Raw genomic sequence first — 67,777 nt, 5'->3', positions numbered from 1 at the left:
TTTCACCGTTAAAGCAAGGAGACTAAGGTTTTAACCCCTCATCAATAACAGTCAGCAGCGGGACAGTATATATTACGGTACAAGTCTGGATTTTGGATAATATTTGCAGCTAGAAATAGACAAAGGCACCCGCCGCCTCACGCCTACGAGGGATCCTAAATATAGTGATAACATTCTCCTTCGGCACCCGTACAATATTGAAAACATCTGTAAACTAATTAAAGTTTTTTGTCCACGAACTGTCTGCGCAATTATAAACGAAGTGAGTTTTAATTTGATTTGTTTGCGCAGTAATTGCCGGCCCCCGCTCGTTCATTGTATGTCTTCCACGGTTCACCTCCAATTATAAATGCAGGATAATTTGCGTCTCATTTAGAATTGTACGTAGTTAATATTGTTCGTAGCGTTGCATATATTTGTAGTTCTCAAGTTTTATGATTTATATTAGCCCAAAAAGTTGCAAAAGTTATCTTCGTCAAACGATTTCCATCGTGTAAAAACACAAGAACAACAACACACGGCAAGCTGTCTTCCGCATATTTTGTAGCTTGCAGGACTTGCGGAGAGTCGCATGTGTATAGATTTTTATTTATCATCATCGGATAGACTTAGGGACGAGGAAATTTTCTTTAAAAGTTAAGAGGACAAACGCGGGGTAAAAGAACAATTAGATGGCGAGTGATCACCGCCGTCGGAAAACAACAGGTCCTTTTCACAAAAGTGTGTATCGAGAATAATGGATAGATATCTGTCGAATCAACGGAAAAAAATAATTTTCGATGATTTTTAGACCCGAGGATCGAACTCAATACTTTGTTTAAATCTAATAATGAAATATTCTAATGGCCTATTTCCCAAGTTTCGAGTAAATTTTACAACAGTTATCGTATTAAACAACTAATGTAGATTGTACAAAGTACTTATTTATTTTATTTCCATTTAATCGGGATTATAGATTAGTGTGCTTTTGTAATTATTCGGCTTATACATTTATGCGAGGATTAATATTTACTCAGAAGTTGTTGAATAGGTCCTAAAACTATAAACTCCACTTGAGACACAATTCCCGATATCTTGTTAGTCGGGTAATTTGATTTGTTCCGCTCAGACACATTGTAATGTAATTATTGTGTGGGGCACAACAATTTAACTTAAAATGTTGTCATTGTCACTGGATAAACAAACTTTCTTAAAATAATTAATTACAAAATGCTGAGAGTATGTGCTCGTGATTTTGTGTTTTTGTCGCGGTTGCGTCCGTAGGAATCTTTTGAGATTTTTTTTGTAAAGTTTATTGTTTATTTATATTTTTTTTAAACCCTGATTAGGTTTTAAATAAAAACATTCCAAAGACCTGATATTATTGGACTTCTCAGTGAGATTAAGATTTAAAACGTAATAATTTCGCTGTAATTAGGTACGCAGTTTAGTGGCAAATTCCACTTTAATTTTTCACAAAAATCTGAATGTTGACGTTTTATTTTACACGTTGAGGTCTTCTATTGACTTGTTCCGGTTGATTTATAAGTCACAATACAACGTACATACATTAGCCGGTAGGTATATATACAACAATTGTAGAGTAGTTATTGTTATTCATAGTCAGGGAGCCGCTATAAGCCGCCGCACAATTCACACTGATTCGCTCAATGACGTTTTACAAATTGTAACAAAAAACATCTTAGGATTCGCTTAATCGCGTTTCCATTTCGTTCCTTTTTTAGGGCTTGGAGGTACTACAAAGTGCGGTTACATTTCGGTACTTGCGTCTGAAACAGCAACACATCAACTTATGAAATCATATTTAAAAAGTATAAAATACTAGCTTTTGCTCGCGGCTTCGCCCGCGTGAAGGTGTTTTCCAGGATAAAATTCCACTGTTTGATAAAAGTCTTGCTACATATTTTCCCGGTACTTATAGGTTCAAACTAATTTTATCCCCAATCTATAATTTCAGTTCAATCAGTCGAAAATCTAAGAACATTTATACAAACTTTCATCCCCTATTTTATCCCCTTAAGGGTAGAATTTATCAAAATCCTTTCTTAGGGGATGCCTACGTCATAGTAGCTTTATGCATGTAAAGTCTTAGCCCGATCCGTCCAATGGTTTGGGCTGTTCCTTAATATATCACTGTCAGTCACCTTTGAGTTATATATTATATTAACAACTGAAGTTAGCTAAAATTGAGTTTCTCGAAGCCGACCACTATTTATGTACTATGTATTTTGAGACTATGCAATTTTGTCGCGTTCGCGATTCACTTTCACTTTTGTTGAGTTTCAGAACGCGATATTAGATCCTCCAACGCGCACGCGAATTTGAACTTTATGCAGCGGTAATAAATTACAAATTGACTCTCCATTTTATTTAGAAAACGTTTGTATGGGAAATAGAAAAATGCTGTTTTGAGGATTTTCCCGGCAATTATTCGAATTTTTCTCACCTTTTAAATCTTCCCTAGACCTCCACGAATAATTCAAGACCAAGATAAGATAAATCCGTTCAGCCGTTCTCGAGTTTTAGCGAGACTAACGAACAGCAATTGATTTTTATATATATAGATAACTTTCTTCTAACTAAGAAAACGTAATTTAAAATCTAATTAAATGTTTGCGAAGTTAACAGTGTATGTTATGTGAAGTTTTAATATTAGAATGACGCTTTTGTTTGTTAAAAATATGTTTTTTTTTATAAACAATCCTAGTTGTTTGTATAGTGGCTGTGTTTAAATATTGAATATGCAATTTTAGTGCAGGATTTCATTTTTATTAATCATACTGAAGGTATCTCGACATTATTTGGTAAAAGTAGTGGCAGTGCGGAGTCGGCGAGCCTTAGAACTGAGACGATATTTGGAGTCAACTTTGACTTTCAATATAAGTCAATACAATTAATTTTAATTACCACAAATATATATTTGTACAGAACCATTGCCAGCTATTTTGAGCTCTGGCCCGGTTTTAGCTCGCGTCCGCCATTGATGAATATATTGTTTTGTTAACTAAACAAAGGCGTCATTTGTCAACAAACATCCGGTGATTTGCATTCGTGTTTGCGCATCACGCCAAAACTATATACAGAATTTATATAGATATACCTATAATATAAACAGAAAATCAGCCTTCATTAGCCCACTATTGGGCAAGAGTCAACGCTAATAATTAATACATTGAGTATATGCATGCAATATATCTTGTACTTAATTCAAATATACAATAAGCGTGACGTTTTCACACAATACCAGTGAATATCTTATTTTATCCAAACGTTATACCTAGAGGAGTCCCGCACAAAGGGTTCCTCCAGTGCCCTCGATATTTATAGTTGCCTTTTTACGCAAAGGTGTTGCAAATAGGGAGCCGCGTAATCCGGGATTAGAGGATGGCTCTGAACCGCGGCGACTCGGGAACAGGCGCAGAGATTTCGGCGCGATTGAATAATACATGCGGTTTGGACGCACGCGCCGGGAGGAACTAGAAAGGTCGACGCACTAATGGGTTCAAGAACAGATTGCCTGGAGTATGTTCGTGTTAATTTATGATATTAAATAGTCGAGATTTAATTTTGAAATACCCTACATACGCATCTTTTATCTCTAAAGGGATAGGCAGGCGCGTAACGAGTCTATCCCGGTTGTGCGTTATATTTTCCGTCTCTTGATATGATAGTGGGCGAGCCCATCGCTGTTCCAACCTCTGTTGTGATACTGAGAAGAAAAACTCCACATCACTGCTCGATCCTGACTTCGAGTCCGAGACCTCAGAGCGGAAGTCATACCGTTCAAATTGTTAAATTTAAATCTTGAACTAATATAATGTGGTGATATAAATACATGGAATGATCCCCTTTCTAACCAACTTCCAAGAAAAGATGAGCTTTTCAATTCGTGTGCTTATATTTTTAATGTAGGTATATTCTACCGATAGATTATTCTGAATTTTGTGGGTTTTCAATTATTCCTTATTTTATGAATACTCTAATTCGATTCAATAAGTTTGCAACACCGTGTATACCTTCTACCTCACGTATTGTGTTTAAAAGGTACCTAATAAACGGATTAAATAAACTTTTTAATAACCGTAAAGAATTAGAGCGGGCAGATGTAGGCGGCGGCGGTGCGCGGGTGTGCGAGGGGCGGGGGGTCATGTAATAACACTCGATATATCTCTTCCAGAACGATACTAGTGGAATAAACTGCGGCGCTGGTGGTTAATTAAAATCCGCGCGAAATATGCGTGGAGGTAATAATGCGGATAATTAAAAGATAACTCCGCGGGATGTTGTACGCGCCGCTGATACTGAGCCTTTATTAGTAGTGTTTAGCTAGACTAGCATCATGACCTGGATGAAAGTTACTAATTTATTAATTAAACGGTTCGTAGGTCATTTTCAGTAAGTACTTACATTTTCCGTCGAACACGACATTAAGGCCTTCATCGCATTGGTGATGAAAGCCATAATGTTAAGGAACAGCGAATTCGCCGCGAATTCTAAATAACATAGCTCACAGCAATGTTCCTTTGTTGGATCCCACTCTACTACTGACTGTACAAAATGCGTTGTGACCCCACAGTGTCTTCGATGTAAATCCACCGCGGATTCGCTCGCCACCGCTCCACTCGCAATCCGCTAGCGTCATAAGTTACTATGTATATGATAAGTTATTTAAGTTTAAAATATACGTTTTGGACTCATGAATAACTAGGAAACTCTTGCTATCTGCTTCATGCGAAATATTAGTCTGTAAAGATGTTCAGTGCATCGTTTTAACAGGCTACACAGAGGCGTCACTCAACGTTGAAGGCGCTCTGCGCGCGTCGTCGTGAGACGTGACGGATGATCGCGTCTATAACGACGTGTTGTGACGTCTTCCATTATCACTAATGGAAAGGGTTACTGGGCCCGAAAAATGTAACAAAATTCGTTGACCTACAAACAAAATTATATGAATTAGCACTCATAATAAAAAAAATAACAATTAGAAGCATATTATGGCAAAAATATTACTGTAAATACTATTTGAAACTATTAACGTATTTTTTATTGTTTTGTTTGGTAGATCGGTATAGTTTCCCTTTAGAATTTGATATTGAAGAGTGTGGTGCGACATACACATTGGTATTCGTACTTATAAGTAATTATGCTATAGTTTTCTATTCCGTCACAAGCGGTCACACTTGGCTTGTTGACATAATCAGATTGCCCAATTAATGACTGGAGACTCTGAGGGTAGGTGAGAAAAAAGTTTATCAACTCCTCGTTTTCTTGTATACGTGTCAGTGGAATGTTGTCTTTTTGCTCATTTCTAAGGTAATCCTAATTAATTCCTTACGCTTCGTAAAATCCACTACTTGAGTACCTATTGAAGTAAATCTATCTAGTGTGGAAAAAATTGTGCATTGTTTTTATAGGTTCACTAAATCGATCTACTTCACAGTATTATAACAAACATGTTATGAACAATCTACTAAGGAATCTCTTCTATGTATGACTCCTTTTAGGCGGACCGTATCGTCCTGTATTTTAGTGTCTGTGTAGGTATAACAATTTTGTCTATTTCTACCGCCCACCAGCAATTTGGAAATGAATATTGGACTTATGGTCATTGTAGTGAGAGTTATTTCTGTTAATTATGATACTTAACATCTAGATTTACAGTCATGGCGCCTACCGTCAAGCGCGCAGTTCCACAGAAATAGAGACAGTCTCGCATCTCGTCAAGACCCACAGCTCGTGAGCAAAAATATCAGTGTTGACAAATGTACTTGCACGCGTACACGTCGGCATATTCGTATATAGTTCATGATTATTATTTGTATTGAAGAATGAAAATAAGATTTATACTGACACAATACAGGAGCAATCAACCTGGCCGAGGGAGTCCTTAATAAGGCATGCGGGGGTGCGGGGCGGACGGCGGAGGGCATGTTCTCTAACAAATCCTCTTACATTCGACATATCGCTTGTTTTCGTGAGCGGCATCCCAATCAGTCAATATTTCTGAGAACTGTCGCCCCTCGTCTAATGACGAGATTGGTCCGAGCAGGGGCAGGTAGGGAAGAGAAAAAAATATAAGTTAAGATATAAGTACCTGAGAGGAATAGAAGGCAACCTGATTGTAAGTGATCCATGTCGCGGGAAATAAGGGATAGAGATTAGGGATTTATTAAGCCTCGGGCATTCATCGACCGCTCGAAACGAAACGTTGAACGGAAAATTTACTTCAAATTAATTTCCAGTCGGATCGCTAGTTGAAACCACCCCTGTGAATATCAGTGACTTTTAACGGTCGTAGCCTGTAAGCTGACAGTTAATAGTCACTCAAAGTAATGGATCAGCGGCCGGAAAAGCCTTTTAATATGAATAAACATAGGTATTCATCGCGCTTATGCGTTAGTATACGCTATATATGCTCCATACTACGACTGCTTGCGTAGTTGTATCGCATGTGCGGTACGACGCCGCGCTGAGGTGTGGTGAGGGTTCGAATCCTGGATGGACAAAGTTATATTGGGTCTTTCTACTTAGTATCTAATCGGAGTCTGTAATAAGTGCTCAATATGTCAATAAGACGTTATTGACATTATTAGAAGGCGACGGCCTTCTATCTCATTATGGGCGAAAATACACATGTCGAAAAGTGGGTGTCTGTTGCATCTTTACCTACCCCTTCGAATACAAAGGCGTGATGTGTGTTTTTTTTATCCTTTTATTAAATAATTCACCTGTCACTGGTCGGACACTGTAAGCAAGTATGGGTGAGGCTTATTTATTAGTTATTACAGTAAATGTTTCTCTTAAATGTTCCAGGGTTTTGATTTTAATAGAATTGAAAGTTAGTTAAATTATTTAGGTATGGATGCTTTCGCTATATTTAGATAAGAGTTTATTTAGCCTAACGTGTCCGTATTTGGAACGGAACGTTATAATGAAGTAGTAGAAATTAATTGAAATAACATAAACCTTCGTCATACATTCAGATTTCAAGGAACAGAAACAATTTTTGCTGGCGGTAGGATATATTTTATCCGCCCGGATAGCGACCACCGTACACAAGGTGTTAAAAGCTACCGTAGTGGCTCTGTTAAGTGCATCGCGTTCCATGATCAGCCTGTGTGTATCCGGTTCCAACAGGCCGGCATAATTGTACCGGTTGTTGAGGGGTAATCATCTCTCGTCAGTTGACAGTCAATCGGACTCCCACTCTACTTACCATCAGATGCAGTAGAGTCACTGCCGTGCTAGTATAAAAAAAAGAATATTAGTTGATATTTCAAAGACCGCTTACTTATCTATGGAGACCTATCAGGAAATGCACGATGTTATGTATGTATATTACAATATTAATTGTGAAATCTAGTGTAAATTGCTGTGTCAGGAATTAGCATGTTTTAGAATAAAGAAGCTTATCTTAATTCTTGATATTTGATTTATTGTGAAATGTCTACGTTAATACAGGATCCAATTAAAGTGATTACATTGCAGGCGACACTTACTTAGAAAGTGAACCCTCTTATTGTTTGTATATAGCTGGACTGCGATCTCGCGTGAGGTGTAATTTTTATTATTTACCTCATGATATATCGATGCTCATGATATTTAAAAAAATCTGGATTTATCTACAATTTTTTTTTTTGTGTTTAATAATTATTACTAACGAATGGAGCTGCTTTTAGATGGTACGCGGATAGAATAATAAATAGGCAATAGATAAATAATACTGAGGTTGTTAATAAGTTATGAGAGATTCAGTTCTTTGAGTAGTAGGCACATGGAGTAATCTTATTATCTTTTTTTTATTTTGGGTACAGCAAAGTGTCCGATAGAATATTGAGGGACGAGAGATGATTATCCCTCGGCAGTCGACACAATTATGCTGGTCTGTTGATCTGGTAAATGATACTTACACATGAAAACCTGCAGTCATGTTCCCACGACCTCTGCGCATTTAAAAACCTCGCAGCTGGACCACGTAACAACAATAATAGTAATCCGCAGTCGAGGTACCCTACACGAGCCATAACCGCTTATCTGTGACGGACAGACTAACTAATCCACATGAACACTCATCTCTTATAGGCCATTGAAATATTTTATTTAGAGGCATTACAACGTCCCAGAGTCGTCGAGTTTCACCGGTCGATGGAGTAATGGGTTCCACTAACGAAGCTGGCTTCATGAGTTTGAGTGGTACGTTTGAGGAAGAGATGGTCACTGCATTTTATTTATTTGTTTATTGTTTCGGATTACCAGTGGATGATGCACAGTAACAATGCGAGCAAAAAAAAAATAACAAAAATACGCATATAACATTAGCTAAATTCTGTGCTCATCAAGTAGGCAACCACAGCTTACATGTATTAGCTTACACCACTAAATAGATTACAACAAATTTTTATAGGAAAGCGTTTCATATTTTACATCTAGTGTTGCCCAAATGCAAGAACAAGACGAGACTTAGCCAGTCTTGGTCTTGGTCTTGCGCCAATACACCTGATCTTGGTCTTGGTCTTGGTCTTGCGCTCCCAGTCTTGGTCTTGGTCTTGGTCTTGCAGCAAGAGTCTTGCAAGTCTTGCAATTACCTATTAGTCTATTACTATTTATTAAAGTTTACTTTAAATCTTAGAAAAACGTATTAGAATTGGAACATTGTGAGCTTGAATTAACATAGCCATAGTAAAGATCAAGCAGATTAATAAATAACTGAAGATTTGATAAGAAATTCGAAAAATCAACTGACCTATATGTCGTTTTCCATGGAAGTAACTGTTTCTTAATAAACATTTATGATTTATAAGCTTACATTTGCTAAAACATGTAAAAAAACAAATTAATTACAATAACTTGACTGTATTTTAAAGAACAATACTTATCTGTCTAGAAAGAGATTGAACCTTCAACTTATAAGAAATTTAATAAAAGAGTTTTACGATTTATCATTGTATCCCAAAGTAAAAATGAAAAATTATTATTAATATTTCCCAATTGGGACCCGAGTGGGGCCAAAGTGGGAAATCCCAAAGTAAAAATGAAAAATTATTGTTAACATTTCCTAATTGGGGCTTGAGTGGGATTTAAGTGGGAAATCCCAACGTTGAAATAGTAAAATATTAGTAATATCATCTAATTGATTCGATGTACATCAAATAAAGCGACGAATGTAATATTCCCGCTTGGACCAGTGGTAACGTGAACGACTGATGATCAAGAGGACCCGAGTTCGAGCCCAACTGACGACAAGGATGCATTCAACCAATAGTTCACTTTCTAATCGAAATATAAAGTTATAGTACCATCAGAGTCCGTAATTCAAAATTATTTTTGATTTTTGAAATTTTAGATTTTTATAAATTTAGATTGGGATCTGATGGGGATTTTCCCAATTGGGCCCCATTTGGGATTTCCCAATGGGGGCCCATTTGGGATTTCCCAATGGGGGCCCAAGAGGGCTTTGCGTGACATCCCAAAGTGGGCCCCAAGAGGGAAGCCCAAGAGGGGCCCCATTGGTCGCACTTTTAAATTTCTAGTCGGGCTATCCTTGCCATTTTATCCCAATCATAATACTACTTGCGTGATCAGTATAATGTATTCATTTTCATTCTAAGCACTCTGAAACTTATTTATTCTTTGGAACACCTGTAGGTACTCTTAAAATTCGAAATTATTTTGCATGAGTATACCTACGCCCTATGGCGGCAATCAAATAGTGTCAAATGTTATGATTTCGGCGTGGCGGCAACGATTGCTTTTAGATTTCAAAAGAAGCCGCCGGCGCGTGTATCATAACCATGTACTTCCGAAAAGCGGCAAATTTCTTTGAGAAGTAAGTACAAAACCTTTGATGCCGCATTATCAAAGTGCCGATGGTTAAAACATAGCTATGCATGCACTCAGTTTGATTTTAATAGATATTTTTTTATTCGCTATGTGTATGGTATTCGTCGTAATGCGCATAGGTCCAGTTTTTCATATTCTTTGATACAGTTTTTGCGTCTCATAGAATTCCTAAGCGTACCTACCTATACACCGAACTGTTACACCTAACTACTCAGTGAAATAGCGCTAAGTCCTAGCTGCAAGACGCAAGAGTCTTGCAGGCTATGTCTTGTTCTTGCTCAAGTCTTGCACGGTCAGTCTTGGTCTTGGTCTTGCTAAAAATACGCGGTCTTGTTCTTGGTCTTGGTCTTGCAAAAACGCAAGAACAAGACCAAGACTGAATTTGGGCAACACTATTTACATCATTAGTAGCTCGATGCGTGATGCTCAGCATTGTTGCGCATGACGTTAGCAGCAATTACCTAGTGCTAGGATACCTTTATACACTCAAGCAGCGACAACTTATTTCAGTTTTAAAACCATAATAGCCTTCATTGTGTAGCGCACCGGGCTCGGCCTGTATTTATCTGATTTCAAACAGGCCGGCATAATTGTGTTGATTGGAGAGGAAATATCTCCCATGAGTCAACATTACATATGGACCCACACCGCCTATCAGCAAGTCCAGTGGGTCCGCATAAAGAAAGAAATTTTCAGTAGAGTCCACAGTTGTTTTTAAAGGATATTGTTACTAGACATTCTAACCCACATAGGGCTAAGCAGGAGGCAATAGTTGAGAGAGATATCAACATCGCGCGCACTACACATGACTCGATGAATTACTCCTTGATTTGTATTTTTTTTTATAATAATTAAGGTTGAATAAGCGGCTTAACTTAGTGAGGACTAGAATAGTCTCGAGTAACAAGGGAAGTGGTCGACAGTGATAAAATATTTATAATTTATTTATATTATTACTGCACATAATAAATTACATATGAGGTCGTATAATAATACATATTATGGTTAGCGACAGGGCCTGTCAGTCGCCTGATAATATCATTTTTTCTGAGCGGTTCAACGCCGGATCGTAAGGCACGGTGAACCTGTTATGTGAAATTATTTTTAGGTTTTGAGTGGCTTTTGAAGGTCGCAAAATTTTTATTTTTTGCGTTTTTGTGTTAATAGAAATAGACTATCTCGGTGGTGAAGTTGTGTTTCGCTTACAATACGACTATCGCGTTAAGGAGTTACACCTCTGCCTACCCCGGAAAAGGGGATAAAGTGTGATGCTATACCTTTTTGTAATACACATACACACTCACAGTTTTATTATCCCAGAAGGTGTAGGCAGATGCGCACCTGGTCCACCCACTTCCCGTTGTGTGTATTTTATCCCATGATATGATAGTGAGTGTGCATGTCGGACACATTTACAAACTCCGGGCTGATACAGGATAGAAAAATCCAATATTACATACACTGCCCAATCCAAGAATCGAATTCAAAACCACAGTACTGCAGTCGATATCAAATGTAATAAATTTTAAAACTTAAAATTATAATTAGTATTTCCACAACGTACCTAATGTATTAAAACACTTTCATTGATGAATTTGCACAATAGGAACTACTACTGTAACTAATTTGAAAATTCTGGAATCGCATACAATAATATTGTGTAAGTAAAGAATAAATTATTTTTTGTAGTTAATTTGTAAATTACAATATATAAAATAACTGTGCCTTTGTTTGTTCGCGTGTGCTAAAACAGGTGTTAAATTAATTCATAGTAAATTTTATATGGTAATTATATCTCTTAAATGTATTCTAATCTGTGTATATTAGAAATAAATTTATTTCTTTTATTGAAAAATAAATCACAAATGCGGCATAATGTATTATGTAACAACGCAAATAGTTAGTGAGGTCGGAAAACACATTTGTCCGGCTCGGCGGCGGCTGTTACATCGCCTCGTTACAAACGTAGATTGATTTGTTATTGGGCTCATTTCGTCCTTATTATTCTGTATTGAATGGTTTAGTCCACTCAAGTCTATTCTGAGTGGAGTGGACGTTTTCCTCAAGATGTTCCGAACAGTTACAAATTTGGGTTAAAGAACAAAATTTTGTAAGGCTTGAGAATCGAAACCAGGATATTGCCGTGTATAGCTCATATCTGCTGCTATAAGCGAAGAGACGCTATGTTACGAAATAATAAAAGAAATAATTAAAGGAACTGGTCAAATCAATGTATTTATTTATATGTGAACGTAGTTACCTATCTGCACCTGTCGATAAGTGGAGTAGGTTCAGATATCCTACCACTAGCATGTACTTACATAGATACATATTTATCAACTTGAAAATAACACTTTAGAATAAGTTACTTGAGCCACAGATGTAAAATAAAAAAGTGTAAGTTTCGAAAAAAATAAATATGAATAAAAAGTAATTGTAATTTTACGCGCCGTAAAGCCACTACTACTACTCTAGGAGAATTCGTTGCATTGTTAACATCATACTTTCAGTCAGAAATGCACCCACACTAAAAAATTATCAAAAAATCAGAATACTAGAACCAGGTTTTTTTGGTGAAAATATTAGTTATTAATGGATGATTTTTGGCACAATGTCAGCAAAGATGAAGACGAATATTATGTGGTTTCATTTAGTAACAGAATGTTAAAATAACCCTGTATAAAGAAGAAAACAAAGATGCAACTATTTAATAAGTCACGTAGAGTATCGCCTGAGCTGGGACTAAGAGTGCTTCGCAGCTGTCATACGCTTTAAATATTTGGGCATTATTATAGTATTTTATTATTAAGTACGTGCTTCATTAGACATTTAAGTAACTTCGTTCCCGTGAGATCGGAATATTTTTTGCCGGTGTTTGTCGGCGTCTTATTTCTTTGGTCTTGGGTATTATATTTCATCTGCCGTTTTGCTCTCGATTACGGTTTAATGAAATCTTTAGATTTTGTAGGCATAGTAAAGATTAGTATCTAGTCCGAACTTCCAATGTGTAGCCGGTATCCACCCATGCAAATATACATAGTAGCTCGCTCGCCTATTTAAAAAGAAACTATATAAACATGTTTGAACTGCACGATGGCTTAGTTAGGAATGGAACAAAACAGCCGAGACGAAGGTCAATAGTTTCAAAATCCAGATATCTTTAAAACCGCGATAAAATCCCAAAATGATTATAGTTTAATTTTAATGTCTAACATTCGCGTAGGTAAACATAAGAAATCATTACAAATACCCTTGACTTTTCAAATTTACGTGTTTATACTGTATTGTTTTACCAATTATTATTCTTAGTCTTGCTCGTGAATGAACCTAGATACGAAAAAGTAAGAAGGTAAGAATTCTTTCTGAGAATATCTGAATGGGTATCTGAAGTTTGCCAACTCGCGCTAGGCGAATACAATACAGGATCATTTTGGCATTGCGTTACTAAATGAAACCACATACTCGTCTTCACCATTGCAGACATCGTGCCAAAAATCATCTATTAATAACTAATTTTATCACGAAAAATCCTGGTTTTAGTTTTCAGATTTTTTGATTATTTTGTAGTTTAATGCGAATATGGCGTGTACGTGGGTGTATTTCTGACTGAAAGTATTATGTTGCTGCTGCAACGAATTCTCTTAGAGTAGTAATAATGGCTTTAGGGCGCGTAAAATTAAAATTACTTTTTATTAATATTTATTTTGTTTGAAACTTAAACTTTTTTATTTTACACCTTAGGCTCAAGTAACTTATTGTAAAGTTTTATTTCCAAGTAAATAAGTATGTGGTTTCATTTAGTAACGCGATGTCAAAATGAGCCAGTATACTAAGACCTAAATCCTCTCAGTAGTACAAGAGGCCCGTGCTCAGTAGTGGAACAGTACGTATACCTATAATACAGGACTGATAATATTATCTATAAAGATGTTTGATATAATAAATATTACATTTATTGGTTGAGAGGTCGCTTTGTTCCTTGTGTAGAACAATTAGAAAGTAACTGCTAGAAGGATATTTGTATCCGCTCACATAAATCCAACACAAGGCGTAGAACCCGCCATATGGTCCACGTAAATGTATCACATTCCAAGATCAACCTGTGCATATTCAGTGTCAAACATGCCGGCATAATTGTATCGACTGGCGAGGGCCATTTCTCGCGAGTCAACACTCTATCTGGTCCCTACTTCACTTATCATCAGGTGCAGTGGGGTCTCTTTGTCATGCCGTTGAAAAAATGTATGAGGATCTTATTCTTATGAAATTCGGCATGGTTTTACCGAACGTAATTTATATTTTGACAAGGACTGTCGACTCTCATGTGTGGCTTGAAGGGAGACTAAATGATAACAACAAATGATGCAATTTCACTATTATTTATTTAATATAATTTACTTTGATTGTATATGTAATGATTACATTTAAACAACGAATTAGTTAAGTCTTAATCAAACTTATTTTATCTTAATGACTAGTTCTCGTGGAGTCGCCGCTAGTATCGTGGCTGCTTTACATAATTATATAACTTGTTTTTATGAAATCTGTGGCAAAATAACAATGTTTTTCATAAGAGACCGCTTTCAAAAACAGTTTTATAATCTAAAAATATTGTAAAGTATACAAAACGTCTCTGTTATACGATTATATTGTTAAATAAACTCACAAAATAAACTAAATTACATCACTCAAACGTTCAAAGATCCAAGACGCGAGTTTGATCGCGTAATGTTCATTTTCTCCTAATTCAAATTAAGGTTGCGGAAAACAGCTAATAGACAAAGAAATTCAGAGTGTGATTATTTCCACGAATCCGAAAACAATTCTTAGACAGGGATCAAAGAGAAAAATCGAATTTCCGAAATGATTTCAATCGGAGTGAAACAGTTGTGAAGACTATAGTCTACTGCGGCAAAGAACCGATATTAAAGTGTATCATAAGCGGTCATTTGACTAAAATAATCTTTTAGACATGATTTGGCACACACAGCGCCCCCTATACAGACGCGCGACTCCACCTTAATACTGTAATTACATAGTCAATGCAACTGCATTGTAACTACAAGTTTAACAATAATTTACAAAATTAATCTCTACTAAACATCTGAAGAACAAAGACAACACGCCGCAATCGACACACGTTCACCGCGCGTCGCACGCTCGTCACACGCGCGTCCCACGCACGTCGCACGCACGTTCCACGTCACGCCCACAACACCTACCTTACAAATAAATCATTAGGGACACAACGGGCAATTCTTAGAATATACCACAAGGTATTAAAATCACTAATTGTTATTAGAAACATCTTATAATAATAGAAATTATTCGCAGTCGGAAACCTTAAGTTAATTAATTTCGTGTGAGAAAACTTACGTGGACTACAAACATTTGGTGATTACGGAATCACTGGTTTATGGCACGTTGTTAATTAGTTTAATTTCACATAACTTCATTTTAAATAATATGTTTCATGTAACATTCCTTAAATCTTTTTCAACTAAAATCAGTGATGTCTGCCTATTCAATTGGAATGAAATTGTATTTACAATAATTTGAGTACAGTATAAAATAAAAGATACCAGACACATGTTTTCATCTCGTGAAAATTTACTGATATTTTCACAAAGTCGCTTAATTTTTACATGAAAGAGATCAAAGACAGCATGAAGAATCTCGTACTTATCACTACGTTACAAGTAGGTTATTTTTAGCAAAGAGGGTATCTTAATACTGTAGTCGATTGACATCCACGCAACTGTTCTCATATAAAATCAATGCTGTGTTAAACTATTTAGATGTCGAAGTAGTTGTCGGTGTCGGCGGGTGCGGCGGCGGGTGCGGCGGCGGGCGCGGCGGGGAGCTCGCCCTCCGACCGCTTGCCCAGCCCGAAGCGGAACCGGTTCATGTCCCGCTCGCGCTTCCCGAGCCCGAAGTTGAATTTGCTGCTGAGGCGCTTGCCGAGTCCGAAGTTGTAGCTCTTGGCTCGCTTCCCCAGGCCGAAGTTGTACATGGGCAGTCTCTTCCCGAGTCCGAAGTCGTACATGCGAGCTCTCTTCTCCTCCGAGGTTTCGTCTTCCGCCAAACGTTTGCCGAGACCGAAGCTGTAGGGGCGCGCGCGTTTTACTTCGTATCCTGCGACAAGTAAGGTATATGTTAACATTTCTTAGTGACATAATAAACTTCATTTGCCCGATTATCAATGCTTACAAACATCACAAATGTCAGAGAAAAATCTATGTCTTGAGAATAAGGTGTCAGCTGGAGGGGAATGGACTAGTGTCATTCGTAATTTTTTTATATTTTACAGTAAGTCCCTGATAGCGGTGAACCGTTCATAAATTTAATATTAATTTCTTGTAGACCAACCTCCATATGACACTACTCGTTGCCGCGAGACATCACGTCATTAGAGAGGGTAGCATCGACAAGTACGTCATTACAGATTTCAACAACGCGACACATTTCCATTTATCAATGTTTCATATCAACTAGAAATAGAAGTGGTGGCTCTATACAAGTCTTTGAATCTGACTACATTGGAAATTATATGTTAAAGATGATACAACTAACGGCCTGCTTACCAACGTTCAACTAAATTAATGTAGTATAAAATCAATGTAAATATTATAAAGCGTTAACTGATGTATTTTTTATACTATGAGTATCTCGGCGCGAATGGTGAGTTCACTATAATAACTGGTCATGGTCACTGAGCACGGTCTCACATAGAGCCGTGAAGCAACAGCTGGAGAGCAAAAATAAACCCTTTTGGCTAGTAAATCCTATTCCTTTAATTCTGTCAGCACATTCACGAAGCCTTTAAAATAGTGGATATTTATAGATGGTAGCGACATTTAGTATAAAGCGACCCACCTGCATATAAAATAGTACTTATTTGATTATAATTTCTTTGAGAACTGAAGTTTTTTAATTTTTACTGTACAATTGCGCCCAGACCAGTCAAACGAAGACAATTTACGAGTTAGTAGGTTCGGTAAGTGAATTGTTTTGTAAACAGTTGACAACGAGATTTAATTTAAACATATTAACTTAATTACTTTAAGACTGCGCGTTCGTTTGTTTTGAAACAAAAGATCCCTCTTTGATTAGGTCCTTGGAATTATTCGTCTTGAGGCATCGACAAAATATATTGAAAGAAAGAAAAAAAGAGAACATATTTTATTCGTCTTAAATACATCGTGACGTACACGATAAATAAGGTAGAAAAAATGAGGAAAAAACATAAAACTAGAAATCAGGTTGACACACACACGGTTTGTATCCCCGAAGAGATAGATAGAGGTGCAACAAATGCACCTATTTTTTGCTGAGTTAATTCTATGGTTCGATAGCAGGCGAACCTATTGCAATATCAGGCACAAATTCTAGACCTAGAAAACCTAATATGACTTTACCGGGATTCGAAACGGAGACTGTAGAGCGCAAGTCGTACCCCGCATATAATACAACTACGCCATCAAGGCAGTCAAATGTTTTCTCAATAGCTGGAACTGTAAGCGTGGTATTTCAATAATTATTGTGTGTTGGGGACACGACCTCTGTCCTCTGTGGCCACACTATATATAGAATGAATGTGTGTTCACTACTAACTATAGTCCGGTACTATATAGTTTCTTTATTTGGACGAGCGACGGTGAATATATATAGCTTAATAGAGTGTAACATATAAATAGTAATATACCTATTGGATACGAAGTCAAAGCAAATATTATAAGCCGAGCAATTGTACATGTTTCGAATATGTTCCTGATTACAATACATAAACAAAAACCCGTCTAGCCGATTTATGGCAATAGATTCGGCCCTACCGTCGGATCGTATCAGTTGGAGCACACGTGACGACAATTTGATGCACTAGTTGTACCTTTGCCTGTCCCTGCAAGGATATAGTCGTAAGTATATATGAGTGTGTGTTTGTACAATACATACATGTTTATAAGTTCTAACCCCACACTAAGATAGCTCGATGAGGAAATATTTAATGGTCTGAAAGCACTTGAAACTTCAACAAATATTTTACTATTAGATAATTTGTCTCTGTGGCTCTAGAATCAAACATAAAAATGCATATATCTCATACCCTGGTGCTCTATGGGAGTTAGTCAGTTTGCACAAATATTATACGTGTTGAGGACTGTGTCCCATACAGCACCCACACCCCTCGCCCTAATTGTATTCGACAAACTGTGAGTACACTTGTTGCACGCGTCCCTCGGGATAGCGTGAATTGATAAATGTGTTAACTTATAACACGTTAAATGAAACATAATGTAAAACCTCTCGCCTCAAACTTTTTACTTTTCACCGCGCCCTCTCTGGAGATGATATTCGCGAAAACATGTTTCACATTGAGTATATTTGAGGGTAGTTGGATAATTTTTTGTAAAGTCCCGCGGCGGCTAGACCGGGAGAAATGGAATAACTTAATTATCATAAAATCTCTAGACAAATTCAAATTGTAGACTCAAGTTACGAGTGCCATAAATTATTTAAAATAATTAAATTGTGGGTAGTTTGCGCAAACAAGATACGTGCTTAAGATTCATTTAATTAACGCAATGCTATTACTTTTGCAAAAGAAATTTATTTACCATTTGGTATTTTTAATTATTCTTTCGTCAACAATGTAATAGCTGAAAAGAAAAATATAAAGCGTCTGCAACGAAAATTAGTATGCACTTAGTACTTATTCTTAATTCAAATCGATTCAGTAATTACTTGTCGGTAAGCTACTTATCTGCTATAAAAACTTCCTAAAGAATTCTGTTGAAATAGGTAAGTAGTAGGAATATTTCAATAAAACATTTAACCACAAAGAAGTTCACGGAATACAAATCCTATTAACAATGAGCGCTGATGATTATTTCAATTGGTAGCGGCTGTTGGTTTTATAGGGCGAAATATTGAATGATTGGACAGAAATTTATTGAAACATTTATTTTGACAGTGTTGCCAGTTAAAACAACAACATGATGACAATGCATCAGAGTTTACATTTGTTCATGTATTTATCTAGCTTAACAAGCAATTTTAATAAGTCACCGACTCCAGAATTGCTAACCAGTATATAGGTAATGTTAATTTTTTTTAAGGTCTTTAGTGGTTTTTGAAGGCGCTATAAGTTTTTGTGAAAAAGTCAAATTTTTGCTTCTTGTGTTAATAAAAGTCAGTATACGTTGAGGAAATCATAGTTGACGATATCATGTTGAGAGTTTTCTAATGTATCTTCGAAGTCAAAAGTCCAACAACGATGAATTTTATACGGAACCACACGGGAAGCACTAGCTTTAAAATTAAATAAAGTATCATCAAAATCGGTTCACCCAGTCAAAAGTTCTGAGGTAAACAAAACAGTCGAATTGAGAACCTCCTTCTTCTTTGAAGTCGGTTAAGCAAAAGGATTGTTGTATTACCTGGTGTCTCGTCGTCATACTGGTCGAACAGATCGTCGAGCGCGACGTGCTCCGCGTCAGACACCTCCTCGGGCTGATCCTCCTCCGCCGAGCGCTTGCCGAGGCCGAACGAGTACGGACGGGACCTGCACGGAGAATAGTAGCTGATTATTAGGAATTCACAGAAGTGACCAATTGTTAAATACTTTCAATGTTTCTATAGCACCACTTTAGATAAAAAAAAAAACTACAGACTAACGCTCTGTATGTCTGTAGCTTTTTATGAGCTTTTTCCTTTTCAGGGGTAGACAGAGGTGCAACACACCAGCTATATTATGTTCACGGTGGAAGCCTATTGCCATTTACTGAGCACAATTTCAGATTCCGGGCTGATATAGAAACTCCATATCACTTTGCTCGAACCGGGATTCGAACTTAAGACTTCAGCGCTGCAATCGTACTTTTAATAAAACAACGCCCGCCATATAGAAAATATTATGTGCAAATATCCGATACATGTTGAGGAAATATATCGGCAGCGTACGTGGCTCTTCAGACGATGAGCTGGCTACGCAATAAGTTGTTAGTGTGTGTTAGTGAGTTAAATCCTGTTGAGATAAATTTTTAAGTGATGAGCAAATAGTTGTGTCGTGTCCGGTCTTGTGGTCACCGAAATCTACAGAGCTTGTACCGTAGTGTACGGTCAGAATGTATATTTGGTTGGATTTACTATTATTAATCCAGCAGGCCCTAATCTATGTAGAACGTGTCCAACACTTTCTATCGGTGACCCGTCAACTCCCTAAATTAAAGCGATGTAATGTTATTCCCTAATATTTTTTTCAGAAGTAGATTTGCAAATGTATTGGTATTCACGTTTGGTGCTAGCTTCACCAGTTCATCTTATATTTAATTATATATAATTTTAAAATAATTTGACATATATTTGTAATATTTAGCGAGCGTTGAATCGATAGTCAGTTACTTTTTAAATTTCTAATGTAAAAAAGATCGTTGTAGCACGTATGCAGGGAAGTTGGTTTAACCTGTGGTCTGAACGAGAGAAATGGAATCTGAAAATATAGTGTGCCTAATAATAAAAATGTCGTTTGGCTGCCGGCGACCACTTCGACTATACATCGTCCAAAGTAATATAAGAAGTTTTAATTTGGCGAAATTAAAATTAATATTTAATCTTTCCATTTGAAATAAAGAGCGTGGAGTGAGTTTATTTTTTCGTTTTTCAGTCTAAATTGTAGGGCAAGTCAGAGAAGACGTATTAATAATTATAATATTAGTATAATGTAGTTAAAGACATTACGTAACCTTCAAATAGTATTTACTATTCATTAAATATAGCGTCGCCCCGAGCTGCTTACATTTGTAAAGTCTTCGCAGTTGTGTGTATATTATGGTATTAGCTGACGTTTAGTAAGTTAGTTTGGATTTTGGAAGCTAATATTCGTCTCTAGAGGTGGTGTTGTATTTAACTTGTTAGATCGGCGCCCGGAGTTCGAACCAGTAGAGAAATCGTTTGTTATTGATTGAAGTTATTAATTCGTAAACTGTTTGGGGCTTACATATTATTTATAGTGTGGTTATTACCTAATTAAACTTTAAGGTTTGGAAACGGACTAGTCTGCTGACAATGTAATCCTTGACACTGCCCGTGTAATGTATGATGTATTAATGGCATCTTTGCAAACATCTATGGAGATATATTGATAAGGTTAAGAAACAATAAAAATATACTGAACACAGTCTTTAGTACTGATCCCGGCTTAGGATACAAGCTTTATGTCAGAAACTATATATACCCAGCAGCTAGACTAGGAACAATTTGGCAATCACAAGATTAAGGTATAGATATTAAACCCGTAGGCTGTCGCTTCATAACCGGCTCATCGTCCACTGCACTATGCAGGTTATCATATCGGTACAGCAATAATAAATCACGGTGTGGTTATTTGCATAAGTAATGCGAGACAGCCGACGCGTAACTCAGCGCTGGGCGACCGCTGACCGCCCCGCAATGAAACACGGCCTCGTTTAGGTTAGAGTACATATCAATAGAGTTTCATCCTACTACGACAAAGTAGGTAACTAATTCTACGTTACGTTTCCTGAAGATCATAATTATATTGACCTATCCAAAATCGCGTCTAAGCCAAACTTTTGTGATTAGACTACCTCTGTAGAGTAATTCTGTTGTCCTGGGTTTGATACCCGGATTGGATCATGTGATATTGTTTTTTTTGGTTAGTATTAGCGCTAAGACTGGAATTTGTGCCCGAAATAGCGATAGGCTTTCCGCTTAACACATCTGGGATGGAATGTGAACGGTAAACAAAGGAATGTATTAGTTGAGCTTCTGCGTACCTCTTCGAGGATAAGTAACTTGAGTAAGTGTGTGTGTTTTTTGTAAGTACCGTTTTCCAAGTCCAAAGTTGTAGACGGGCAGCCGCTTGTACTCGGAGACGTAGCTGTAAGCACGCTTGCCGAGCCCGAAGTCGTAGTGCGGGGATCTCTTCTCAAGTGCAGCGGGCGGCGCGGGCGCGGCCACCGGACCCGACCGCTCCGGCTCGCCCAGCGCGCCGGACAGCACCGACAGCGCCGACGCCACCACCCATAACGGAACCAGTAGGGACAGCATCCTGCAACAATACCGTTTTATATTACTCATTGAGTGATGAGACGAGAAAGTGTCTCGTATGCTTCTGACATGATTATAAGTACATCTGCGTGGTAATGTTCTGCGCTCTTGACAACAACACATGACATGTTGAATATCATAACGCTCAGTAATCGTAACCAAAGTTTCAATATAAGCGTCTTATATTTGTGTGCATCAATAATAATCTTATTATAAACTTAGCTCACGCATATCCAACGAAGGGGTAGACAGTAGCGCTAGTACTTCCCCTCGCGACAGAGATTATAATATATTCTTGTGATAGAGAAGTGTATCGCATCAAAAATAAACTCCAATATAAATTCTTATCCCATAATAACTGACATAATTATATAATAAAATAAATTCTCATTCATAATCTTATATCGTATAAATACTAGTACATATATTACTATTATATAAATAATCTTAATAATACTGATAAAGATAATTTCGTTATATTGTAGTTTATCAACAAATGACGGAGTGATGACCCGCTGTTTGATTCCTTATCATTAAATTACGGAGTCATTTCGCTGCTATACAGCCCCCCTTACAGTGATCCATAAAACGCGACTCACGCGTCGATATCGTTTAATTTTAATATTTGCGATTTACCGAGAGACTAATGCATCATCATGTATTAGTGTTGAGAGGCTGCCGTGGCGGAGTGTCCATATAATTCGATTCCTCCTAGCTTCCCTTTATATAGAATTTATGTAGATCTAATAATTATAATTAGAACGATTTGTAGACCGCATTTATGCATATTAGTACCTTTTTTTTGTGTCAGATTCGTATCGGAAAATTTAATCTTTCACCACTGAAAGATTGACACATGATGATGTTTCTGTTAGCTGAGATTAATCCCAATAAAACGATATTGTCTTGTGTGAGTTTTTTTTTCCATATTCTAAGTACACAGAAGCGTTTGTTGAAGTGAAATGGCAATGATTCTGGGAAGGTGGGTTAATGTAATGCACATTATCGCGATATGTAAAGGATGTGTAATGTTGCCAAATATCTATGCTTTACGTATGTTAACGAATTTATAATTATAATTCATACCTAGTCTTTATTCTCTGACCTAAAATCTACATTTTGTTACTTTGTTATACTTCCAAGAGCTAAGAACCGGGTGGCCTGATACACAGGCCTTGTCTTCATCAGACACCATTCTCTTTAATATATTTTATAGAAGTACTTTAATATTATAGCATTTTATGTAATGATGAGATTAAGAAAGTATTTCTAATTATAATTAAACTTCAGTAGTCAATGAATTCAAACATAAATTTTATATTTTACTAACAGGCCGAAATGACTTCACTGGTTCTGTGACACTATCATTGGCATGCTGACATGACTCCTGAGTGTCACGCAGTCTTAGCCAATGACGTTTTACAAATAGACGCGTCATACACTAACAAAATGGCACATAAAAACGGCGCACTATTTGCTATATTCACGTTCCTGTACATATGAACATGCAGCATACATTCGTTAGAAAATGATATATATACATCGACAGTTACGTAACAATGTTAGTGCCGCACGCTCATTGGCCGTTAAGTCGGGCAATTACCTTACTTTCGTCTTGCCAGTATTGAGCTCGGACAACGTATCAATGTAATAAAAACATCTTATGTCTTTGCCCTTTTAATGTTACCCGGATGTAGTCTATAGTGGTGCGTAACGCGTGAGATGAGCGTGGTGACGTGACGTGACGAGACGCAGGCGGCGCGTGTTCGTCGCGGGCCGCCGCTGGCTAGGGTTCACTATTATTTGCAAAATATGAATATTAAGGATGGTAGGGTAAATTTTAATGAAAGAAAGAAAGGTATTGATATTGATAATTTTTAAATTACTTTGTTACACTTTGAATATTTTTGAATTTGAAAATTATTTGTATTATTGCACCAATGATTCAAGGCACTACAGGTAGTCCTTCTTTAATGTAAAAATTATGTTATTTTGTAGTCAGACGTCATAAACATTGTTTCAGGTTGTTCTCCTAATTTTAATGAAAAAATGCAGTTCAATTACTATCCAAGTTATTAAAATTACCAAGCATTAAAGAACAAATACATGGTTTGTAAATTGTAACTGTGTAGTGGCACCCTACTGACGCCACCCGTCCCCCGCGCCGCTCCGTCTCGCCGCGCGGCTCGCCTGATTGTTTGCCGACGGTATCGCGCACCGGAAGGAAGCCAATTTGTCTGTCCTCTGCCTCGGTCTCATAATTGCTCTTTCGTATGTTTTGGTAAAAGGTTCCGGACAATAACGCCTCGAGGAAGAAAATTATACTTTGTTTATTTTTGTTACCATTTAGTGAAGGGTTTCCTGTGAATGTCTGTATGTAGATACTTCTGTTTTGTCCCTTTCGGCTGCCAAGATAGGTTCAAGCACTGTTGTATTCTCATAAATAAGTTTCTATATAAAGAAATGACGAAAGTTTTAGTTAACGTTTGAGGATTGCTCAATAGGTGTAGAGGCAAATATTTAAGTTGTTAACCGCAAGGTGCTAGAGTTGTCCGTTATCCCATCATGGAATGCATTTAATATAAGCCTTGCGAAATGTAGACTGTAGTTGTGCCCTTATCTATTTTTACAAGCACGGCAAAGAGCTCTGCATCTGATGGTAAGTGGAGTGGGGTTCAATAGAATGTTGAATGACGACAGATGATTACCCCTCGACAGTCGACACAATTATGCCGGCCTGTTGGAATTGGATATACACAGGCTGATACCGGAATGTGTCACACTTACGTGGGCCACTGTGGCAGGTTTCAACACCTTGTGTATGGTGATCGCTATCCGGGCGAATATAAAATATACCCTACCACTGTCTTAGCCTTGAGTTGCATTATATTCTTATAGTGATTAACGCAGCACATTCTATACTGCAGTGCTTGTAATTACGAACAGCACGCGGTTCACCATTATACACTTGCAAAATCAAGTTCTACCAAGCAAAATACCTGTTTCAAATATTCGTTACATTTATGAAATACCGTGTACCATTTAAATATGCAATGTATCGTCAACTTAAACAAAACTAACTTAATAGATTATTACTGGAATCCTAAGAAAACAAGCCGGTGGGACCGCAGGCCTCGGAACTTTTTACATTTGCCTTTAATAACCGATCGATGCGACCTCTGCCGGGGTCCTGTAGCCCCATTTGTCGAATGGAGTCAAACGACCGCCGAAAACATTCCGACCGTTTCTGGAATACGTTTTGAATTTAGTAAACATTGCTGACGTCGCAGTATACGCGGACTGTATCGACACATCATCGATACCGAACTAAAATTTGATACTTCGATGACTGCCGGTTAAGAAATGCTATAGTCACGAGAAAAGGTTACCCGCAATTAAAAGAGTTGAGGAAGAAAGGAATAGGGGAAATTATCAGCAGATCAATGCGCCCTGTCTCTCGCACTACATGCATACTCTCTACAGTCTACGACGGCATATCAGCAAAATTCTCATGGTGGCTGGATCAATAGAGATGGCTCCAGGTTCCTTAGTCGAGAACTGCTGTTTTGGTAGCCGCAAGTAAGCAATTTTCTTATTGACTCTAGATACATCATTAGAGTTACTGCGAGATGGTTCTCTGTATGTTCGTTTGTAGGTATGAGGATACAGTGTGTAAGTATTATAATGTTACATATTGTAAGGTTTCGGACTGAAAATAATCATAACATAAAAAAATCCGATACAGAGGCTGACAGAGCGTTGTTTGTATTTCGGAGTTGCGTGACGTCATTATGATTTATGTCAACTAAATGAACTGCTACTATTAGGATGACAACCAAAATATTACTTTGTTAACATCATTATTCATTGTTACAGATCTCGTGAGTATGATGTCCTGAACTGTTTATAGTAACTAATAGAAATAATAAACTCAATTATACAGTTATTGTTTTGGCACTTCGCTATAAAATAGAAGATTGAAAGACGAACATACACTATGCGGTATACGATACATTATTCATTGAACACCTTTAACCTTTTCTAAACAAAAAAAAATATTTCGAATCGGAAACCATAATTATACTTACTTGCCGAGAATCGACTCCAAAACTTCACGGTTGACACTCCCAATTTATTCCACTTCAATTTAGACGATATATATTGTCTAGTACTCTAACTAGGCAACTAGGCGTTTAAGGAAACCATTAGCTTGTATAGTATTTTAAAACGTTTGAACATGATATGAATATGAAAACGAGAGCCTTTGTGTTGCGTGGTGATACATCCCTACTTATAATTAGCGCGTCAAATTACTCACTTTTTTGCTGTAATCTGTTAAATTTTCCAAGCGGACGTTACAACGAGTACTGAGTGGGTTTAGCAAAAACATTAAACGTACCCTTTCTTTATACTGTAAAGATTGTGACGATATTTCGACGTTCATTAGATGTTAAGAAAATGATCAAATCACTTAGATTTTCTCACAAATACGAGATACTAAAACTCCATGATTAGTCATTATGACCCAACCATCCCTACTCATTATCCATTGTTTTATTATTAATGCCCACCTACAGCTTTACAGTATTCAATTATTTGTAGCAACCCTTTTATCAGACAAATGTCAAATAACATCAATGTTTTTTTTTCAAACGCTATCTGTTTAGTACTTCTTGATGCGCAATATTTTCCTTTTTTTAGCGGCTAGCGTGCTGTAACAACATTGAAAGGAGGAAGACACGAAAATAAGCTTCATTGAAAGTGTGAAAAGCTTTTACCCGCAGCTTCGTATGTAGGTCCCTTTCAAACCTATGTTTTTCTATACACGTACGTATGTATAAGTGCCTTTATAGTTCATAATCTATTTTTCGTCTTCTTCCGTTTGACCTAATTTGACTCTAGTGTGGGGTCGCCGTTACAATCTCTTTCACTTTTGTAGAGAAACTATTTGGCTTATTTCTTACTAGGAGTCGCTTGACAGACCGCAATTCCTTTTGGATAATCCAGCCTCGGACAAATTTCCAATCACTGCTTCTAGTTCAGGCAGTCATTGCGCTGGAGAATAAATATTAGTCAATTACAATCAACACATCACCACATCACCACACTCACTGGCCATATAAAAAGAATATTTTCTTATTAAATGCTGCTACAGAAAAGCCCGCTTCCTCGTTTAATGCCAGTAAGTCTCCAACAATATTGCAAATATTTGCGTGAAACTATTCGCCTCTGTTAGTTTAGTTGATCCGTTCGGACCACAACGGCGCGCAGCCAGCGAGAGAGCCACTGGTCACGGAGCGGGATTACAGCCGCTCGTCCAGCCCGGGCCCGAAGATAAACACTAAGCCCTATTCATTACACGATAACAACTAAAATTGTTTGTAAATTGTAGGAATTGGATGTTTATACGGGTCAATGGCGTTGCTATTCGGACTAGCAACAGTAGTTCAAATACCTTAATTTTTGTTTTTTTTTCCTACATGACTTACCCCGGAACCGCAAATATAAGTCGATATTCCTTAGCTAAATGTTGCAAATATTTTTGACGAATACATCAGGTGTAGTGTTGGCATAACTTCTGTCGGTGTCGTGTCGTTGTCGTGTCGGCATCGTGTCGGGCCCACGCGCCGTCCTCGGTAGCGACAAATGGCTAAAGTTTCCGTAGCTCGTTAGCTCGCCCGGTGTGAACTCGCGCCGCAAATCAAACTATGTTGCATTGTGTGTGCATCTGTCTCTGTAACTGCACTGATCGCAGTTTGCGTAATGAGTAAACTACTTGCTTTGTGATTGTTAAACTTTGTTCTATTGTGTTATGTGTTCTGGTTTATGTAATTAAAAATCTATCACCTTGTGTCATGATAAGATATACTTTATGAATGTACAATTATTTTGATTGTGCAATTGATTTTTATCCCAAATAAATATATTTTTAAAAAAAGGATCCTTTTTTTTTAAATCTGCTGAAATAATATTTCATTGTATTCTACAATGTGTCATGTACGTAATTGAATACTGGTAAAATGCACTCTTAAAATATTAAATAAGTGGACATTTCTAATAATAACATATGTGAAAAATCAACGAACTTCACACAAAGCGCACAACATGTCGCGAAAATATAAACCGCAAGAAAGTCTTTGAAAAGTGTTATTTTTAGTTTCAGACTAGCGACTAGTGTTGCAGCCCGGCGACGCCCGCACGGCGGTACAAAAATGCGGGCCATTTCAATATACATGCCGCGGATGCCGCTGTTTGTTTACGACGAATGCGATTGAATTTTAAATGAGCCTCCGTTCCGTTTACATTATCAAGAAACTGTCGGAACTTCAAGCTAAATTTAACCATATGTGGGATCAATAAGATTTAAATTGTAGTATATGGTGGTTGAAAGGCGCGTGGGACCGCCACAGCGCCACGTCACAACCGGCGTGTGACGTCACCGCACTGCACCGCGGTCTGCGCTTCAAACAATTTGTAGTCGCCTTTTTTATTCGCTGCGTGGTTCGGTGAATGTGCCAATATTTGGAAACCGGCGGAAAACAGTTTGTAGAAAAGCGTTTCAAAACTTTACGTTTCAACGTGAAATTTGCAGAGTAGTTGGTATTTAAACTGTGATCATCGACAATTATTCGTATGTCGAGCCAACCCTTTTTTTGTTTATCGTTGTCTCGTAAAGCGATTCACGGTGTTGCTGTTATTCCCGCTTGCGTCCCGTAATTTAAGAACTATTTGCCCGTCATAAAAAAAAATCTAATACTACTTTAATGATTTTACAGACTTCATACATTTTTAGAAGACACTGCGTAGATGCGAGTTTGTTACTTAATAGCGGCACGATCTGCGGGTCATCGCAACTGGTGGTAGGTCTCTTATATGTGTGAGTCCGCCTGGGTAGGTACTACGGCAATGTTCTGCCGCCAAGCAGCAGTGTGTACTCACTGTTGTGTTCTGGTTTCAAGGACATTGTAGCCAGTGTAACTACTGGACGTAATAAGACTTAACACCTCATGTCTCAGGATGGCGAGCGCAGTCGAATACCAAACAAAACTTTGTAATGTGGAAAAAAAAGTGTTGGATGGTATTTCTGCTGTTTATGGGTGGTCGTATCGCTTGGCATCAGGCAACCTTGTCACGTCATTAAAAGCAATAAAAAAATATATCATATAACATAATAATATTATTTTTTTTTTCACAAAAGTAATTCCATATAAAAATTGATATAAAAGTTGAATATTTGAAATTGAAACGAGTAGTAACAGCATATCCCTAGCGTCTCCTCCCCGCCGCTCCGCCGGTGCGCCGGTGATTAAAGCCGACTGAAACAACTCCGGACCGATACTCTTTCACCGGTGAGTTTATTTAACAGACCAACTATTTATCTTGCAAATTAATATATTTTTTACTAGCCGGGCTTGCGATTTGTTTTTAATCTTTACCATCATAATTCTTGATTAAGGATTGAGTTTTTTCTTACCTAAAGTACCGTTTGCATGAAAGAAATTACCGGCATTCGGTTTATTGCGAACTTTTCTGGTTTAAAATTAATCTGCTATTAATTCGTTAATACATGTTGCGGTTTCTCCTTTTACTGCTAATAAATAAATAAACATGTAAAACATGGATATTTCACAATGTTTGGCATTTTTAATATTACAGTAGAATTCATTATGATACTAGAATATAAAGAGTTATGATCCATTCAACACGTTAATGAAACGAAGTGGCGCGATGGCGGCGCGGTTATAAACACACGGCGCGGCGAAAAATTGTTATTTAGAGAGGCGACTGAGCGTTAACTCGTAACGAAGACTATTTGCAGTAAACCAGCCATCAACGAGGGAGGTGGTAAACTGACCGCCGGGAAGGCGCTGAGATGTCATAACTGTGGGGAATTAATTGTTAATATACTATTATATAAAGCTGCAGAGTTTGTTTGTTTGAACGCGCTAATCTCAGGAACTACTAGTTCGAATTGAAAAATTCTTTGTGTTGGATAGTCCATTTATCAAGGAAGACTATAGGCTATATAACCTCTCGTTATGATAAACAGGAGCGGAGCATCAATGTAAAATATTGTAAAAATTATGAAAAAATATGTTTCTTGAGCTTCCGTTGCGTGCGCTGCAGACATAGTAAGTACATGACGGAATTGTTCCTCTTAAACAGTTGTAATAAATATATTTTAAAACAAAGTACCCCATCGCATCTGTCTGTTTGTCTATGTGCGATGAAATTCAATAACTTTCCAACGACTTTCGATAAGGTATGGAAATAGTTTGAGATCCTGGGAAGGATATAGGCTACTTTCTATCCCCGAAAACTCTTTCTGGCGATTGAAACTGCTAGCAATATTATATACGGGAGTGAGAAGTCCATCACTTTACGAGTGAAGGTGTACGTCGCTGTAGAGTATAGGACCCACGATACAATACATTTTAAATATGACACAAGTCGCTCCGAAATCATAAAAATACAAGCCTTGTCGTTGGAATTAAAACTTCCACTAGGCTTTCAATACTTTATTCATTTATTATGTACTTATCTTAAAATGACGCTTTTATAAAATGTCTGCATCTCCTCACATAAGTGTTGAGATAAAATTGTAATATTACGAAACTTGTATTTGTGCCTCAGATGTAGGGCAATGCCATAGTTGAATGAAAATCATTTTCCTAAGCATTCAACAAGTTATTTTACAAAAGCTAGTTTAAAATTTCTATTTAAAACCAGGAAATAATGTGACAAGCGTGCGGGTAACTAGAGGAAGTGAGGCGCAGCGGGCGAGCGCGGGGCGAGGGGAGACGGGGGACTGTGTTCAGACAGTAAAACGATTTGTAAGTGCATTCTGCTTTGTCGCGGGTGACGTGGAGTAGTGCGGGACAAAGGGTTAATTTTAACTTTTAATCTACGATATTGTATTTTTAATGTTATGTACATAAGGTTACGCTTTCGGTCCCGGGATATGAGACAAGTATTCCGCCCACGTTGGTAGATATTTATTTTGCTTTGTGATATTTTACGCTCAAATTCCAAGTTTGTGGAACTTCACGTGTATTTTTTATAATAATTGAATAACACAAATTGTTTTGAAAGCTTACGCGAGTAAGATGTTTTTGGATAGAAAAAAGGCTACGTGCAGGCGACATAGTGATAGTAAGTCATTGTTTTTACTGTATTTAATTTTTTGCCCTGCCTATACTGTTATACGTCACAAATAAGACTCTATTTACACTTCAGTTTGCTCCTTCGAGGACACGTACTTTAATACCGAAGATTATTGATTAATATGATTAAATCTCTGCAATTTGCTCGGGGTAACAGTAAGGATTTTAAAATAAACGGTTTGGTTATATTTATTAGAAACTCCAAAAAATTACTTGCTAACATTTAAAGCTTCCCTTACCAATACGCCTTGATACAGTTCGGAGCGTGTCGGTCAGATGCGGGCGCCTCGCGCTGCGCCTGCCCAATCTCACATCTGCGGCGCTCCGAGCGGCGCTTATCTAATACACCCCTCCCGCGCCGGCACCACCCCGCCCCCGCCCCCCATAATAAGTCATCAGGATTATTGTTTCATATAAGACAATTTGTCGAGATTCTAATTGAAAGATAGGATTAATGATACTATTTATAGTAGCTATTTTCTAAAGGTCTCAAGTTATCTCAGACGCCAGCAATGTCTCATGTGTTTGGTGTCTAAAAACAATAACAACGCAGATTTTTCCTATCTTAAGCCTAAAGAAAAATAATGCGAGTCGCTCTAAGTATTGTAGTTTTAGTCCTTAATTAATGTTAACTGAATATAATTCTTACTATTAAAGTTTATAAATTTCATCACAAGTCAAACGGTCGATTATTTAGGCCTAAAGTCGCATATACTCACACAATCCTGACCCTGACCTAAAATATTGTATGCTGTCGTACCCTGGGTATCGTCAGTTAAAAGTGGTCCAAACAAATATGTGCGTAACGCACAACCATGAATCTGACTCTACGGCCGTATGTTTTTAACGGTTGCGTCTACGTTCAAAATCATTTGCAATAATTCGAAATCCCGTCTATATTTATACAGTTTTTAAACCTTTACGTTTCACTGAAGAAACTGGTATATAATAACCATCTTTTAAAATGATATTTAAATCCCGATGTGCCGTCACGTTTACATACTTTAGCGGTTTAACATATTTACTGATATGTTTTTTGCACAGAACGTGGTGAGCACGCATAGTCTCCGAGTTATGACTCGTGGGATCTCATCGTTGCGAGAACTACCTTAGCGTATGTATGGTTTATATTAGAACAAATATTCTTGCGCGTAGCTGAATAAAACAGAAGTATCTTCATTTGACTCGGACTTTGAATTACGACGTGGTACCATGCTCCTTATATTATTATGTCAATTCTCTTAATATAAGCCAACAATTAAAATACCTACAATGTCTTTCAAACCGGAGCATAGATCCTTGCGTGCCGCTTGTGCCTGATCTGATGAGTTAATATACTGCTTAGTTTAAAATACCTGTTTTTGGACGGACGGACCTATGTTTCCGGTATTCTGATATTGAAAAATGTAAGCATAATTTATAAAAAGTTCTTGTGGTAATGTGAACGCGCCCTAATACTCGATTCATTCGCTGATCGCGATACGCCACGCGCGCCCACAATCACAGTGTGCACTGTATTACACAGTACCCATCGTGTGCTGAGGGACACATACAGAGAGAATGCGAGCAATCATTACCAACAGCAGCTCAGTGACTTTGGGGATGTTTTTATTAAAATAGGCTATGTTGCCAAAGTATGTTTTTCTGTATTTAGTGTAAAGACGTATGGTTGTGTTGTATTTATTATTCATCTAAAGCACCTACCATTTCAGTAATACGAGTAGTAGTAGATAGATTTTTTTAATACGGGTATGAGTCAATCTTCTGTATGCAGACATCTTAAAAATTAAACATTTTTATAATGTGTTAAATTTTATTATGTTCAGTAATTACTTACTCAACCAAAACTTTTAAATAAAAGACACAACATTGCTTACATTCTTTGGCGGCAAATATAAACAATTGGGCGGTAAATAAACCAACAATAAAGTAATAATATTGATAAATATTTTTAAAAAAATTGACAGGACGTAAGTGCTTTACCCGATCAGATATTTATAGATTACTTTCTATTAATATGCAAATGGCACGTCTCCCACGTGCGGACGCTGAGTGACGGCTACAGACGTCTCACATAACAACCTAACAACGGCTAGGGGCGGTCGCGTAGTTCCACCGAACTAGACCGGCTGTAGATCATGTTTCGTTGAAGTGCCGATAAATCGCAACAAGTCTACGTTGCGAAAAGTTGAGGTGCCCTGTACACCGTAATTGCTTTGCTGCTTTTGGTTAAAATATTCTGTTGTTTTGTGACGTAAATTAAAGTTTTTTTTTTAATCCTCGCTAGTTGGTTGGACCGAGTTTATAACAGCAAACATATTACAAACTGTTAAGTATTTTCCAGTAATATGATTTTACATATAATCAAAACCTGTTATTTTAATGAAAACATTTAAGTTAAGCCACTTCTCTAGAAATCCTTCACTTAATGATTAGTTGCTAAAGTCAGGAAAATGTAAGCAAACTTGAGTTAAACAACTAAATAATGAAGAGCACCTGCAGAGGATAATCTGTCAATTACCTAACAAGTTCGAGTAACAACTTAGCTTCAACAAATCAAACTATTTTACATAAAGTTGGAGAATGATCTTCGATTTAAAATGTTGGAATTAATATCTTGAAACTGCGTTATTGTACAAAGTACCAAGAATTAATGAATTTGTTTTATAAACTTGATTTGGACCTCCATCATATGTCGTTAATATTTAGATGTAGTCCCGCGGGACCTAGGGACGTCACACTTCATGTTGGCGACACTAGCGCCACTTTAAACTCCTTTATTAATCAGCGCAGGAAAGTGTTAATTTCCCCAGACACGTGTCGCGTTAAAAACAAGTGGCCAAACTACTCTCGGCGTTAACTATCGTTGTCGACGTTCCCTCACGTCCCCGGGCGCGGTTTGTCGCGGCCCGAGACACCGCGCTGACGTCGCACGACGTTAAACCGCGAGTTTAATGGAATTTAAAACTTTTACTGAGTTTGTGAATTACTTTCTTTTTATGACTGTTTAATAACATTTGTGTTTTATGCTGAATGTGAGCAGTTCGTTCGCCTGAGGTAAGCGACCTGTTGGTTAACAATAGCAACAACAAAGATAAATTGACCGAAAAAGTAGGTATGTGACCATAGACTAAACAGCACTCGCCGTGGGTTCAAGATCTTAATTTTCAAAATGCCAAGTAATTACACTGACAATGACCTTTAAACAAAAACATGACAGAGCTTGCCTTGTTTGGCAGAAGTAGCTACAGCAGGGCCAGTCCTGACTGACTCTATAACACTTAATATTAATAAAATTTACGATTACGCAAACCCGCGTGATGTACATAGTTTTGTCAATATTTAGTAAATAGCGCGTAGTCGCAGTAACTAGATATCATAATGGCTTTAGAGAAAACACTCCCAGAGCGACAATGATCCTTCAATTTTTAACTTTAACTAAAATTAATGGAGATTAAATTTGGCAAAATTAGGGAACTATTTTGACTACGTAAAATATGTGAAACAAGAATAATATGTTTAAAGGTAATTAGGAATATAGGAATTAGGATAGCGAAAATGAGTATTAATTCAAATTTCAATTCTGCCTACCCCTTCGAAAATAAAGCTGTGATGTGTGTGTGTGCATAAAATATTATAACTTTTAAAATACAATTAAAATATTTGCCTTAATATTATCTTCGTACTTTCCTTTTCATTTACGTCATGTAATAAATGACACTATAGCAACCAACATCTCCGCTTACGTTAGTATTATCGCCAGCCCCGAGGTGGGCGGCATTATCGCGATCTTCTTACTTAGGGGTTTTAAATTTTTTGAGTATAGTCCGCCGCCATTTGCATATTTTATATTTTAAATGATTTTTCCCGTTGTCTGAAACGCAATATGATATAAAATTGAGTTTACTCTTGTATAACTCTAAATCAACTGTATTTTGTAATATACCTTGTACTCAACTGCATGGTATTTTTATCCGTACCAGCTCGTAAGGGAGAATCGCGATACGAGAAATATAAATATATCCAGTCTACGCAATCTATCCTCTTGTTAAGTCTAACAGCCTACTTACATAATTTTTTATGGCTTATACTGGTAACCAGATGCAGGATTTATTTATTTGCATTTTGTACACGTGGTATACAGGCCGATTTAATGCCAATGGCATTCTCTGTCAGTTAACCTTAGAGTTGTAAAGAGAGGACGGATCTTACCGGTATCAGCCCTGTACGTACTAACAGCGTAGCGGATGAAGCAATATATGTAACCGTCCCTTATGAATGCGATTAGTCGCGCACCCTCTCCACACGAGCCATTAACTCGCCTTTCCACTAAACGCACTGCTTTATGAAGCTTGAAACATATTTTCTCCGAAAACTTCTTTTTCTTGATATGCGCCTATGTGCTCAGTTCCAGTTCGCGGGACAAAGAAGATACGTTACCCACTGCACCTAATGATAAGTGGAGTGGGTTCAATGGAATATCGACTGCCGCGAGATGATAGCACCTCTGCAGCCGACACAATTATGTCGGCCTGTTGGAACTGGATTTACACAGGCTGATCACTTACGTGGGCTTTATGTAACTTTGATGATAAATACTAACAGTAATTTAAAAGATTAAAATTTAAATTATTAACGACATCGATCGTAGTGATGGTAGTAGTATTGAGTTGAGATTTAGATGCATTACCACGCGTTCTCATTTATGAAAAAAATATTTTTATGTTATTATATTGGTATTTTTTCAAAGTATATTATTAACACAGAATTTAAAATGTTCGGTTCCAAAACGACTATAAAATAATGGTGTACAGAGTAATACTGAATGTTAAAAAATTGTTCGAATAATATTTAACATAAATTATTTATTGATTAATACACATTAATATTGATCTTCTTAGTATTTAGATTTGACTCGAAGAAATAACAAACTTGTTCATTTACAAAAGCAACGTACGTATTTTAAAAGAGTTAAAAGGAAAATTTTAAAGGAAATAGATTACCGAAATTTCGATTTAAGAATCCCGTGCAATAAACAATTCTAAACTGTTTTAAAACTCTGTTCAGATCAGTCGAATTCACTTTCCCTTCCTAAAAGATAAAGAACATACTTTAAGAACAATTCCTACCTGTTGCTTCAAGCTCTGCAGTAAGTCACAAAAGGCTACATGAAACATTCACTTGGTTATTTATTGAATCGAAGCAAAAACTTACAATCCTAGTACCCACACCACATATACTTATAGTCTACATCTGCAAACTCATTAGGCGATAAACTAGACGATTAAAATTTATAAATGTTTGGTTGTCAAATAAATCAAAAGTATTACTCGAAGCCATTAGCTGTGGAAGTAATCTAGTGTAGTACAAATATCATTGATACTATATATTGTCTAAGTTAATGTGCCATTACGCGATTGGTTTCCGACGAGAGTACAAAAGTAACAAATAACAACAGTAAATTACGTGCATCGACAGCAGACGGTTTATGACCACTTCCAATCGTAATGTATCAACGTTTAACTTCGCGTATTTCCTAGCTATTCTCTAATTATTCTGTGCAGGTTTATCGCCCTCGCTTATAGGTAAGACGCAAAATTAATATTAAAAATCAATTTTATAATTATTTTGGCACTTACGCACGCGTGTTTCCGTCTGAGTATAATATATACAAATATTTATTTCTGCCTTAAAAAAATATGTAAGATTTTACTACTCATTATGGTGAGACATAAGAATGTTCATGCGGGATTACAATTATATGAATTTGTAACGTTTGTGGCAAATGTTTTTATGGCGATGACTTCTCTGTACTATGCTTTGTTCTTTTTTGTTGGAACTTAATCTTAAATTATGTCCTTTCATATAAATATCTATAGCAGTGTAGAAGTGTAAGTGTGCGCCAATGATTTTTAAATAGTTTTAATTGATACCATAAAGCGAGCGAGTTAATATCTCCTGATTAAAAACCCATTTGTTTATGAGAAAGGCGGGATTAATCGGCCCCGCTGCCGCTCGTAACTTGCGCGTTTTATTAACTTGTTCTCGACGTGGGACAGTTAAAGGGGTTTACAAGGAAACAAGACGTTTTACTGCCCCGGTATCATATTTTATAGCAGGTTTGAAAATCAGTAAGTATCTTGATGGTTGCAGTAATAGGTTCTGAGTTTGACTTCTATTTGCCTGATGTAAGTGAAGATCTTCCGTCCTAAATACAAAAATGATAAAACCTAAATGAATTCTTTAAATGGACTCGCTCTCTGCAAGAAAAATGCGTTTGGTAAGAATGGTTCAGTTGCGTCTGGGTTCACTGATAAAGATGCGACTGCCACGCTGACGTAATTTCATTATGAATGCTGTATGACAACCACTTGAGGTCTCGGGTTCTAATCCCAGGTCGGGCTAAGAAGTATGAGGTTTTTCTACTCAGTAGCACCTCGGGGTGTGAAATTCGGGTCCTGTATGACAATAGGCTCACGTCCTTTCTGATCAAGAGACGATGCGATCATGGCGAAAAGTGGGTGCTCCGTTTGCACCTCTTCGGGGATGAAGGCGTGATATTATTTTTTGTTATTAAAGGTGAGAGATAATTAGTTAATTTAAATTGAATCCCACGCGCCATATAAGTTGCTCGGCTTGCCTTGTAACCTCAATCCGCGCGTCACGTACAAACAAAGCTTTGTCCGCGAGCACACGGCTCATTGCGACCTGTAGAGCGTACAACACGAAGCTCTCAGTTCCGCAGCGAGAGACCACTTGTTTCTGGACCTCTGTGAGCCACGTAAGATAGGTTATTTATAGAATCTGGAAATTGTGTACTGTATGGTGTATACTTAAAAAAAATACGAGTTTTCACAGTAGTTTATGTGTATATATAAAAATCATAATTATCATAAATAATACATATAATACATTCTCTATGGACACCAAAACAGCTGAAGTTATATTAATAAACTAGCTTCCGCTCGCAGCTTCGCACGCGTGGATTTCGGACTTCAAAAATGGAGGAGGTGCTCAATTTGTCGGGATGTTTTTTTAATGTATGGTGGTATGCAGGTGGTCCGATTGTCCGGTCAGGGTCTGATGATGGGATCCTGGTGAAATCGAAGGAAGCTTATAGCATGATTCAGTATTCACGCGTGATGGCTTATTATTAGCGTATTTCATGTATAACTTTGGTGTTTCTATACCGATTTCTATGATTCATATTTAATACTGTTAACTTTTTAATTAGGGGTGACTGAGAGTGTTATAAACGTAAGAGTAGACAAATATCCTGAGAAAGCTTCGAACTGCTAAGCTATCGGGAGTTACCCGTGTTATTGTGAGTCAACCATAAAAGATAGACATATGCTGTCGTGGGATATTTTTACATAATTTTAAGGAGAACATTTCCGTTATACATGATTTCTGTGTAGCTTTAACCATTAAGGGTGCACACGCGACGGAAGCTTAAAAAATGGAGTAACTTCTCCCGTTTTCCCAACATTTCCCTTCACTGCTCTGCTCCTATTAATTGTAGCGTGATGAAAAGTATACTATAACCAGCACAGGAGTATGACAAATAATTGTACCAAGTTTCGTTAAAATCCGTCGAGTAGTTTTTGTTTCTATAACGGTTATACAGACAGACAGACAGACAGACAAAAATTTTACTAATTGCATTTTTGGCATCAGTATCGATCCCTAATCACCCCCTGATAGTTATTTTGGAAATATATTTCATGTACAGAATTGACCTCTCTACAGATTTATTATAAGTATAGATTTTAAGGTAATCTGCCGATGAGCCCAGCGGATGATCCTGTGATGTTTGGGGGCTATCGCAACACCAGAAGGCATCTAACTATAGATATATTATACTAGTGCTACTCGTAAGAAGTCGGAGCGGGTGGCTAATGATAGTTTTATAATTTAATGAGCAGACGAATAAATTGTTTACTTGACTGTATGTGTCATCGCGACTAGTGATCAGACAATTAAATTTTTTAATAAAAAAAAATTGATTGACAGTGTTACTTTCTCGATAAACTCTCTCTGACTAATGTTGCAGAAAAGTACAGCATACAAATTAACGACTATTTAAACTACGAAAGTTTTGTAATTCCTAAAAATAAACCCACTTCTAACTCTAAACCTAAAACAATATTTAAAGAATCGACCGTATTTTTAAGGTAAAAATCATTCTTTTGTTAGAAGCGCTGAAATCGTTTAGTTTACAAGATTGTTGAAACAATATTCAGTTCTTTTGAATTACAAACATTCTTTGCGTTGGGATTTAGTTTTTTTGTTGTCCTAAAACAATAATGTTTTATTCAAAAGTAAAAGCGGATTACATAGGTCGTGTGTTTTGTTCTTATGTAGCAAAGGTTACTCAAACTGCACATGAGAACAAAAGAATAATAATATATTTTATGTTAAGAAAATATAGACTCACCATTACATACAATCAGAGTACGCATTCCGGACCTTCATAGGAGGTGGAAGTGCGCAAGAATTTAATTTATTCGTTGACGAAAAAACATTTTAATATCGATCCATGAATTATCTAATCTCATTAAGGTATATATCAAAACCTCAATTTCAATTATAGCTATAGTAAAATTCACATTAAAACATAACAATACACCTACGATTTACTTCGTGTCTATTTCGCGGTACTAAATAACAAATCCGTTGTTTCATTTCGCGTATTTGCGGAAAGCAATTTAGCAGCCGCGAGTGTAAAGGCTTAGCGGAGTAATTGGCGTGGATCACCGCAACACACGGAACAGGAGACGTTTACACTTGGAGTTTAAGGGAGACTCTCACCGAGTGCGGCGAAAAATATTATTAAAAGCATGGTCTTTATCATATAAAAATAATAAGAAAAATTATATAATAAGGGTGGTATAACGTGGTACAATTAAACTATGGCTGTAAAAGTGGGTGTGTATTAAATAACAAGCTTTTTATATTCGTTCAATTAGGAATTTACGTAGAACCTAGCAATAATGGTCCTCTATGACTGTGTAAAATAACCAATAAAGTTAATTCAGAAGGCTTTTCTACAAGATAATGGTATTCGAAAGTGTCGGTTTGTTGATATTGCCAATAAAACTTGCCAATCGATTATTTGCAAACATAATTTTAATACTTTTAGTATAACTGATATAGATCTAAATCATTACGTTCTACTAATATTACAGATTAGTTCCAAAGGTCACAATGAAAAATTACGATGTTTACTAGCGGACGTCCAAATGACGCGTGTGTACCCCCTCGTCTCACCACCTCTCCCTGCACCCGCAGCAAACGTTTACGTATCAATAACACTCGAACAAATTGTAGTACACACTGCGTTAGCTTTTAGTTTTTATTCAATATTTATTGATATTAGTTTGACGCTCGTTTCGCTGGCACGGGAATCTGACTAAATTGGACTAAATGGTAAGTAATTTTGTACCCACATGACAGAATTTACACAAAGATTCTTTTGTTATAGTGGTTCTGGCTTGCTCTCAGGTTATTCGGTGTACAAGTGCAGACCCGCATAACTTTATCGAGGGACGTCTTTTGTTTTTTTGCCTCTGATTACATTGTATTTAAAATTACGATTTATAATGTGCACTTTGCCGTCTGGCAATAAGAAATGTTATACAAAAAGGTTTTTGTACAAAGGGAATAGTCAGAAATTGTACATAAGGAGATTTATAACAAACTAGCGACTCGCCCGTACTCGCGCGGGAAGCAGAGCGTATATGCCTCTACATTTTATTCTATCGTATCAAAAATTTGTGAATAATACATGTAAAATCTTCCACCTGAATCACTCTGATCATGAGTGGAAACTGTATCAAAATCCGTTGTTTTTGAGTTTATCGCGTTCAAATATATAGACGAGGCGGATGAACTTTATTTTATAACTAGCTTTTGCCCGCGGCTCCGCCCGCGTTATAAAGTTTTTCAGGCTAAAGTTTTCCGTTATAAAAGTAGTAGTTTCTCGGGAGCCTATGTTCTTCCCAGGGTCTCAAACTGTCTCCATATCAAATTTCATCTTAATACGTTGGGTAGTTTTTGAGTTTAACACGTTCAGGCAGACAGATGCAGCGGGGGACTTTGTTTAATAATATTTTTTAGAACTTTTTAAGTGGAACAATTCCGTCATACATCTTTGTTGCATAACTTTAACCGTTTACGCAGCGCAGGCAACGGAAGCTCCCAAAACTAATAATTTTCCCCGTTTTTGCAACATGTTTCATTACTGCTCCGCTCCTATTGGTCATAACGTGATGATATAAAGCCTATAGCACTCCAGGAACAAAGGGCTATCCAACACAAAAAGATTTTTTCAGTTCAAACCGGTAGTTCCTGAGATTAGCCATTACTGCTCCGCTCCTATTAGTCATAGCGTGATGATATATAGCCTACAGCGGTCCACAAATAAAGGGCTATCCAACACAAAACGATTTTTTCAGTTGAAACCGTAAGTTCCTGAGATTAGCCATTACTGCTCTGCTCCTATTGGTCATAGCGTGATGATATGTAACTTTGAGCACTCCACAAACAAAGGACTATTCAACACAAATATATTTTTTCAGTTAGAATCGGTAGTTCCTGAGATTAGCCATTACTGCTCCGCTCCTATTAGGTATAGCGTGATGATATATTGCCTATAGCACTTCCCAAACAAAGGGCTATTCAACGCAAAAAGAATATTTCAGTTTGGACCGGTAGTTCCTGAGATTAGCCATTACTGCTCCGCTCCTATTGGTCATAGCGTGATGATATATAGCCTATAGCGGTCCACAAACAAAGGACTATTCAAAACAAAGAATTTTTCAGTTAGAATCGGTAGTTCCTGAGATTAGCCATTACTGCTCCGCTCCTATTGGGTATAGCGTGATGATATATTGCCTATAGCACTTCCCAAACAAAGGGCTATTCAACGCAAAAAGAATATTTCAGTTTGGACCGGTAGTTCCTGAAATTAGCCATTACTGCTCCGCTCCTATTGGGTATAGCGTGATGATATATAGCCTATAGCACTCCACGAACAAAGGGCTATCCAACGCAAAAAGAATTTTTCAGTTTGGACCGGTAGTTCCTGAGATTAGCCATTACTGCTCCGCTCCTATTGGGTATAGCGTGATGATATATAGCCTATAGCATTCCCCAAACCAAGTACTATCCAACGCAAAAAGATTTTTTCAGTTTGGACCGGTAGTTCCTGAGATTACCCATTACTGCTCCGCTCCTATTGGGTATAGCGTGATGATATATAGCCTATAGCACTCCACGAACAAAGGGCTATCCAATGCAAAAAGAATTTTTCGGATTGGACCGGTAGTTCCTGAGATTAGCGCGTTCAAACAAACAAACAAACTCTTCAGCTTTATATAATAGTATAGATATGAAAGGATACATGCATTCTGTGAACTCCACATTCTCCTAATAGTGAATACATGCCAGTCTGTGTACGCATAACAAAACTGACAGTTAATCGATGCGAGATTTTATCATGTTTTTGGTAGATTCGCCGACACAATTCCATTTATTTCAGTTATTGTTTATGAAAATAAACCGTCCGACTGCTATCAGCGTGTGCTCAGTAATGCAAATAGAGTGCTTTGCACATTTTATACCTATACTCTGTAATATTTTTTACCTCAAAACGTATGCAATAAAAGGACTTTAGGTATCACGAGGTACGTCCCTTGAAGGTAAGTGACGGTGTGTTAAGGCGACAGGGTCTCCCCGGTATGTTTAGTAAATTGTAGAAACTTTACACGCATGTGCCTTCAAGAGTAAAGGCGTAAGCTTGTATATGCTTTATCTGGTTAGATAAAACACCCCCCTTACGCAAGTTCAGAGAAAATTCCGTAAAATGTCGGCCACTAGTCGGTGTCAGTGTCGCAGTGTCGGAGTGTAATTGGCGTGATACTCCTAATTCAATACAGTCAGGCTTCGCTGAAGATTCGCTCTGCTGAATGAGCTCGCGCGTAATACAGGATTTTTATATTTTAAAATGAATCTAGTACTAATTTTAAATAGAGATAAATTAAGTGCTCTTTTTAAATGTAAAAGTTTTTATGTTTCTAAAATCTTCCGGGTTATTTTTAAATGACATTAAAATTATGAAAACATGATAAGTGTTAGAGCCAACGGCAGACACTGTTTTCATAGAGTATAGACTAACTTGACCAAGATAGTACTACTACTAATGTTTTAAAATTGTTGTGTAAAAGCACTCGGCGATTCTTAAATAATTTCCCATAACGAAACCTCTTTATAACAAAAATATCTTAACCACAGGGAGTGAGATAAGGGCAGGAGAGATTCCGAAAACACCATCAATTAACAGATTTATAGCATAATGTGTGAAATTTATATCTCATGTGAAGCTGCGTGCCACACACGAGCGGCGTCCGTCGCGGAGCTGACGACTCACGCGTGCGCGCCCGCTCGCCCGCGCTGTAACGAGCACGTTTGATTTACTATCACATACATCGACGCCATACAATTCTAATACTTATTTCGGTGACTTTATTTATGGTTTTCGGGGGTATTTATCATCGTGGCTGGCCGCGCGCCAATTTTCAAGGTGACTTGTCTTGTGGGTGTAGCTAGTTGGCGATATTATTTTTGCTTTTCCTATCGTATAAAATATGGATTGCTTACCAGGCACAACTAGGATAATAAAGTATATTCCATACAATGATAGTTGTAAGTTGTATTATAAAAACTTAAAACTTAGTAATTCTAATCGGAAGTTACAAAAAAAAAGAACAGAGCACAAGTGACCGGCACTTCTAAATTAAACTGTGTTATTTTTACTTAAAATTTTATCATCCACTTAGAAACTATATCTATTTCAAGACAGTGGGAGAGTATCAAGTTTGTATATATCGCAAGCTGCAGTCGGTGTAGAATGACTGAAGAAACAATAGCGAGACAAATGGCACCGACCGGTACAGATGCGGCCGAGTGACGCACGGACGTTGGACGTAACACGAGTCGGCCCGGGCTGTCCTACATGTGTGGAGCGTTGGGACAAATTATTTGTAGAATTACCAAAGATTGTAGGGCAAACTGGCTATTGTGTATCTGAATTCTTAATTGGCGCTGACTATTTGTCACCAGATTGACAGGTGGCGTAGTTGTAGTGCATGCGCGGTACGGTAGCACTCTGAGGTCCTGGGTTCGAATCCCGGGTCGTCGAGTTTTTCTGCTCAGTATCAGCCCGGCGTCTGGAATTTGTCCCCTATACGGCGATAGGCTTACCCCCTATTACAATGGAATGGAACACATTTAGCCAAAAGTGGGTGCCCTAGGTTGCGCCTTTGCATACCCCTTCGGGGATAAATGCGTGACGTGTGTATTTGTCACCAAGCCGCTTATGACAGGTGCGTCTGGAAATCTCTCCCGACGTTTCGACGACTTTGCAGCCTTCATGGTCACGGGGGGGACTGAGGTGTTGTTCATCCGTAAAGTCAAAGTCAAAGTTACAATATCTACCTACATTTTACAAATATACAACTTTTTAATTTTTTTTTGCTGTTGGTGGTCCGATGATCTGAACATAGGTTCGTCAGGGGACTTCAAGATGGGTGGGATGGGACTTCAATGATATTAATCAACAGAATATTTAGACGATGCGGTATTCATGTAGCACTTTGTTGCAATTAAATGAAGAACAGTGGATTGCTCAATCTAGAACGTATTGTGATACAAATGCGCAAGTTATTCTCAAACATTTGACCTTTACAGAGATCTATTCTTACGGTACAATGACAACAAGATATTCGATGGTGACATTTAGAAAAACAAACATTTCTAAAAATAGTCTGATTATTAGAAAAATATTTTATTGAGGCATTGATTTCTTTCTACATCTCAACTTGTTATAATTATTATATAGTGTGCCTTTTAAGAAATGAGATGATAGATATAAAAGTATTTCTTAGTATCATAAACATTAGTAGTGTTTTAATTAAATACGCCTACATAACAACAAAAAACTGTATAATTGTTTTACTTTGTCTCCTCACAGTGTACGCACAAACAATTGTTTACTTGCGTAATAGCCGGTTTTGTTATAAAAATGTGTGCTGTCGATATCCGCCAATATTATGTCCTGAGTACAATGGCGCGCGGCATGACGCGGCGCGGCGCGCGTCGGCTGCGAGTGACGCGCGATTGTCTCACCTCTATTCGCTGCTATTGTACGCCGAGTCATGTAATATGATGTAAACATTGCACAAAAGGACTGTTGTTTGCAGGTATGTCAGAGAGGTTTTGTCCTGATGGCATAATATTGGAATAACTGATGATAACTACAGATACCCCACGAACTACTTACTTGTTTAATCAAAAGTGGATAGTGATGTATCGAGGTTCCTCAAAGTACAAAAAATTGCGTTCTTTTGGAAGAATATATATTTGAAATGGCAATGTTACTATAAAGCCTAGCTTAAAAGGAAATACCTTATTGATACACTCCGCATTAATCCACAAGGAAAACAACAAACAATCCACAGGAAACAGGAAATTTTTGTACCATGAATTTATTACAAAAGAACACTCATATTCTTTCAATCCTTCGGGACGCAGCACGGCCCCATATTTCCTCTAACATTGAATTTTTACAAATTATAGACAGCGATAGTTAAACAAACTGTTCATGTCTCGAGTTCAATACTTCATAAGTAACCAAGTGTTAATTTATTTTTCATTATTACGTTAACAATGAATGAAAACATTGTGAGGAAATCTATATATCTGAGAATTGAGAGGTCTTTGTAATAATTTTGACAGTATGTGAAGGTCGCCAGCTGCTCTTACAATCAGCGTTGGATATAACCAAAGTTTATGCCCAGATACGATATAATATTAATATGAAAACTTTATTTATTCACAATCACTTACTTCCGCGTCACAATAGAGACGAGTCACGTTGGACCCAAATAGAGACGATTGGACCCAAATTATAATTTCCCCTACCACATGTATCTTCAAACTAAATCACTGGCACAAGTATTTGGCATACTGTGTTATCGAAACCAGCGCACATCTAGGTAAGCGATACATCGTCAACTAATATTGACTGTAGTTGTTTAACTCGCGGCATAGTTTTTAATCTCATCGATGCTTGTACAGTAAGATGATGGCGAGGCAATAACGCGTTATGAACCACGAGCCGCCAATAACCGATATGAGTTTTGATGTTTGCACGCCTCTTGCCTTGGCTCAGTTATAGTACTTGATGTTTTTACTCTTTTGGAAATTAATCTTTACAGTGTTTGCAATAGGATACAAAATATAAATATCGATACAGGAACTTGAATTTGGAAGCGAGAGACCTGGGTAGAAACCAATAGAAATCATGTCAATGGAATAAATAATGTTACTTAATTATCCGGGACTTTTTTATGTGATGATGAATGCAGTGCTCTTTGTGATTCAAAATTTTGAATGGCCACTGTTCATGGGCAGGCATCGAGTATTGGTTTTGTGAGTCCTATGTTCCATAACGATTTAGAAATAACTTTAAGTGTTTTCACAAATTATCTTTGTCTCAATATAGAACAAATTTTAACAACTATCCATTGGACGGCAGTTATTAATTATCATGCCAACATCCAGTTGGTCTAACCGAAGCTGTTCGATATATTTTTATTCCTGATAGCTCATAGTCCTGCCACTACCCGGAACTTGCAAGGAAACATATTTGTGCCAAAGCTATAACGGCTTTTCGGAGAACAATGCGCGGCCGTGTGTATGACAGCGCGTTTCGGACACACACCGATGCTAGTTCGCTTGGCTATTAATACACTATTTGCCTATTATTGTAATTTATAGTTTTTGTTGTTAATATTTCAGTTCAATGACGAACGTAGGTCAGGTTCGTGACGCTAGTACACGTACAAATACACATATGAATAGTTTAATATAATAAACAATAAAGGCGCATTAATGAAATAAACCTCGGACGTAATGACGTCATTGTAACAGGCCGCGGCACACTACACTACGTCAATAGATAACTGCGTAAAAATCCGTAAAATAACAATAATAATTAATAGCGCCATTAACGCACGTGCTCAGTTCGTCCGGTGCGCGAGCGGCGCGGGGCGTGTGGGGGCCCGGCGCGGGGCGGGAGCGGGCGGCGGTCACGGCGCGGCGCGACGTCGCGGCGACTACCGAGCCTTAATTAAATGTTTATTTGCGCTGTAAGAGTCGGGATGTTTGTGAACTGTGACGTAATGTGTGATGTTGTTTGTATGCAGTTGATTGTTTACTAATGAATCGTTGTGACTGGAACAGTCGTTTGTTAAGATAGGTTCATCTACATGACTATGAGTTTAGTCCGAGTTAATAAACAGTTATATTTTAAGTGCTATACTCTATAAGTGGAACGAAAGAGTTATTTTTTAAATATTATTCACAATTTGGACTTTATACATGCTAAAATACAATATTAACTTGCGGAAAAGAATAACGCATTCAATGGTTACCAAAGCAGTGTGCTAACAATCTTGACCAACGTATGACGTCGCGGGCTCTTGCTCCATTATACGTCAGGGTCTAATGGATAGCCATTCGGATACTTAACAATATATCCGGTTATATCTAGTTCGATGCTACAGCATACTCCCGTAGCTCTGTAGCTGCTTACACAGTGCGGTCTCTGCAAATGTGCGCGTGTCAATGTCAGTGTATGTGCTCTATAGCCACGCTCGAGACACGCGTCGAGTGTCACGCGCAAGCGACGTGCTGACCGCGACCCCACGGCGTCGGACATGAACCTGCAGGCCACCTTGATGTGTATCGTAGAGTTTCTCACATACATATACAAAATTACCCAATTATACTAATATTTTTTTTTATTAGGCGATATAGCTTTAAATAAATCTAAAAAAAATAAATATCTGTTGACGATCCGATCTACGCAAAAAGAGCTCACAGCGTTTTGAAGTTTTTGTCTTATAAACTTAATTAACGCGAAATGAAATGTTCGATATCGCAAATGTTAACTATTTAACATTTAAATGTTTCATTGTTATCCGATGGATTGAAGTGATTAGTGTGACGGCGGTCGGCGTGCGCGCGACAGGACGCTAACATTTAAACTTATGTTTAACTACAATAAGAGTTAATCGTGAAGTTTCGGCAGCGCCCGACCGCGGCCCGTCTCACCGCTGACCGCCGCCTCCACTGTCGAACACACAACCTCTGACCACTGATTAACTATACACAAAGTGAAGGTAATCTTGATAATGAACTTTATTATTACGAATATAAGGTTTATATTTTTTTAACCTCTTACAAAACTAAGTTATATCTTAAAAAGTCTATTGAAATTTTAGCTTCTTTAAAAATGAACTAGTCTGTTTAATTGGGTCTTATTTCATTTAATTTTTTTATAATTTTAATTTACGAGAAAATATTCTCTTGATTTTAATTTCCAATTATTTGCCCTGCTTGCAAAACCATACTACTAATTAGCAAATTATTTGTCGGCCGTGAAATAAAACTGTGTCAATATTACAAATTAATTATAATTATGGTAGAACGCAAGCAGCCACTCCATGTAAGAGTAACGTAGCATGCAAATAACTCGTAGCAACACACATGCTACGTATCGGAATATTACGTAGCACTGCACTTATTACGTAGCAAAAATGTAGTACCAAACGCTCATAACGAGTTCGTAGGCATCGTAGACAGTCAGACAGAACAGATTTTATTACTTGTCGTCGACGGAAACAACATAATGGTCTTATTTATTACTTATGTTCTTCCTCCGGAGAGATGACACAAATATATGATAATAAGTCTAGAAACATCTTATAAATGTCGCCTTGGTTGTAATCTGTTTATACTGATGATTTATTCATCGGAACATGAAAGATCTTTCCATTAAAAGCATAATATCGTTATTGTACTCAAGTATATCAATATCATTTCTATTGTATTTATAACAGTAACCCAGCAAACGAGCATATAGGTACTCCGAATGCTAGAGAAGTCATGGGTAAGTTGGCAGAGGAAGTTAAGGTACAGTAAGAGAGAATAACTAGATTATGCCCTTAGTAATCCTACTAATCGTAGAGAATACGCCAAATATATCCTCACATCAGGTACATGACGTTATTTTGGTATAGGACAGATAAATACTCTTGTAAATTTATAACATTAGTATGAAATTTAAATGTGTTTAAATGGTTTGCGTTTAGTTTCAACAATAGAGCACGAGTTAGCAATAGAAGTTGTTTTATTGTGTGCTATTTAGATATCTGTTTAAGATATTAAACTAATTCGTTATATTAATAGCTCCGACTGGAGCCCTCACCTCAGATTTATTTAAGTGGTTATTATCATGAATGATGTTCTTGTTCTGGCATACAAAACGAATTTATAATACCAGCATTTGATACCCATTTACTGTGAGAAATTATCCAGGGCAGTGGAATATGATAAATTTCTATTTTATAATATTTAAGATATTATAAAATATAATTTAATCCTATTCCACTACTATTTATTAATTATTTAGTATATATTACATTATTTTAAGATAGTAAAATATGATGACACAAGACACGTAATACCTTCGTCCACTGTCCCTTTATTGGAGTAACCGAGAAATTTCAAGTCCAAAGTAGTTAATAACAGCGACCTGTATTCGTCTACATAAACTGTTACGTGTATCTAGTCTCACAATGTCTACTGTTTGCAATTGTTGTGCTCGTTGTTCAAAAGTCTTTTCCATCCCAAACATTAAACGTTTTATAAAGCTTGTCAAAGCACACACGAATCTTTTATCACTTACTAGACACAATCATCCATGTTTAGATTTTGTTTTACAAAAAAACTTAAATAAAAATGTAAGTACAAGTTCAAATGATAGTATTTGGCATGTTTTTCCCGGGAACTGCGTTAATTTTCACGAGTAATTTCCCGCGGTGGCCGCGCGCGCCGGCCCGGTGGCAGCCCTAACTTCGTTAACAAGCGTTAATTGCAGTGATATGCGTCTGATATTAATACACGGAAACCGCGCTGATGTCGGCCGGTGCCGCAGTTTTACACATGATTAGTTTAACATGTGTATCGCAGTCGAATTCAGTATTTTAGTTTATTAGTGGCTAGATTGGAATGTAATAACACCCTTGGGGATGAATGTCTTAGTTCTCATGTAAGTTTTATAAGGAACCTAGATAGTGTCAAATCAGGTATGTATATGTGAAAATATATCACCCACACTAATGATCAATTTTCTATCCCAAAAGAATCACATTCACATATTCGAGGATCCCGCGAACAGTATAAAAGCTATACTAAAAATTGTAATGTGAGTTATTAGGTCGAGTTTAATAGTTAATTTTTCCAATAATTAAAATTCTACATTTTACAAAATTAGTGAATAATTTTATAATGTACACTCAGAAGCAATTAAAACTGACCGATTTGCCGTTACTAATTCCATTAGGAAGTGAACCGAATACGAACTATAAAATCGGAATACGGAGCTTTCTAAAAACGAACACACACAGAAATTTGTACAGAGAGTTCATTTTATTTAAACCTGCGCTAAATCTCCGGGGTTTCAAAACAAGGAATTACATAATGTCTCGCTATGTCTTAAACTTCTCTGCTCTTATTAATTAATTATAACTGAGTTATTGTTTGTCTATAAATGAAGTCGGCTGTCTAAGCGAATCAACTTTTTATATTTGGAATAGCGATTCAAAGACACATGACTAGTAATAATGCTAATAAGAAGAACGTTACCATTGTCAGCCAGCGATGAAGTTCATTGTTTTTATTCAATACGCGAATTTTGATTAGTGTAGAGTACGTGTTGTGATTGAAATTATGAAGACTCAGATAATTGCCGCCCAGCGATGAATTAATAACACGTCAATGTTTCACTTCGCGATATCTGTTTATTTAGCTTAATTGATTTTCAAATATTGCGTCGGCGATACAGTCGTGTTCGAATAACGTTATATTTGTTTAACATTTTTGCTTTAATTTAAAAATTAATATATATCGCTTAGACGCCATTTTAGCCCCTTTTATATACTTAATAGAAATAGTAAAGAGTTGAAATGAAATTCGTTAAATAATCATGTAGGCAATGAAAAGTATCGCTTAAGAAAAGTCAGTATATAAACAAAGAAAACAAAAAAACGATTAACATTAACTATCTTACAAATCTAATAGCTGGATGTTACGCTGTGAAATCGATGTGTTTTGGTGATAGATCTAAGCGAAGGAAATAAAAAATTTGATCATTTAAAAAACACGCGTGTTTTAAACGTGGGTTGTGGTTAAAGTCAATACTAACTCGCTCCCAATAACTTTTTATAGAAGTAGGTTTAGAAGTAGTTAATGTAATAGCGTTTGTTCTGCTTACGCCTTCTTCTTATTTGTCGATTTCTTCATGACTGAAGGTCGTGCCCGTTTTGGTAAGCCTGAGGTGGTGACGCTGACGAGCTGCTTCCGCTCCACCCAGTCTTGTGCTTATCTTAGAGTATACGTGAATGAGATTCCCATGACTATCCCTTAATACATGGCTTAATGTTTATATTGTTATATTAATTGCTTGGGTTTGGGAAATGTACCTATAGAGGTGAATAAATGGCAATCGAATGGTCATTCAGTTGAGAGCTAAAAGTTGCCGCTGAAGGAACCATTGTGAATGTGAGTGGGCTACTAAAAGCTTTACTGTGGAAACATTAAGACATACGGAGTTTTTTATTATAACTTTCTATTACAATATATTTTTTTACATATTTACAGTTCGCCTAATGAAAACACAACGACTGCTCATAGACGATAGGGACCAGAATCTATATTTCCTAGTGCTTAGATAGCTTCAATGTCCCATCTGAATATATTAGCATAAGGCAGTTATTTACAAAAAATATCTAAATACATATCACGCCTTTATTACCAGAAGGTAAACTGATGTGCAGCCAGGACACGCAACAACTTTTTGCCATATGTATTTCGTCCCTTGATGTCATAGGCGGCGAAACTATTGCCGTAATGGGCATAACTTTCGTACTCTGGGCTGATCCTGAGCAGAAAATCTCAATACAACTTTTCCCGCCCCAGGATTCGAAAGCGAGACCTCAGAATATTGGTACTATCCACGGAATAAAACTACGCAACCAATGCAGTCAAATAAGACAGTTACCAAAAATAAATCACTAGTACTCAGACAGATTGAAAGTAGACTTATCCAAATGCCTTTTTCACTCCCGAGGCGACGTTGGTTTTTATCGTCTTTTTATAAAAACACGAAGATTCTCCGCGATGTTTGCTTTGAAAGGTCGTCTTTACAAAGATAGTGTGGACGCAATATGCTCGGTTTGTACAGCCCCAAAGTGAGTGTTCAATATTCACTTGCGGCCGCGGGACTCCACCGACCCACAGAATTATAATGACATCGGCGGCCAATAACGTGCGAGGACAGCGTGTACCCTCGAGGGCGGAGGGCGAGAGGACGATAGGACACAGTGATACATGTTATGAAAGCAGCTCTTGTGAGTGAATTCATGACGGATATACCCAAAGGAATAGGTAGAGAGGCAACTAGTGTATTTCGCAGAGCGTCCCATCAACCGTCCCAAGGCGTGATGATATGGTCGTGACTAAATAAACACAATGGCGAACAAAATGCTCTGAATTCAGTTCGGAAATTGAACTCGTGTTTTCCCGTTATACAGTCAGTTCAGCGCCAGTTGCGCCTGAGTAATTTTTAAAAATGACAGAATTAATGATAATTTTTGCGCGACATATAGCTATAATACGAATTCCTGATAGATTAGAATCACATGCCATATTTACACTGGCTTTAATGTTCTTGAAACAGGAACATAACAGCTTGCACACTGCAGCTTCGCAAAATATATACATAAAATGTTGTCTCGGTAAAGTCGGATATTCTTGCAAATCATTAAAAATGTTATATTTTTCAATGAGATTAAGTTGACACTTAAGAGTGATTGTTTTGTCTGCGGCTACAAATATGACGTCACACCCTCAGCGAGACACGCGACTCTATCAATTTGCAACGAGATGAGCGGAGTTCCTGCGAGCTCGGTGTCGCGGTGTCGGCCGCCAGCAAGTTGGATCCGCTTATATATTCATGAGACAATCTGCGCTCTCCCTGCGGCCGCCCGCGGGTCCGCCGAACTAGTCACAAATCTTTTAAACTTTCCTAACTCACCCATTCGCTGGCTTATTGAATATATTCTTATATATTTTATACTTGGTTATGTGATGATGGTCTAGCGGAGAATGTAATAATGTGCTGAGATTGAGGTCGCGGATTCAATCCTAGCACTGGAACTGAGGCAAAATAGTAACTGAATATTTGAAGTATGTGACTGCAATTATATGTACTCGTTTATAATCAACGAATTTCTGCAACATAAGTTATAAGTATAAAATATAAGTTTTGTGAATACATGGTTTGTAAAACGAAAATATAAATAAATTTGAATGGAGGTGAATAATATATTACGCAGTAGCAAACGATAATATGCACAATAGGAGTAGTTGATTTGATATCTGTTTCTTTACTTATTGTTTTGACTAAACTTGTCAAATTAAAACTTATATGCATAACATTTGCTAACTTCATCAATAAAGGAATTTCGTTTTATTGCAAGTCATTACTTCATACATTTTCGTATTTTAATTTTGTGTAGAAAATGAGTAAGGAAAGAAATAAACTTAACAAGGAGATTGTGACGACGCGGCGAAGCAACAGGCGAGTTTAGGAAATGAAACGGCGCACACGAGGCACGTGGCGGCCAGATGAATTTTTAAATTTGACTAGCAGTTACCATTTATGTTGACTAACATATATCAAAAATCAGTATAGTCTGTATATTGTTTAGGAATCGCCTAGCTCTGCGTTATCAAAACGGTTTTTAGAATCGATTCAGTTGATCCATCTCCTCCTCATAGGATACCTCTCCTTTTCATAAGATTATTGTAAATAAATACAGATGTTTACCAGTTATAAGTTAGTTTATTGCATATTTAAGTCGTGTAATGTAAGGTGCGGTCGGTGAAGGGCGGCTCTTGCGGGAGGGTGTGCGGAAGGGCGGAGGGGGCTCGGGTCAAGTGTCGCGGCTCGCGAGCGGTTCTTCGCCACATCTCACGCTGAGAGCGCGCAATCAACCCTAAACAGGCTTTTGAGTCACGGTTACAGCGATGCGGGATCATCCGCGAGTACAATATCGCAGCTAAGGTATAGTTTCAACAAATGCGTACTTCTGTTACATAAGTCCACGATTTTATAGCAATCTAAGGGTTAGATAGAGGCGCAACTAGCATGTTCAGTCTGTGGCGAATGGTAAGTACTAAATACGTTTAAATTACAAATCACTTCATGGATTAGAAAAGTCTACTATCCAAAAATAACACGGCATACCTGAAGGTAAGCTACATCAACTTTATAATATTTTATATTAAAATTTGTCATTCATAAAGATATGTTTTTGTAAACCATTGACATCGCGAGCGATAAGTGGATATTATAACGAAAGACTTCAAATAATTCTTTATACCAACTAGCGCATAAAACATCTGGAGTGAAAAACTCAATAAAATTTATACAAAAAACTTTCTTAACCGCTAGTACATTAGTATTCGAAACGTAACACTTCAATAGAAAGCAAGGAATTCATCTCCGTCGCGTACAGTCAGGTTAGAAAGTGTCTGTCACACAACTTTCAATAATATATCAGGCACACGGACAAGAAAAAAAAAGTTCTCGCTGAGAGAAGTTAAAAAACCACTCACGATTGAGAAACAAAAGTTGTATCAATTTGTCGGATGTGGAAATGAAAATGTGTTTCCAGTCATGCAACAGGGTGTCGCTTGCGGTTGGTAAATTTAAATTGCTCTCGTATGAACGCGTTTGTGTGGGCATTGCCTAAATGTGTGTCTGTGCCGCCAACCAGGCGGAAGGCGCTATGGTACAGTTTGAAGGACACTAAGGCCGGTGCGGCGTGATTCATAAGCATTATGAGACTGAACACTGTCGCATTAAGTAACGAGCGCACTGTGTCAGTAATTCACAGTTGTAGATGGTATGCCTGGGGTCTACTCCCTGTTTTGAATTTTACTTATGGAACTTCGACCACGTTAAATTCAATCAAGGAATTTTAAAACCGATCTGTCTATAACTTGCCGCAGCGCCCCGACTCCAACGTGACGTCTGAAGTTTCCACAACAATATAGAACAACAGGTTTATTAAAAGTTATCGGCACTGAATCCAATTAACTGATTTATAAGTTTCTACAAACTGCGAGTTAATATTTAAATGTATTTGAATATCAGTCGTCGAGCGATTAAAGCGATCACAATTTATTCTAGAAATTATTTTCAAAACCACACGCTAATTTACTTTATACTTATAATCTTTAAATTAACCTTATTACGAAAACACATGAAGCTGGCAGATTATGGAATACAGGGAAAGATACGATGCTTGTAAACGGTAAATATGAACCTGTGTAATTTACTGGCTACTATACACCATGCAATTATGTCTTCCAATTAAACAATCTTCTAATAGTATCGCGTATTTCATTATAGCTTTACGCGCTCTCCCTTCGCTTGTCTGTTCATGCAGTAGTTCACTTGTCACGGTAATGACTCTGTTCAGTGTTGAGAACGTTAACTTGAGACGTGGAGCGGCACCGCAACTGATGCGATAATAACTCGTTAAACTAACTAATAGTTTGTATCACACGACACCAGCCAGAGTGTATCGTGGCTCCAACGATACACTTACACATACTTAAAAATAGCCAGTTATTTTATGTCTTAATGCTTTGGTTCTGTGAGTGTGGTTCGGATACGAACCGTAGGGTTTAGGATTCGATTGAGTTAATTCTGAAAATTCTTTCCTATGCGGTTTTATTACTATCCGTGAGTGCTTTCACAGATGTTGACAAAAGCTAACTTTATAATCTTTGAACAATAATCTTATAAGCGATCTAAGAATAGAAATATAACAAGATCGTATCTCAGAGAGCGTTTGAATACGCTCACTTCCTGAGCTGTACGCGTGCATTGTTCGCCGGCGGATGCAACCTTGATCTCGGCGCAACGGAGCGGCGGAATGTGGCGGATATCGCGCCGCGTGCAGAGCGTCGCGGGGTGGCGGGGGCGCCCGGGGCGGCGGGGAAGGAAACCCAACGGAACTTGGTTTAGACACTATCTGCGAGAGAGTGTCGTCGCCGCGGACGAGTCGTATGCACTGGTGTGGGAATAAAACTTGTCAGATTTTAAACTAACCGACTATCTTTTGTAATGAAAAGAATGGAAATCAAAACCATAACCTTACTTTTCGTAGAATACACTGTCTATATACCAACGAGACGATCTGTGACATATAAAATCCGTTCTGAAATGGCACAGCAAGTTGTCGTTTACTGTAAAATACAATACTCATACGATAGAAATAATAGGTCCCTCGCTTCACACAGTTATTCTCAACTTTGTAGCGCGTTGTTTTCTCGCCTTTTGTTCGCTCTCGTGCGGTTGTTTTTTTAATAAACTGCGCGCGCCCCGCCGCGGTCCCCGCGCGGAAATGAACACAGATATTAGCTCATATTGGCTCATATACACCGTAATCACCAGATTATGGCAAATGAAATGTCGTAAACATGCGATCGCTTTCATTATTTCTGTCCACCCCGCTGGGGTGAGGCGTTATAGAAGCGTTACATTTGTTTTGATTTGAATAACATATTATGGTGAGAAAAAGAAGGTGTACTTAAGCTGAAATCAATGAGGTGCCGCGTTTAATTTCTGGGAATTAAATAAATTGGTAAAGTTTAAAAAACATACATGTATTACCCGCCTTATTGGACGGTAACAATTTGAAGTGTTTATAGCGCCTATGGTACCTGTTTATAGGTAGATGCAAATATTAATATATAAGAAGGAAAGTATTTTATGATACATATAAAATCATAAATTTCCCAAGTTAGAGAATATGCCACTTAAATAGACTTATAATGTTTATCAGTCCATTATTTCAAAAGGCCTCTAGATATTTTGGGTAACATTCGAGTACTCTAACACACACTTCAGGCGACACTTCGGACCACGTAAAAGTTAAGTTATGACAATATTACCGGCGGAGAGGTCGCGGCGGGCGCGTGTTACTGTACCCTCACGATCGTCCGCGCGTCCGCCCTTTTACCTTCCGCAAACACTACATCTGTCTGCGGTCTTATAGTCAGAGACAAACAGTTTTAGTAGACACAAAGTTTCGCGACTGTATTATGTAAATTTTATTTTTTCATAAAATTAATGATTTATATTTAAAATAGGTTTTGTGAGTTCAGAGAAACGAGATACTCTAAGAAACTACTGATGTAATTCTAAAAAAATATGTATTCGTGGCAGCTATATATAAGTCAGTTCGAGAAAAGCAATATTATAGAGTCGTAGACAAATGCTAATCACTAAATATAACTAAGAATTATACTCCTACAATCTCTTTCCTTATAATAAAGATGATCCGGGTTTCTTTAATTTTATTTTAAAAATACAAACACATTAACTATTACAACCGCACGACCGGCTGGCTTCATCAGCAATTTCCTAAAATCTTCTATCGTAAAACATTTATCCTGTATGTTGAACCAATCTCGACACATGGCGTACGAAGCATGAGCGTATCATTACCATCGCGGGGCTGCGGTGAAATGATAAAAAAATAACTAGCATTCGGCACGTTTCAGTGATCATATTACGAAGATTGGTGTGTAGAGTGTTCGCGTGTCAACACTAGGCGAGATGTGAGGTGACACGGCACGTACAGCAAGAGTCACGTGTCTCTACCAAATGTTACAGCCGCACTATTAATGATTAAAGGCTTTTACGTCTACATATATTGTACGGGCAAGCACGTACAAATTGTATCATCAGTATTTTACGCCGTTTGAATTGTCATAGTATCATAATATTGTCCAGTCAGTTCGCATTCGGTCATCAATCATTCCGCGCGTACTCATTATCATTGTATCAAAGTATTTCAATATATCAATTAGCTTTTACAGCCAAAATTAAAGCTATATCGATATCTTCAAGTTGATACAGGAGATAAACCTATAAGATATAACCTGATCGCATGTCAAATAAATTTTGTTCTTATTGGATAATATTCGGGTTTTATCCAAAAATTGCGTCGGATTATAATTGATGTAAGATTTTGTGAAACATTAGTAAATCGTATCTTGCTACAGACTAAATTGAGTACGAAATCTGATCTGACGAAATGCCATAACATAAACTCTACATTTTTCTCTTTGTATTTTTCCGTACAAAAACTATTAAAACATAAGGTTTAAAGTGAGATGAAGTTCAAATTAACCGCGGTAGCGAATACCCACGATATGACTCTTTAGTAGCAGATAATCTATGACAAATGTGATGCTTTACCACGCTCTTTGACTTCTAGTGCTTTAATCCGTTCGTAACAACCACGAGTTTAGGAAGCTTTTGATATCCGTGAAGATATTTCATATTAGTTTTTGCTAAGTACTCTAGGCTACATTAATATGCTAGCAAATTTCTCCACGAGCTACTCTATTTTTTGTATTATAAACGCGTGAAAGTATTTTTATAATAAAAAAAATCTCTCTATGCTTTTCTAAAAGATAATCTCTGTATTAATCCACGACTTGCTTTAATCACATTTTTTATCGCCATGGCAAAGTCTACACCTCATGGTAACCTCGACACAAATGATAAATATTATAACAGTAATATATCTATATCATTAAAATCCATACAATGATTAATACACGAAGTGCTAACAGACATTCGACTATATTATATACGTTCATATACTATATATTTATTTTAATAATATACGTGATAATAATGTTGATTGCGTTGACATTTCTGTTTGTATTTAACAACAACTTATTGGGACTATTTATTAACCCAGTTGTATGTCTCTTCCGAATAAAATTAATTGATTTAGAAATAAAAAGCGACAAAGCGTAGACGGAAAAGTTTATATGAAAAGGATATTTGAACAGTAATATATTGGCGGAAACATTGCAGAGAGTAAATACTAATAAAATACAAAATGCTTTGAAGTACAGACGTCTGTCCCGTATCTGTTCCTCCGCGTAGAGCGACGCTCTGAAGTCGCGCCCGTCTCGGCGGCGGCGCTGATCCTATTATCACGCAGCCTCCCATTGTGGCCACCGATGCGGGACACGCGCTAAGCTTTTAAACACACACTGAGCTCTACTGTAGAGCAATTTAAAAACTAAACTGTGTCGTGGTTGTTCACAAATTATACTTTATTGAAAAACTCTGCTTGCTTGTACGTAGAGTCAACCTATATATTTGTTATTCGTTATAAAATATTGAGAGTTGCATTCAAGATGGCTTGTTTTGTTTTAGAACAGATGAGTTGTGTGAATAATTAAAATGGCGGAAAAATGGCAGAGAACCTATTGACCTTTAAAAATAAAAAATTAAAAGCTGAAATTTGTAAAAGTACAGCTCTACCAATTATGGATATTAGATGTAGTTTATTGAAAGTGTTCAACATTTCATCTCTACATGGTACACTATATTATTATGGGATAGGGGCACTCTTTAATGATGAGACGGCTTACGCCTTTCGTCTCGAAAGGAAGAAATCAAGTTGTTAATCTTCATAAACTTTTATAATTCTTGTTTGACTTTCTCAGATATTCGTTTAGTCGATACTAGAGAATACATCATCAGCAGCTTCATGAGATTTACTGCTAAATATGGGTCTCTACTAAAGAATAAATACTTGACCAGAAAAGTAATCATTGTGTGGTGTACGGGTAGAATTGAACTCACGATTTTCTCGCTCTTTGTAATACGAGCAAGGTTATTTATGCTATTTATAATATAGGTGATAATTTACATCTATTTTCGTATTACACATTAAATCGCTGACACTGATCACGAGTGTGATCGTGTTACCGCGCATTACAAATAGTAGTCATTAATTGATGGTCAGCATTTATTATAGTTTGGTTGGATCGTATGTCGCTATGTCGGCGTCTGTTGGTACGATGAATGGTGCCACGTCGCTGTTTGATATAACATTGGTTTGCTATGTAGAGTCTATTATAGGTGTGTGTTGGTTATAAATGGCTTGCTTGGAATAGTCATCGTCATATTGTTCTGACGGATAAAAATGTTCAAGATGCAATAATGTAATTAAGATAAGCACAGAACGAAGAATCTGTAGTTGGTCTTGTTACGTGAAGTTCTAAGTTGTTAAGAAATGAAAAAGTATTGTTCTCTTTTTGTATGCTAAGGTTGCCTAAAACTAATTATAGTATGTAATTTCAAAAACAGCTCTATTTATTATAAGAGAAGGATGAATCGTAAAGTAAGTCACTTTTTTTATTATTTAACGAAGGCATATATATATAGAACAAAATCATTATAAACAATACTTAAGCATTAAATTACATTAAGACTAGATTTTCTTCATTAAACCTATGCCCTTATTAAAATTAAACTACGGAAAACACTACAAGAAACCATTAACAACATTATATCTGCATTTACTTAAGTAAGTTATATAAAGGAAAAATAAAGTAAAATAAATATAAATATACTAAAGGAAAGTAATATTCTTGTGTAAAAGAAAGCAAACATAATGACACGAAATATTCATAATTCACAGGAATCGTCGTTTGTATTACCACGTAACAAGCGCGCTGTAATCTGTATCTTCTACGAGATGTATTACTGTATACAGGTCGCTTGGGACAAGTCACTCGCCGTAACGCGAGGCGCGTCGGACGTCACTGAATAATGAAGCCTTCAGTCTGTAAACTGCTCCGTGCGGGTATAACTCGATTATCATGTTGTGCGCATTGTTGTTAAACAATATTGAGTTAGACGATGTTGTATAGCATGCTCTTTAGCAGTATACTTATGTTAACGAAAACATTGGTGATGTCTATTTGTTCCAAAAATCTGACATCTCCGAGATCCTGGGTTCGAATCCCGGGTCAGATAAAATTATATTTGGGTTTCTCTGCTCAGTATCAGCCTTGTGTCTGGAATTAGTGCCCGATATGGCGATAGACTCTTCCTCTATCACATTATAGGACAGAACACACTTGGCGAAAGGTGTATAAGGAACGAATAAAGTTTATAATACAGAAGTTAATATATATATTAAACGTTATAATATATCTTACACGCAGCAGTTGCACATGGCATAGATCTGAACAATAATTAAGTTACCAGGCCGCCATGAGTATTAGGAACTACAGGTGAATTTAATTACAGAAACCAGACACGTTATGGTTGTGAAATATACAAGGCTGCGTTTATAATTATCTCGTAAGTATGGATAATGTGGTAATAAGAGCTCAAGTAGTGCAGGATGAAGACGTGTCTGCCTCACTAACGACTCCTTTAGCGGAACAGTACAAAGGTAATAAGGAGTACATTACGCAGCTCGAGAGCGGTGCGCGCGTTAATTAATTGCAATTAAATTGTAAGAGCGAGTGATTATCGTTTATGTGTTCATATTTCAGAAACCGTTTGAGATATGGTTTTATATTTTCAGCAATATATTTAAAATTGGCGTTATCTGTGATATATGGGGCATACACGATCTATTTGTTGAGACTCAGTGTAGCAATGATAGGTAGAAAATTAACATGCCACATGTGACGGTGTGATAAACCACAAAATACAAGGATTTTACTAATTTATATGAATTAATTCACCATTATGACGAACCGCACAATATTGACTACAATATATTTTTTTATTACCAAGCATAATTTAATTAAATAATAATTCAATTCCAAAATATAATTTACATTTTTGATTGCATCTGGTGCGACGCAGTAAGGTATAATGTCTCTTGGAATGTCGTCTCACAATAGAGACACGGGGCGGCATGTAATTATCTTGTGTATTGTTTACGAGATTGATCTAATCTAGGCGTTTTGGTTGAAATTAGCATCCAAATCTAAATGTAAATACGTTGCGAGGGCAAACAGCGGTGTAAGCGTTGTCTACACCGCCGCTCAGTGTCCGGGCCGTGGACGTACCGTGCGCTCTCAGTTATTACTTATATCGAGAATACCATAATATTAAAATATTTCTTATGATATGTGAGTTTGCTTTTACCAACTTTTTGAAGCTTATTTCTTATCGAAATCAGAGAACATTGATCTGTTTAACTGTTCATGACCGGAGGTGATTACGTGAGTTATTAGAGTGATACTAAAATATTAGCACGTCTCCGTCCCCGGCCGGACCCTGCTCGAAGGCATGAGTGAAGATTTATATTATAATCACGGAGAAATTTGCATGCGGACAATCGGACTGTACCTGACTCCTTGCTCTGACAGTCTACTGTCTTTGTTCCGAGTGATCGTGATGCATAACTTAGGGTATGGTCTCTCTCGCCTTCACGCAGACTGTCACGTCGAAATTACTTAATTATAAGTTTACAGATTACTAGATTAACTGTGCCTTAGTCGGAGTGAGTTGATGCATTGTAAATGAATAATAGTTATATTCCAATGTGTTCAATTAAGTAGTCAATTCATAATAAGTTATCAGCGGCCATTTTTTTGAGACACATTTGGTTTTCTATTACTGAAAGTATTTTGGGAACCGGTTAAATGCTGTCAAAGATTATCGTATACAAACGTATTTATAAAAATTACTGATTAATTTATTACTTTTTACGAGATTGCCTGAGCCAAAACCACTCTTTGAAGAGAGTTAATGGCTTTGTAAAATTCATTATAATTTACGAAATATTTTCAGAAATTATTACTGTAAATTATATTATTATTTGAGTTGTTTATTTAGCAAGTAGCTTAATCTGTATTTTACTTTTTGAATTTTGTTTTTTTTTTATTTACTTGTCACAGATTTATTATTTTCACTTTAATAATAAATTGCAAATGAATAACACGTTGTCCTAAAGATGTATGAAATACAATTCATTTGATAAAAAAATGTTGCGAGTTTTTTTTGCCGTTAAATAAGACTGTATTTTATTCCATACTGACAATTTTGAATATTATGTTATTGATAAGGACATACCGGTCATAAGAGTTACTCAAAATAACTTATGAAATATTTTTAGAAATCACCTATGTTCGTTGAATACCTTTTCGGGATTAAATTTTTTCAACAAAATTAAACAACAATTGATTCTATTTCCGTATTTTTAAATTTTGTTGTAGACAGCGACATTCGTATCCAAAGTCTAACATTAGGATTAATGAAAGTGATTGATATTGTTAATATTCAGTGGTTATGATAAATATTGATATTCGTGAAAGTATTTTTATATGTATTGTATGGAGTTGTTTGTATAATGTAATATTGTGAACTTATAAAATATATTGCTACTATTACCATAGCGTATTCTTGTCCGATATTTCGGATAATATTATCATCACAACATATTGTATCATATCATTCTTGTGATCGTTTAATATTGATGTATAATATTATTATGACAATATCAATAATTCCTATTGATAATCTGTATCTATTTTAAACGAACCCCAAAATTACCATAAAATATATAATTGTGCGAAAACCCTATAATAAATTACGTTTTTTTTTATTTGAAAGTATCTTATTCCTTCTCTTTTGTGTGTAATTTTCATTATCATATAAAATTTAGTTATGAAAATGAGCATTTTCCTATGATTTTACCTTAAGATTTGATATATATACATATTTATAAAGAATATTTAATAATAGCATGAGTAATATCTCGAAACATGAATCATTATACTTCAAAGTATGGAATTCTTCATGCCCGCCCTCATTCTCTGCACCGAATCTACAACTACATGGAACAAAAACAAAAAGAAAATCCAAACTTGACCGACGTATTTGTAAAAATCTTAATATACTTAGTAATATTAACTGTTACTTTCCACGATAGTTTAAAGATATCGATTTTCATTACCACATATAAATTCTATATTCTTGTAAATTATTTTTATTCTTTTTTAATGTACTAAGAGACAAATTAAAATATCGAATAGTCATCGTATTTGGTTTTAATATTTATTATTTAGTCAAAATATTGATTTCGGTAATAATTACAATATTAAAAAATATATATTAATAATCGTTATCATATTTTTTTTATTAAAAAATCGATGTACTTTGTTCTAGTTTAATTATAGCTGTATTAATTAAACAAGCGTGTAACTCTATGCGTAAAGTTTGTTCATCCGATAACGATGTGTCGTAGCGGCTACGGCGTAGACGAAGTAGCGCTTTCTGACTTGTTTGTTTTTACCTTTTGTAGTTGAGATCACACGGAACAAATTGTTTACAACTTACAGCCAACAGTGGTATCACTGAAAACAACTAGAGGAAATTGAGTACTCGTAGATTTAACTAAACGTAATAAATACCTTTAGATATTGCATTTCAGTTTCAAGACGATTTTAATAACAGATTTGACTATAGTAATTTGTTACTGATGACGTATTATATGATTTATATTAAACTACATTCAAAAGTCAACATTAATTTCAATAAATCTTGTTATAAAAGTTTGGATCGTTATACAGTTCGTATGTTTACATAGGTGTCTTCACTGTTTAGTTTAACTCATATACGATATATAAGCTTTTAATGTGCTGAGTTATCACTTCAGAAGTTAACCGTACTGTACAGAAACATTAGCGATCCTTTTATGCTTTCGTTCCGAGGACGAATCCGTTTCAATAATTTTGCGACTCATTTTCTGGGATTCACTTTTAATACAATTATAAATTAGTTTTCTAATAAAAGTTGAATGTAGTTAAAATCATGATAAAACTGACTTTGACATTTTTAAGCTTTGCACGGATAGTTCTTGCTTTGGAACAAAAGATTTCAACGAGTTAGACTCGTGAGTTAAATACTGGATCTAACATGAGAATACTAGTTCTAGTGCTTTCTTATTAACAATCACAATTTTTAATTGAATTTTGTATTTGACTCGATAACAACAACGGAATTTAGAAATAATATTTTGTTTAGGTATTCAGAACTAACGAATAATAAAGTAGTTTTCAAAAGGTTCTTTTTACAAACACATTATAATATGTCTCTTCAAAAATATTGAATAAAATATAAACCTAAATTAATAAGAATTCGTTCCACGAAGGACGTCACCCTCACTGATAACGATCTCCCGATAACATCGCCGTCGCAACGACCCAACGATGCTCCACTGAGATACACTCGGGTCTCTACAGCCCCTCCACTCAAGCCGCGATTAAACATTAACCAGACTCTACATTTGTGTAACAGATGTGTTGGCAGAATATATATTTTTGATACTGTAATCATCGTCAGTGATTTGAATCATGTTATTTGCTATCTAAAAAGAATGTTATTTAACGATTTATTGTTATTTTTATAACCATTTATATATAGCTATATGCTAATTTTATAAAGTTGTATTTTGTATTTTGGTAGAGTAAGAATAATATACTCCAAATATAAATTTTGATGTCCACGATATAGGCATAGCCTAGCGTGGACATCGTTGTTAATTCTTGGAATTTTTGTAATTTTTAGTAAATTACTTTATATCTTATATTATAATAACACCACCATGTGTTCAGTCTCTCTAAAGTCACCATAATCACGCTGTCCGCTGTAATAATTATAATTACTGTAGTATACACTACAATAACCGGCTGCACAACTCGTATAAGCTTGGCTTATTACGCTTTATTTTTGTGACGATGCATGAACTTGCTGGGGTACATAATTGACAATAAAGATTGTGAAATAAAACTTCTAGTCAGAAACCTCTATATTTTCGCTGTACAGTGTTGGCAGTCTATAGAGGCGTATAGTATTTTGTGTCCCGTGCTGTCATCGGATAAACAGCTGTAATTAATCATAACAACAGCTCTTAATAAGCTGCATTGCACGCACGGAGAAAAGAAAAGACTGCGTTATAATGACTTGCCATCGTTATGAATGACTAACACGCGAGTACACATAGAGGCAAATTTAGATTTTTTTTCTGTTGTAACCAATTTTTTAGATATATTAGAACGATATTTTAAGTTATGTAAAATCTAATGTGTTTTTATTTATATTATTATAATTTTGGGTTAAGAATTTTTGTGACGAAAATTTATAAAATTATTTATAAAATTATATTTCTTTTAATAATAAAAATCAAGTTCAGAACTGAAATCATTATTGAGATCTTAGCTCGAATGTTAAGATCTCAATAATGATTTCAGACTCTTTCGTAAATATTCAGTAGGTCGGCCGTAAGGTTTGTTAAGTTCAGTCGTTTTTCAATTCAATATAAAAGGTTTAATAAAAAATGTAAATGAGCGGAACTCCTGCAAGTCAATATTGTAAGTCAGTTAAAAACTTCGTTTTATTTTATTATGGGTTTTGTTCCAACACCCTTAATCAAGCAATTTAAACGAAAGCATGACTGACCATCGAGACAGTTGATTTAAAACGGTTAAATTATTCATTTAAACTATTTTCTTTGAATCCCTTTGATTTCAAGCTTTATAGTTTTTTTAGAAATATTGAAAAGGCTCTGAAGTCGCTCTTTTAAAAAAAGGCGTGTCGAAACTTCTTGGATGTGAATAGGATTTATTTTGGGGCCAACCTCTTTATATTTGTAATACTTACTTCTAACATATTATTATATATTTATGCTTTCGATTTCACCGTAGCAAAAACAGACTTATACATTAAAAACAAGATAAACAAATAACGTGTAATGTTTCAATATACTTTTAAGATTAAAGAAAAAATTACGTCCATACTTTTAATAAGTTCTACCGTAAAAAAATCATAATATGTATAATCAATCATAATCGTGTAATCATAATCGAGATTTAATAAAAAAGTGTAACTTTTATACTTTATGAATTATTTAGCAGTTTTAATCACGTAATATAAAATATTGAATGAAAATAATGGTTATTTCTCCTAGGTCCGAGAAAATTATTAAAACTTGCTATTTACTCTTTTTTTGGGTATAAAAAAAGTTTTGTGTCCGTCGTAAAACATTCTGAAAGTGAATAGCGATACGAAAAACTAATGTATACAAAAGACTAACCTGTATTGTTGCGTAGAGTCGAGTTAGAAAGAGTTGACGCGCTACGAACGGCGAGTTAGAGCTCGTAGCAGAGTCGGTCGTGAGAGAGCGTAGAGTCCGGCCGCGACGTGGCGAGCACAGCCGTAGCACTGCCGCCGCTGCCGCGACTCCACTTTATATACTAAGCACCTCCCAGAGGCGTTGGGCGGCCGTGACGGCGCACCGCCACCCACACGCGCACCACCGGAGCTTAACATCTACCACTTCTGCTTAAATAATATAAAATATGGCACTGATAAATTAAATAAAAAGTGCGGGTTGATAAAAAGCTCATAAAGTGATACCGCGCCGATCGCCGCCGCTATACACGGGAGCTTTACTGCACTCTATAAATTATCATATCGGACGATATTGTTTTCATGATCATAAAACGATTACAGATTATGTCCTGGCGGCACAATAATGTGCTATCGCTGTGCATAATCTGCGGTCAACATTATAAAATTTCTGTTTCGAGTAGTTTAATGATAGGTTGAGTAATTATAGTTTAAAAAAAGCGTAGAAACTGTCTAAGGCTCATCACTG

General features: G+C 36.7%; 1 protein-coding gene across 1 annotated transcript; it reads right to left on the bottom strand.

Moving 5' to 3' along the window:
• Window positions 1-14,200: 14,200 nt before the first annotated feature.
• On the bottom strand, window positions 14,201-67,344 carry LOC115449048 (allatostatin-A). Its single transcript, XM_030176739.2, has 4 exons — window positions 67,214-67,344; window positions 21,686-21,910; window positions 19,278-19,402; window positions 14,201-15,975 (listed from the first exon to the last, which is right to left on the bottom strand). Exons 2-4 carry the CDS (start codon window positions 21,907-21,909, stop codon window positions 15,635-15,637), a joined length of 690 nt encoding a protein of 229 aa, XP_030032599.2. The 5' UTR covers window position 21,910; window positions 67,214-67,344; the 3' UTR covers window positions 14,201-15,634.
• Between the last annotated feature and the right edge of the window lie 433 nt (window positions 67,345-67,777).

The sequence above is a fragment of the Manduca sexta genome, chromosome 7, assembly GCF_014839805.1.
Source record: "Manduca sexta isolate Smith_Timp_Sample1 chromosome 7, JHU_Msex_v1.0, whole genome shotgun sequence".
Lineage (NCBI taxonomy): Eukaryota > Metazoa > Arthropoda > Insecta > Lepidoptera > Sphingidae > Manduca > Manduca sexta.
This window is presented reverse-complemented; position numbering and strand designations above follow the sequence as displayed.

Excerpts from the sequence above, each read along its gene's own strand:
- LOC115449048 (XM_030176739.2), bottom strand. The coding sequence starts at position 21,909 with ATGCTGTCCCTACTGGTTCCGTTATGGGTGGTGGCGTCGGCGCTGTCG. Across the intron at positions 19,403-21,685 it reads AACTTTGGACTTGGAAAACG|GTCCCGTCCGTACTCGTTCG; the intron begins GTACTTACAAAA and ends TTCTCCGTGCAG. Across the intron at positions 15,976-19,277 it reads GTATGACGACGAGACACCAG|GATACGAAGTAAAACGCGCG; the intron begins GTAATACAACAA and ends TACTTGTCGCAG.